This window comes from Trachemys scripta, chromosome 4, assembly GCF_013100865.1.
Source record: "Trachemys scripta elegans isolate TJP31775 chromosome 4, CAS_Tse_1.0, whole genome shotgun sequence".
Lineage (NCBI taxonomy): Eukaryota > Metazoa > Chordata > Testudines > Emydidae > Trachemys > Trachemys scripta.
In genome coordinates, this window is record NC_048301.1 from 7,651,648 (window position 1) to 7,723,736 (window position 72,089).

The following is a 72,089-nucleotide window of genomic DNA, read 5'->3' on the forward strand; positions in this document are numbered from 1 at the left end:
TCTCAGAGTCCCCGAACTGTCTTTCTCCACTTCTCTATCTCCATGGCGGAAAGAGGCCTGTGTGTAAATGAGAATCTGTCTCTCTGTAGCCTCTCTGCCCTGTTACAATTATAGAGCAGTCCCCTACCCTCCCTCTTGTGCTTTGTCCTCCTTGTTATGTCATGTTTGTGAGCTTGTGGGGCAGAGACTGTGGGCCACGTCTTCAAGTGTTCAAAGCTGGAGACAGAGGTGGTCTCACCATCTTTTCGTTCCTTGGGAGCTGGTCTGGAACCTGCCACAACTCCAATCAGCCTCAGGGCTGGCTGTTGTAACTGGCCCCAGCTGGTATGGGCTCCTAGAAGCTTTATGCTGGCAAGGGTCACTGGAGAACTGTGCATTTCAGCCATCCCTGCCTCTTCCTGCAGCATGCCCCCTATGCTGGAGGTTGGAGACAGGAGGTGATGGTGTAGCTAGCTGGCTATGCTAACTGGGCATTTCTTCAACCCGGGGGAATCTCCAGCTGCCCACTTCAGACATCTTTAAGTTGTCCAGCAAGCACAGAGCAAAGGGGACTTAGTGCATTTTCCATAAGTTAAAATAATAACTAGGCACTGAGGGCTGTGTATAGCAGAATTACACACAATGGACTGAGAGATTCCGCCGGCAAAATTTCCTGGACAAAGGGAAGGAGAGGAAAGTGGTTGCCTCTATTGCCCACAGGTACACTCTTTTGAATGATTTCTGATCTACTGATCCTGCTTTCCAAGTTGAGTGTGAAAGAGGCAGGGCATGGGGTGGGGTGGGGAGTGGCAGCCCTCAGGAAATCAGTAAGATATTCACATCTGATACTGGAGCAAAAAGCAGTGTGAAGCTGAAGGCTGTCTGTCGCCAGTTCATCTGCCATCTCCATCTGCAGTAAGACAATCAATCTCTGCCCGTCCGCGAAGACATGCAGCCCTTTAAAAATCTCCCAGCAGGTAAAACTCGGAGCCTGGGTGAGCCGCCCCCAGGATTTTATGAAGTTGATAGATCAACTGGCAGCAATGTTGCTAGTCGTGTTTGAAATCAGAATGGCACATCTTTCCCTTACCTCAGTGGGTCTCAAACTTTTTTACTGGTGACCCCTTTCACATCGCGAGCCTCTGAGTGCGACTGCCCCCCCTAATAAATTAAACACACTTTTTAATATATTTAACACCATTTTAAATGCTGGAGGCAAGCAAGATTTGGGGTGGAGGTTGACCGCTGAGGACCCCTCATGTAATAACCTCGTGACCCCCTGAGGGGTCCCGACCCCCAGTTTGAGAACCCCTGCCTTACCTAGTGATGGAAGTGATTTAGCAGCCAGCTCTTTAGTACCCATTCCCTTCTTAAGGAGTGAGATGAAAATCTTGCTTAAATGCCCAGATATTTGTTTTAAAAAATGAATCTCCTGGTGTGTGTATTTAAAGATCAGGGAGGAATTCCTTAAAGGGAGAATCACCTCCAAACTAGAATGTGGGGTTTTGCAAGGCTTAAAGGCGCTCAGCTAGAATCAAGAGGCTGTAATGCTTCTCCGGGAGCCAGCCTTTTTATCACGACAGAAGGGAAAAGCATGCGGCCTTGCATAACGCCAGGCAGGCGCTAAGACATCGTACAGGGACACCAGGCTCCTCTGGGGACTCGGAAGCTGGTCACTGTCCTTCAAAGTTGGACATTTTGAATTTCAAAAACGTGAGTGTCCAAAGTTGAGAAAGAACATATGGGGGAAAAGTCACTCCTTTGCCCCACTCCTCCCCCTTTTCTCAACCGACTCCAGCCAAGTCATTCTGATGGTAGATACTTCAACACTGATGTCGGGCAGTGACTGTGGAGTCAGAGGCCATGTCTACACTCCAAAGCTACATCAACTGAAGTCAATGTAATTAAACCGCTGTTGCGTGACCACACAACGCTCCTTCTGTCGGTGGAGTGTGTCCACAGTAGGTGCTCTTGTATTGACAGAGAGAGCAGTGTCCTATGGGTGGCTATCCCACTGTGCAGCTGAAAGACATAAATCCACACCGTGTAGAGGTCAAGCATAGGAGTTCATTACACACAGCGCTGACGGAGTGACACCTGGCTTATTAGGCTCAGAGACACTGTCAGTCAATTGATTACAATAGAATATATAGATTTTCCATGGGCGGGGGAAAGTGACGGGGTAGGCAGTTCCACACCCTGGGATAGGTTTTGCAGCAAGACAAGATAGCACATTAGCCAATGGTTAAAAGGTTACATAATGTCTCCGCCCATGGTCTAAGTTAGCAAGTTAACATTTCATTAATACTTTGATAAAATGTTATTAGTATAAAATATAGATGTTGAAGTCTGATTTGGGGTCCATAGGAATGGAGCAACTCCTTTGATTGTCGAACAGGTACATTCCTAGGGGTTAAAGCAAAGAAACAGTGAAAGTACATGACAATACAGATTGTCTCCTTTATGTTTTAAGGCAGGGCATTGGTCCCTTGGAAGGGAGGTGGAAGGATGCCATATTTTATACGGACGTGCCAATTTTCATAAACTCAAGGTTGGATCTGTGGGAAGAACGTGACCTACAGAAGAGACTGACACAATAGGAACAGGGATCCTTTGTTCAATCTGCAACTCTGAATAAGACACAATTATTTAGCTATTGCTTCAACATCTGGCATTTCTACTGACCAAGCAGATCTTAGCAAAGGCAATGTTATCTTGTTTACCTCAGCTTTCTCTTAGCTAATCACTAATTCTCTCGACCAAACTCTGGACTTTGGGTCTGGAAAAGAGCTGGCACAATCCATATACTAGGTTGTTATATAAAATGCACATGGATTTTAACCCTTCAGCAACTCACCACCATCTGCCACTGGGAGTTCTGGAAAGGGATTGCAGTGCCTCATGGGGCAGGCTCGCTGTCCCATGATGCAGTTTTCTGCATCCTATTAGTCTATAGGCTTCTGCCTACCTTTCGTGCTGCTTTTCAACGGCACTTGTAAACTGTGCGCCTGCCATCTCCACCTGAAAGCATGGATCCTGCACTGCTCTCCAGCCTTGTGATGAGTGTTATGAACACAACATGACTGATCCTACAGTATTTCATGAGCTGCAAGTCTGATGATGACACTGTGGTGTCTGCCCTGCTGTGTGCCATGGAAAGGAACAATTCCAGATTGCTGTTGGCATTCATGGAGCAGCCACACCTGGTGGACCATCAGTACTGGGCTCAGGAAACAAGCCCTGAGTGGTGGGATCACATTGTGATGCAGGTAAGGGATGATGAGCAGTGGCTGCTAACTTTCAGGTGTGCAAAGCCACCTTCCTGGAACTGTGTGCAGAGCTTGCCCCCTGTCCTCTGGTGCAGGGACACCAAATTGAGAGCTGCCTTCCCACTGGAGAAGCGAGTGGTGATTGCTGTGTGGAAGCTGGCAATTCCAGACTGCTACAGATCAATCGCAAATCAGTTTGGAGGTGGGAAGTCCACCATAGAGGTTGCAGTCATGTAAGTGTGCAGGGCCATTAATCACCTTTTGCTATGAAGGACTGTGACTCTGGACAATGTGCAGGAAATAACGGGTGGCTTTGTGGCAATGGGATTCCCTAACTGCGGCAGGGTGATAGATGGAACGCATATCCCCATTTTGGCCTCAGATCACCTTGTGACAGAGTACATCAATAGAAAGGGCTACTTCTCAATGGTATTGCAGGTGCTGATGGATCACCGGGATCGTTTCATTGATATCAGTGCAGGGTGGGGCATGACACACAAATCTTAAGGAATACTGGCGTGTATAGAAAGCTGCAAGCAGGGACTAACTTTTCAGACCAGAAGATTACAATTGGGGATGTGGAAATGCCAGTTGTGATCCTGGGAGATCCAGCCTACCTCTTGTTCCTGTGGCTCATGAAGCCTTACACTGGAAACCTTAACACCATCAAGGAGCACTTTAACGACAGGCTCAGCAGATGCAGACGACCATTGAATGTGCCTTTGGCAGATGAAAGGGTCGCTGGTGCTGCCTTTTTGCAGGTTAGACTTTAATGAGGAAAATATACCCATGGTCATAGCAGCCTGCTGTGCTCTGCATAACATTTGTGACGCTAAAGGGGAAAAGTTTCCGCAGGGATGGAACGTTGAGGTGGATCGGCTGGTGGCTGCTTTTGAGCAGCCAGATACCGGGGCTGTTAGAGGGGCTCAACCGGGGGCTATTCGAATTAGGGAGGCTTCTAAGAAGCATTTTGACAGTGAGCCCCAGTAATGTGCCTTTCTGTAATGCTTTGATCCAGGCATTGCTTTCTTGAACCATAGTCTGACCCTTGTGATGATTTCTGTGTGGTCATTCACTGTTTCTGCAAATACACTGATTGACACTGTGTATAAATTTCAGCAGCAACCACCGTGATTTGTAGACAAATAAAGATTCATTTTCTTTCTATAAGTACATTTTTAATCATCGGGGAGGGCATGGAAGGCAGTTCTGTATGGGCTACAGAGGGAGGTAAGCATGCATGTGTTCCACCTGAAGCACAATCAGGGACCTCAGCATGTCTGTTTGATCCTCCAGAAGCTGTATCATCTGCTCCTGCTCCTGTATCATCCGCTCCTGTCCCTATTTCCTCTCCTGGCTATCCATTCTCAGTCTTTCATTTATGGTCTCTTGCCATGCTCTCTGCTTGCTATCAGCTGCATCTGATGAATGTAACACCTCCCTGAACATGTTTTCCTTACTTCTCCTGGTTTGTCTCCTTATCATTCAGAGCCGCTTAGTTGGTGTGCAGGAAGAAACCCTCAAGGGCACATCTGCAGAAGCTAAAGAAACAATAGACAGAGGCACTATTATGAGTGCACTCCTAGCCTTGATACAGACAAGTTAGGTAGATCACTTTCTCACGCGCCCTTGGCAGGCACACAGTGCCATGGTGAGTTTGGCCTGGGGGAAGGGGGGAGGGGCAAGATAAGAACACAAGAACGGCCATACTGAGTCAGACCAATCATCCATCTAGTAATCACCAAGTGATCCATCCCCTGTTGCCAATTCCCAGCTTCTGGCAAACAGAAGCTAAGGACACTTCAGAGCATGGTTTTGCATGAGAGAGGAGAGAAAGGGTGGTGGTGGTGAGTTTCACAGGGATATCAATAAAAGCACTCAGGGTCACTATTCTGAATACTGACATTGTTTCCCACAGGTGGGGGGTATAGCAGCTGATATCATGCTCCTTAGGGTAACCAAGGATGCAAGGGTGCAGCTTCTGCATGCGTGTGGCTACAGATCTGGTCCGTGTGCTGCTTGCCTGTGTGCCGCTATGATGCCTGCAGAGGTGATTGCCGATTGGCATGGGGGAAGAAACAAGAAGGAACCTTCAGCAGAGAATTGCAGAGTACCTCCAGGAACGTTTCCTAGAGAGCTCTATGGAGGATTTCCAGGACACCCTGGTGTGCATCAACAAACTTTTCTGCAGGGCCCCCTCTGCCTCATTGCATAGGGGAATAAGAAGCTGATGCAAACAGTGCTAGTGCTGGTTATTTCTATCCCTCTTCTACCCTGGAACAACAACAACAAAAAAAGCAGAGTTCTACCTCATAGCTCTCTGCAATATCAAAGCACAATGAGTATTTACCGGGGTCAAGCGTGCCAGAGCTGGAGTGCTGGGACTGGCTAGACCCCTCCAGACTTAAAGAAAGGTCCTGGATCACCACACCACCAGATGTCCCTGTCGCCTGTCCCCCATTCTTCTCCAGCTCCACTTCTGCATCCACCACTTTGTCCTTGGGGTTCACTCCACTGGCTGCTGCCTCCAGTCCTCACATAGTATCCATGGGGCTCTGGGCGATGGAGGTGGGGTCACCACTGAGAATGGCATTCAGCTACTTGTAGAAGTGGTATGTCTTTGGCAACACACCAGACCGACAATTGGCCTCCATTACCTTCTGATACTCCTGCCTCAGCTCCTTGCTCATAGCACGGCACTGCCGTGTGTCCCTTCTGTGCCCCTTCTCCTGCATGGGATGAGCGATCTGCTCATAGGTATCAAAGTTCCTACAGCTGGAGCAGAGCTGTGTCTGAACAGCCTCTTCTCCCCGCAGACCCGGCAGATCCAGCAACTTTGTTGTACTCCAGGCAGGAGCGTGTTTGCTGCGGGGAGCTGCCGTGGTCAGCTGGGAAGATGCTATGTGAGCGCGCCACAGCAAGCAAACAGGAAGAGCAATTTTAAAAATTGCAGCTGATACAAAACTACTCAAGATAAATCCCAGGCAGACAGCAAAGAGCTACAAAAGGATCTCTCAAAACTGGGTGACTGGGCAACACAATGGCAGATGAAATTCAATGTTGATAAATGCAAAGTAATGCACATTGGGAAACTATACATATAAAATGATGGGGTCTAAATTAGCTGTTACCACTCAAGAAAGAGATCTTGGAGTCATTGTGGATAGTTCTCTGCAAACATCCACTCAATGTGCAGCGGCAGTCAAAAAAGTGAACAGAATGCTGGGAATCATTAAGAAAGGGTTAGATAATAAGACAGAAAATATCATGCTGCCTCTATATAAATCCATGGTATGCCCACATCTTACTGTGTGCAGATGTGGTCGCCCCATCTCAAAAAAGATATATTGGAATTGGAAAAGGTTCAGAACAGGGCAACAAAAATGATTAGGGGTAAGGAATGGCTACCATGTGAGGAGAGATTAATAAAACTGGGACTTTTCAGCTTGGAAAAGAGGCGACTAAGGAGGGATATGATAGAGATCTATAAAATCATGACTGGTGAGGAGAAAGTAAATAAGGAAGTGTTATTTACTCCTTCTTGTAACACAAGAACTAGGAGTCACCAAATGAAATTAATCGGCAGCAGGTTGAAAACAAACAAAAGGAAGTATTTTTTCACACAACGCACAATCGACCTGTGGAACTCTTTGCCAGAGGATGTTGTGAAGGCCAAGACTATAACAGGGATAAAAAAAAAGAACTAGATACATTCATGGAGGATAGGTCCGTCAATGGCTGTTGGCCAGGATGGGCAGGGATGGTGTCCCTAGCCTCTGTTTGCCAGAAGCTAGGAACGGGCGGCAGGGGATGGATCACTTGATGATTACCTGTTCTGTTCATTCCCTCTGGGGCACCTGGCATTGGTCACTGTTGGAAAACAGGATACTCTGGGCTAGATGGACCTTTGGTCTGACCCAGTATGTTTTAGGGGGAGGGGAGCATGCTTGTGTACCTGGCTGCAGGGCAGCGGAGTTCAAACTGGTGACCAGAGTGGTCACGATGGGTGTTTTGAGACACTTCCTAGAGGCCTCTTAGGGCAACATAAGCAACGCAGTGTCTACACTGACGCTACGTCGCTCTTACTTCATTGCAAAAAGCTCTATGCCGCTCATCCAGCGTAGCAGGAGCGTTACAGCAGCAGGAGGAGCATTGCAGTGAGTACACCTCCACTGTTGTGTTGACGAAAGCTGACTTTTGTCGACAAAGCTGTGTAGGGTGGATGTGGTCAGAGTGGCAGGTACTCCTTGCTAACTCCAGCCAGGCTAAAAGGGCCCGGAGTGGCTCTCTGTCGTACACTTTCATTTGCAGCTAGAGGAATAAGACAAGGAGGTCTTTCAGGGAAATGCAAGGAACAGCAAAGTTTGGAGAGGAAGCATAGGCTGAGGTTTGTGTTCTATTATTATCTGAGATACCCATTTGTGAGTAAGTTTGGATTTTTGAATGGGCCTGTTTCTCTTCTCACGTATGCTGGGTTTTTATACGGATTTAATGCCAGTGACTTCAGCGGAGTTACTCCCCGTGTGTACAGATGTGAGGGCTAGCTGGACCCATTTCAGTGTGTGCATATTCTATTGAGTGAGGGGGGAAAGGGACAATCTTGCCTGCTTTACAGCGCATTATGACAGGGTAAGACTTGATCATTCTATACCCCAGCACTGGGAACTAGAGTCAGTATCTCTGCCTCGCTATTCAGTTACATTCCTACTACAGCTGCTGAAAATCTTTCATGTCTCAACATTCCTGGTCAATTTCAGCCTTAATCTCTCTGTGCCGGCCGCGCCCCTGTCTGTGAGGGGTGGATAACCCACCTGCCTCTCAGGGAGTGGGGAGGTTCATTGTGAGGCATCGAGCTGACGACATTACGACAGCTTCGAAAATGCAATGAGATATTCCCTCGCTGTGTGCAAAGGATGATTAAAGCTGGTGGGAGGTGTAATATGGGAGCTGGGGTGGGATGTACAGCTGGGGAGATTAAATCAAACACTCCTGTTCTAGTATTAAGAATGATCTAGAGAGAGGTTTCCATGAGCAGGGTCCCAGATTAATGGGATATTGAGCTAACGCCTTGCTGCTAGCAGCGCTAGACCCAGCACAGAGGTGACCCATCCCTCTGGCTCAGTACCAAGGTCCTGAATGCAGAACTGGAGACGCAGCCGTGTGTTACGTTTCAGGCCGCAGCGACGCCAGGAGATGGTGTCGGCAATTAGGACTTTTGCAGCTGCGCCTGCCCAGTCTCCAGGCAGCCTGTGGGCACCGCTGAGCCCCTGCCTGGCTCCTGATCGACCAGCCTGATTGGCCAAGGCAGTCAGCAAGCCTGCTCTTAAGCCCAACGGCAATAACCGATCTCTGGCTTCTCTGCTGCTGCCACCGCTCCTGTGCCTGCCTTGTTCCCAACCCTGCCCCTTCCCCAGCCCTACCGGCTGTGGTGCCGGGCTCTTGGCTCGGGTAACCGGATTCCTGGTCCCAGTTCATGGCAGGTGGTGTACCTACAGCTGCAAAGCCGTGTGAGAGGACCGGCGGAGGGGTCATTTAGCTTGCCCCCCCTTTAAGTAGATTATAAGATTTGCACATTCGAAAGGTGAAAACGGGGCCTGCTCTGAAGCCCACCCAAGTTAGGAGGCGTCTCGCCACGGACTTCAGTGGGCTTTGGATCAGGCCCTATTTGAACTCTGACATAAATAGGTGCCAAGATGTTCTCTCTTCCTTCTCGGCCTCAGTCCCGCTGACGAGCCTCGTGGCTTTCTGACTGACGGGCAATCGTGCTAGATTTATGCATTTAATATACAGGGAGCGCGGCTGGCTGGCTCACACAGCGTTCGTCCAGCACCGTTGCACTGAGATTGTCGGTGAAGACTTCGTGGGTTCTGGTTCCCAACTAGGAACGGCACCAGCACATCCACAAAGCAAGCAGAGGAAGAACGCTGGCTAAGGTGTGCGACGGCATGACAGTGGGCAGTACGTGAGGGGGAGCTTAGCAAGCTACCCTCCTTGCTGATGGGCAGAAGTCCTCTGGCAAACAGCCTCAGGGTGCTCTCAGCATCAGAATCATCACATATGCAGGGCTGGAGGTGGTGTGGAGCTTTGTGGGGCATTGTGTGTCAGGCAGGCACGATATGCTACACTTGCCCTGTGCACCTGCAGGAATAACCTCAAGGCAAAGGACTCTCCCGCTTTGCATCCCAGAGCTCCCAGTGCAGGGGGAATTCGGGGACGCAATGGGGTGGGTGGGCAGGGAGCATTTTGGGCAGGAGAGGAGAGGAGTTGGTCCTTCTCCCAGGCATGAAGGGGTGGAGCTAAGCTGGTCTGCTCCGCTACCACGGCTATTTCTCAGTAGGGACCGTCGGCCTGATTGCTGCAAATACTTACGGACGTGAGGCTGGGACTCAGGAGACCTGAATTCTATTCCTGGCTCTGCCACTGGCCAGCTGAGTAACCTGGGGCAAGACACAGGCCTACTCTGTGCCTCAGTTTCCCCATCTGTAAAACAGAAATGATGATCGTGAGCGCCTTTGTCAAAGTGCTTTGAGATCTGCTGATGAACAGTGCTATATAGAGCTTGGGATTACTATTCATTTTGCAGAGGTGTAATTTTTATGCCTGGGAGGGTACCTCTGACTATTCTCACACGTGACATGACCCATGTATGAATTTTGGCAAGCCTGGTGCCTGAGACTGTAAACTCTGGGGCGCTAGCTTTTGGGCCAGATTTTTAAAGGTACTTAGGTGCCTGAAGAAGCAGGTAGGTGCCTGGTAGGATTTTCCAGAACCCTACACACCTAGCTCCAATCACTTTCAGTAGGAGTTAGGGCCTATTGCCGGTCTGCATTTGTAGGTGCCTAAATCCCTTTAAAAATCTGGCCCGATGTCTCTTTCCATCTGTGAAGCATGTACAGGAGCACAGTTTGGGTGCCAAATCCATACAATAAAATAATAGTTATTATTAATAATCAATGCCTGTGTGATCACACCAATTGAAATGGACAGGGGCGCATGAATGCAAGTGAGGTCAGTATTTGCCCTTTTGTGCTATGTGGTGGAGATGATTCTTTCCTTTCTTAGGAGTCTGATTCCTTAGCATAAGGAAACCAACCCTGCCATCCAAACCCCAATGAATAGATTATTACTAGAAGGATCTGAAATATTTAGTGATTTTTTTAACAGTCTGTAATTAAAAACACAACACACACATGCTTTCTGTATTAAAATTGTCAGTTGTGTGCCTGTAGTAAAATAGAACGGTTAAAAAAGCAAACACTTAATAACTGTAATGCTGCCTTAGGAGGCAACATTCTCTTGTTAAAAACTCACCCCTCAGTTGTCACGAAGCATTTGTTATAGTATTAAATAGCTCCATAGCTCCCATTTCTTGCTGTTGGAAGTGGAAGAAAACACTGGAATATTAACAAGGAGAATCTTCGTATATAGGATTTAATCAAGCGGCAGCCTGTTGTGTATTAAAATCCTGGAGTCATTCAAGGCTCCATTAGCCCTGAGTACGGTCCCCAGAAGGCTGTGTAATTTGCTGAGTGAAGATGGAGGAATAATGTGTATGTGTTTGCTGGGGGGATTGTGGGTGATCCCTTTGAAATGCCTTTGAAAATATGTGCCATTTACTGCACTCTAAAAGTAGATAGCAAAATTGCCCTTCAGGAGACTGCCAGGAACGGGGCCTGGACGACAAGGGATGGATCTCTTGATAATTGCCCTGTTCTGTTCATTCCCTCTGGGGCACCTGGCTTCTACCTGAAGTCAGGATACTGGGCTAGATGGACCATTGGTCTGACCCAGTATAGCCGTTCTTATGAGACTCTTATGAGACTCATAAATTGGCCTGGCTGGTGTAGCAGTACCCAGGGAAGTCCTTCCCTCCAGGCTTAATGCTGCTGGGAAGCATCCTACAGAAAATCCGAACACTTCCATTATGCTTCAGAGCTAGGCTTACTCAATGATCAACAACTCTACTCCTGCTAATTAAAAAAAATTGATGGTGCTTGTGAAATTATTTTCTTACTCTCAAGTGTTTTTGAATGACTCCTAATTGTAATCAAGAGAGAATTAAATCTGGCCCCCAGTTTGCTAATGAAGCTGAGGAGTTAAATTAAGAGTATCATGCTCCTTTGACCGTTTCACCTGCACTCTGCCCACTTTATCTCATAGATTCAAAGGCCAGAAGGGACCACTGTGGTCATCTAGCCTGACCTCCTGTATAACACAGGCCACAGGATGTCCCAGAACAAATTCCTTTTTGAATTTGGTTATATCTTTTACAAAAACATCCAGGCTTGATTTAAATCTTGCCAGTGATGGAGAACCCACTACAACCCTTGACAGGTTGTTCCAGTAATGATCTCCACTGTGATTACTTCTAACATATCAACCCCCTGAGCAGCTTCAAACAGCCACCATTTTTAAGTGATCATGTGATCATGATCTAAATTGATTTGTGATGTGCAAGGATTTGTGATGTGCAAGGATATAGTCAGACCCGTAATATTTATATGCTTGATGCTTTAAGCAAGCCAGTTTCTCAAAGGTGAAAACAAACAAAAACTCTCCTGGTTCAGGGAGGAGGTGAAAGTGTGACCGGGTGGACTAGACCCAGAGGCCCCTTGCTGGAGGCCTTAGTGTCCTGCCATACCCGTCCCAAGAAAGGAGCAGTAGAGGAGTCCTCCAAACAGCCTAAAGTGGCTGCAGGGGAAGCAGCCAATCAGAGAGGCTGGAGGGAACAGCCAATCAGGGCCCAGGAGGGCCGTATAAAAGGAGCTGCAGCACCAGCGACAGTCAGTTCCTTGCTGAAGCTAGAAGAGTGCGGGTAATACTCCTGGCTGGCCAAAGGGAGCTGCAGCACCATGGACAGCTCAGTGCTGACAGGGATCCGGCTGCAAGGAAGACCTCCTGGATGGCTGCTGGGCCTGAACTGAAGACGATAGGTGGCGTCAGCTTGCAGACAGACGGCAAGAGGCAATGCTCCGTCTGCTGGAGCATCAAACTGATATGCTCAAGCGTATGGTTGAGTTGCAGGAAAGGCAGCAGGAGCAGAGACCGCCGCTACAACCCCTGTGTAACCAACAGCCCTCCTCCCCAAGTTCCATAGCCTCCTCACCAAGACGCCCAAGAACATGGTGGGGGGGCCTCCGTCCACCCAGTCACTCCACCCCAGATGATCGCCAAAGCATCAGAAGGCTGGCCTTCAATAAGAGTTAAAGTTTTAAAATGCAGTGTGTCCTTTTCCATCCCTCCTCCCCCACCCATCCCAGGCTACCTTGGCAATTATCCCCCTACTTCTGTGAGGAACTAATAAAGAATGCATGAATGTGAAAAAACAATGACTTTATTGCCTCTGTAAGCGGGAGGGGACGGTGGGGTGGGGTGGTTGGTTTACAGGGAAGTAGAGTGAATTGGGTCGGGGCGGGGGTTTGGAGGGTTCATCAAGGAGAAACAAACAGAAGTTTCACACCGTAGCCTGGCCAGTCACAAAACTCGTTTTCAAAGCTTCTCTGATGCGCACCGCGCCCTGCTGTGCTCCTCTAACTGCCCTGGTGTCTGGCTGCGCGTAATCAGCGGCCAGGCGAGTTGCCTCAACCTCCCACCCCGCCATAAAGGTCTCCCCCTTACTCTCACAGATATTGTGAAGCGCACAGCAAGCAGCAATAACAATGGGGATATTCTTTTCGCTGAAGTCTGAGCGAGTCAGTAAGCTGCGCCAGCGCGCTTTTAAACGTCCAAATGCACATTCCACCACCATTCGGCACTTGCTCAGCCTGTAGTTGAACAGGTCCTGACTCCTGTCCAGGCTGCCTGTGTACGGCTTCATGAGCCATGGCATTAAGGGGTAGGCTGGGTCCCCAAGGATCACGATAGGCATTTCAACATCCCCAATGGTCACTTTCTGGTCCAGGAAGAAAGTCCCTTCCTCCAGCTTTCGAAACAGAGCAGAGTTCCTGAAGACGCGAACATCATGTACCTTTCCCGGCCATCCCACGTTGATGTTGGTGAAACGTCCCTTGTGATCCACCAGGGCTTGCAACAGCATTGAAAAGTACCCCTTGCGGTTTACGTAGTCAGTGGCTTGGTGCTCCGGTGACAAGATAGGGATATGGGTTCCGTCTATGGCCCTGCCACAGTTTGGGAATCCCATTTCAGCAAAACCATCCACTATTGACTGCATGTTGCCCAGAGTCACTACCCTTGCTATCACCAGGTCTTTCATTGCCCTGGCAAATTGGATCACAGCAGCCCCCACCGTAGATTTGCCCACTCCAAATTGATTCCCGACTGACCGGTAGCTGTCTGGCGTTGCAAGCTTCCACAGGGCTATCGCCACTCGCTTCTCAACTGGGAGGGCTGCTCTCATCTTGGTATCCTGGCGTTTCAGGGCAGGGGAAAGCAAGTCACAAAGTTCCATGAAAGTGCCCTTACGCATGCGAAAGTTTCGCAGCCACTGGGAATCGTCCCATACCTGCAGCACGATGCGGTCCCACCAGTCTGTGCTTGTTTCCCGGGCCCAGAATCGGCGTTCCACGGCATGAACCTGCCCCAGTGACACCATGATTTCCACATTGCTGGGGCCTGTGCCTTGTGAGAGGTCTATGTCCATGTCAATTTCCTCATCACTCTCGTCGCCGCGCTGCAATCGCCTCCTCGGCTGGTCCGGGTTTCGCCTTGGCATGTCCTGGCTCTGCATATACTCCAGGACAATGCGCGTGGTGTTCATAGTGCTCATAATTGCCGCGGTGATCTGAGCGGGCTCCATGATCCCAGTGCTAGCTATGGCGCCTGGCTGGTCAGAAAAAAGGCGCGAAACTAGTATCTGATGGACCAGGAGAAGGAGGGCGGGAGGGAGGGAGGGCCGAGTGACGACATGGCGTACAGGTACAGGAACAGGGAATTAAAATCAAGACAGGTGGCTGTGCATCAGGGAGAAACACAAACAACTGTCACACAGAATGGTCCCCCAAAGATTAAACTGAAAACCCTGGGCTTAGCAGGCTGTTGATTTCACGGAGGAAGGGGAAGCAAATGAATACAGAACAAATCTATTTTTTACATCTTAAGCTGGCAGCCGACGGTGCAGCATGAGTGATAGCCTCTCCAGTACGATGATGACGGTTACCAGTCATAATATACCATCGTCTGCCAAAAGGCAAGGGGCTGCTGCTGTGTAGCAATGCAGCCCCACGTCTGCCAGCCCCACGTCCGCCAGCACCCAGCATCGCCCTCGGCCTCTTCTGGGTGCTTAGCAGACAATACTGGGCAATTGGCAGAAAATAGTATATTACGACTGGTAGCCATCATCATCGAAACAGTAGCATGTCTGCCCAGGTGGCCATGATTGACAGCCACTCCAGTACGACGATGATGGATACCAGTCATAATATACCATCTCCTGGCAAGGGGCTGGTGCAATGTAGCCCTACGGCTGCCAGCCCCACGGCTATTACTCATGCTACACCGTCTACCGCCAAAAGGCAGTTAGCAGCTGCTGCTGTGTAGCAATGCAGTCCCACGTCTGCCGGCACCCAGAGGACATATGGCTGAGCTGAGCGGGCTCCATGTTGTCTGCACAGGTAACCCAGGTAACCCAGGTAAAAAGGCGCGAATCTATTGTCTGCCGTTGCTGTGACGGGGGAGGGAGGGGCCTGACTACATGTACCCAGAACCGCCCGCGACACTGTTTTGCATCATCCGGGCATTGGGATCTCAACCCAGAATTCCAAGGGGCGGCGGAGACTGCGGGAACTGTGGGATAGCTGTGGGATAGCTACCCATAGTGCAATGCTCCGGAAGTCGACGCTAGCCTTGTACTGTGGACGCGGTCCGCTGACTAGAGCACCTAGAGCATTTTATGTGTGGACACACACAATCGGCTGTATACAACCGGTTTCAATAAAACTGGCTTCTATAAATTCGAACTAATTTCGTAGTGTAGACATACCCTTAGATGAGCCCTGAGGTAAGGGTGAAGCTTTGGTGAGGGCTGGGACTGTGGCCATGTGGCCCAGGGAACTGAAAGCAGTGTAGTTAAAGGGCCATGATGGCATGTGGCTGCTATTCTTAGGGTCCCTGGGCTGGGAGCCAGAGTAGTGGGAGGGCCTTGGTTTCCCCCCTCCCCCCCCACATAGCCACTGGGGAACTGGCCTACAGTCACAGTGATAAACCCCTAGAAGGGGACCTAAACTGCTAAGAAGAGCACAGCTGGAGAACTAAGACTGGAACAGACCAAGAGGGCAAAACTATTTTCTCCAGGGAGAAAGGTCTGGGGGTATGGCCCGATAGCAGGGCTGGGACTGTCTAAAGAGTGCAGACACCTAACCAGAAGAGAGATGTGCTTGTGAGAGGTTGGTGTGACACTATTACAGAAAGCTCCGTTAAAATAACAGCAAATGAGGAAGCTGATAGCAATGAGTACAAATCTGCAGTTAAGAAATGCGGGCAATTGACAATAGAAACTAAAGGGATCCGTAAAAAATCTATGGCCAGCAGATTTAAAGACAAGAAGAGAGAATTGTTTCATTCTATCAGGAGCAAACAAAAGCCTATCAATGATATAGGCCTGCTACTGGACAAGGATGCTAAAATTGTCCATCATGATGTAGAAAAGGCAGAAGTATTCAACACATTGTTCTGTATTTGAAAAGAAATCAGATGATGTATTCATTAATGATAATACTTTCTATTCCATCTATAACTAGGGAGGCTGTTAAACGGCAACTATAAAAGTTAAATATTTTAAAATCTGCAGTCTTGGATAACTTGCACCAAAGAGTATTAAGAGAATTAGCTGAGAGCTCTCTGAACCACGAGTGTTGATTTGTGACAAATCCTGGGACACTGGGGAGGTTCCAGGGGTCTGGAGAATGGTCTGATATTAGACTATCTTCAAAAAGGGTAAATGGGATGTCGCAGGTGGGATTTCACTATAGGCAACTTAGCTTGGCATTGATTCTGGGTTAAATCATGGAAAGGCTGATATGGGAGGCAATCAGTAAAGAATTAAAGGCTGGTAGCATAATTAATGCCAGTCAACTTGGTTTTATGGAAAACAGGTCTTGTCAGACATATTGTTTTCTGATGAGATTACAAATTTGGTCGATAAAGGTAATCATGTTGACATAGATACTCAGACTTCTGTAAGGTTTGTCCTGCATGATATTCTGACCAAATACAAAATCATTGTAGCCCATATTAAATAGATTAAAAACTGGCTAGAGGGCAAAAAGTCATCGCAACTGAGCAATCCTTGACCTATATGAGTGTCTCTAGTGTGGTCCTGCAGGGATCTGTTCTGAGCCCAACACTAGTCAATATCTTTATCAATGACCTGGAAGAAAAAATAAAATCACTGCTGGTAAAACTTGCGGATGAGATGACAAACTAGTGTAGTGATGAATAATGGTGGGGACAGGTGAGGTATAGAGGCTGACCAGGATCACTTGGTTAACCAGGGGGAGGGATGCTTGTTTGAACAAAGTCATGTGTCTAGGAACAGGACGTAGGTGCTGGAACAGATAGGGAATCCTGGAATGCAGTGACCCTGAAAGGGACTTGGGGGTAATGATGGATAACCAAGTGAACATGATCTTTTAGTGCTGTAACTAAGGGAGGGTAAACCCAATCCTCAGATGTACAAGCAGGGGAATATCTAGTAGCAGGAGAAGGTGGTATTACCTCTGAATCCACCATTAGTGAAACCATTACTGGAATCCTGTGTCCAGTTCTGGTGTCAGCACTTCAAAAAGGGTGTTGGAAAAGGCTGAGAAGATCTACAAGAATGATTCAAGATTACATGCTGTGATGGGTTGGGTCACAGAGACCCCCCCTTGGGACTGCCACCTGATGTGCTGAGACTACCTCTGAGTTCATTTTCCCTGCCAGCCTGGGACTTCAGTAGCCTGCCTTGTTGAGCCAGACACACTAGCCTGCTACAAATACAGACCCAGGTCTGAACCACGGCCCTCAAAAGCTGCAGACTTAATTGAAAATGGCTTAGAAAGTACTACTGTCTCTAGCACCCAGATACCCAGCTCCCAATGGGATCCAAACCCCAAATAAATCCATTTTACTCTGTATAAAGTTTATACAGGGTAAAACTCATAAATTGTTCGCTCTCTATAACGCTGATAGAGAGAGAGATGCACAGCTGTTTGCTCCCCCAGGTATTAATTACGTGCTCTGGGTTAATAAGCAAAAAGTGATTTTATTAAATATAAAAAGTAGGATTTAAGTGGTTCCAAGTAATAATAGAACAAAGTAAATTACCAAGCAAAATAAAACAAAATGCACAAGTCTAAGCCTAATACAGTATGAAACTAAATGCAAGTAAATCTCACCCTCAGAGATGTTCCAATAAGCTTCTTTGACAGACTAGACTCCTTCCTAGTCTGGGTCCAGCAATCCCTTACACCCCCGTAGTTACTGTCCTTTGTTCCAGTTTCTTTCAGGCATCTCTTTGAGCCAGCTGAAGACAAAATGTAGGGGTTTCCAGGGCCTTATATAGTCTCTCTTGTGGGTGGAAACCCCTTTGTTCTCCTGTGAAAAATACCCTTAACAAGAGGGAGTTTGCAGTCACCTGGGCAAGTCACATGTCTATGAATGATTCAGCTTTTTGCAGGCCGACACCATTGTTTACATGTTAGTTTGGATGTTCCCAGGAAAGCTCAGATGTGGATTGGCATCTCTCAAAGTCCATTGTCAGTTAAGTGTTTCTTGATAGGACTATTATTCTCAGTAAGTGCCCATTCTCAAGAAGTTGACCAAATGCTTCGCTGAGGCTACTTAGAATCAAACAAATACATAGCCAGTACTGTATTCGTAACTTCAAATTCAAAAATGATCCACCCATACAGATAGCATAATCATAACCAGCAAATTACAACCTTCTCATAGACACCCCACTTGACCTCCTCTGTATAAGAACTGGTGCAACCGTAGGACCCTGGTTGCAACAATGATCTAGACAGTCACAGTTTATGTCAATAACATCACTCATGCCTTATAGTGAGACTTAAGAAGCTCAATCTATTTAGTTTTATTAGAGAAAATTAACAGGTGACTTGGTCACAATCAACAGGTACCTTCATGGGACAGGTTTCAGAGTGTTAGTCTGTATCCGCAAAAAGAAGAACAGGAGTACTTGTGGCACCTTAGAGACTAATAAATTTATTAGAGCATAAGCTTTCGTGGACTACAGCCCACTTCTTCGGATGCATATAGAATGGAACATATATTGAGGAGCTATATATACACACATACAGAGAGCATAAACAGGTGGGAGTTGTCTTACCAACTCTGAGAGGCCAATTAATTAAGAGAAAAAAAAAAAACTTTTGAAGTGATAATCAAGCTAGCCCAGTACAGACAGTTTGATAATAGGTGTGAGAATACTTACAAGGGGAGATAGAGTCAATGTTTGTAATGGCTCAGCCATTCCCAGTCCTTATTCAAACCGGAGTTGATTGTGTCTAGTTTGCATATCAATTCTAGCTCAGCAGTCTCTCTTTGGAGTCTGTTTTTGAAGTTTTTCTGTTGTAATATAGCCACCCGCAGGTCTGTCACTGAATGACCAGACAGGTTAAAGTGTTCTCCCACTGGTTTTTGAGCATTTTGATTCCTGATGTCAGATTTGTGTCCATTAATTCTTTTGCGTAGAGACTGTCCGGTTTGGCCAATGTACATGGCAGAGGGGCATTGCTGGCACATGATGGCATATATCACATTTGTAGATGTGCAGGTGAACGAGCCCCTGATGGTATGGCTGATGTGATTAGGTCCTATGATGATGCCACTTGAATAGATATGTGGACAGAGTTGGCATCGGGGTTTGTTACAAGGATAGGTTCCTGGGTTAGTGGTTTTGTTCAGTGATGTGTGGTTGCTGGTGAGTATTTGCTTTAGGTTGGGGGGTTGTCTGTAAGCGAGGACAGGTCTGTCTCCCAAGATCTGTGAGAGTAAAGGATCATCTTTCAGGATAGGTTGTAGATCTCTGATGATGCGCTGGAGAGGTTTTAGTTGGGGGCTGAAGGTGACAGCTAGTGGTGTTCTGTTATTTTCTTTGTTGGGCCTGTCTTGTAGGAGGTGACTTCTGGGTACTCGTCTGGCTCTGTCAATCTGTTTTTTCACTTCAGCAGGTGGGTATTGTAGTTTTAAGAATGCTTGATAGAGATCTTGTAGGTGCTTGTTTCTATCCGAGGGATTGGAGCAAATGCGGTTATATCTTAGAGCTTGGCTGTAGACAATGGATCGTGTGGTGTGTCCTGGATGGAAGCTGGAGGCATGTAGGTAAGTGTAGCGGTCAGTAGGTTTCCGGTATAGGGTGGTATTGATGTGACCATCGCTTATTAGCACAGTAGTGTCCAGGAAATGGACCGCTTGTGTGGATTGATCTAGGCTGAGGTTGATGGTGGGATGGAAATTACTGAAATCATGGTGAAATTCCTCAAGGGCTTCTTTTCCATGGGTCCAGTTGATGAAGATGTCATCAATGTAGCGCAAGTAGAGTAGGGGCGTTAGGGGTTCTAGGCATGTGTCTGTACGGATTTGTTCCTGTGCTTTGTCAGGGAGTTTTTTTAGCAGATGGTGTAGTTTCTTTAGGTAATCCTCAGTGGGATCAGAGGATAATGGCCTGTAGAATGTGGTGTTAGAGAGCTGTCTAGCAGCCTCCTGGTCATATTCCAATTTATTCAGGATGACGACAGCACCTCCTTTGTCAGCCTTTTTGATTATGATGTCAGGGTTGTTTCTGAGGCTGTAGATGGCGTTGTGTTCAGCATGGCTGAGGTTATGTGGCAAGTGATGTTGCTTTTCCACAATTTCAGCCTTTGCACGTCGACGGAAGCAATCTATGTAGAAATCCAGTCTGTTGTTTCGACCGTCCGGAGGAGTCCATGCAGAATCCTTTTTTTTGTAGTGCTGGTAGGGAGGATTCTGTGGGTTAGTATGCTGTTCAGAAGTATGTTGGAAATATTCTCTGAGTCGGAGACGTCGAAAGTAGGATTCTAGGTCACCGCAGAACTGTATTATATTCATGGGTCTGGAGGGACAAAAGGAGAGGCCCCGAGATAGGACAGACTCTTCTGCTGGGCTAAGAGTATAGCTGCTAAAAAAACTCCCTGACAAAGCACAGGAACAAATCCGTACAGACACATGCCTAGAACCCCGACCAGGGGTATTCTATTTGCTACCCAAGATCCATAAACCTGGATATCCTGGACGCCCCATCATCTCAGGCATTGGCACCCTAACATCAGGCTTGTCTGGTTATGTAGACTCTGTCCTAAGACCCTACGCTACCAGCACTCCCAGCTATCTTCGAGACACCACTGACTTCCTGAGGAAACTACAATCCATCGGTGATCTTCCAGAAAACACCATCCTGGCCACTATGGACGTAGAAGCCCTCTACACCAATATTCCACACAAAGATGGACTACAAGCTATCAGGAACAGTATCCCTGATAATGTCACAGCTAACCTGGTGGCTGAACTTTGTGATTTTGTCCTCACCCACAACTATTTCACATTTGGGGACAATATATACCTTCAAGTCAGCGGCACTGCTATGGGTACCCGCATGGCCCCACAATATGCCAACATTTTTATGGCTGACTTAGAACAACGCTTCCTTAGCTCTCGTCCCCTAACGCCCCTACTCTACTTGCGCTACATTGATGACATCTTCATCATCTGGACCCATGGAAAAGAAGCCCTTGAGGAATTTCACCATGATTTCAGTAATTTCCATCCCACCATCAACCTCAGCCTAGATCAATCCACACAAGCGGTCCATTTCCTGGACACTACTGTGCTAATAAGCGATGGTCACATCAATACCACCCTATACCGGAAACCTACTGACCGCTACACTTACCTACATGCCTCCAGCTTCCATCCAGGACACACCACACGATCCATTGTCTACAGCCAAGCTCTAAGATATAACCGCATTTGCTCCAATCCCTCGGATAGAGACAAGCACCTACAAGATCTCTATCAAGCATTCTTAAAACTACAATACCCACCTGCTGAAGTGAAAAAAACAGATTGACAGAGCCAGACGAGTACCCAGAAGTCACCTCCTACAAGACAGGCCCAACAAAGAAAAGAACAGAACACCACTAGCTGTCACCTTCAGCCCCCAACTAAAACCTCTCCAGCGCATCATCAGAGATCTACAGCCTATCCTGAAAGATGATCCTTTACTCTCACAGATCTTGGGAGACAGACCTGTCCTCGCTTACAGACAACCCCCCAACCTAAAGCAAATACTCACCAGCAACCACACATCACTGAACAAAAACACTGACCCAGGAACCTATCCTTGTAACAAACCCCGATGCCAACTCTGTCCACATATCTATTCAAGTGACATCATCATAGGACCTAATCACATCAGCCATACCATCAGGGGCTCGTTCACCTGCACATCTACAAATGTGATATATGCCATCATGTGCCAGCAATGCCCCTCTGCCATGTACATTGGCCAAACCGGACAGTCTCTACGCAAAAGAATTAATGGACACAAATCTGACATCAGGAATCAAAATACTCAAAAACCAGTGGGAGAACACTTTAACCTGTCTGGTCATTCAGTGACAGACCTGCGGGTGGCTATATTACAACAGAAAAACTTCAAAAACAGACTCCAAAGAGAGACTGCTGAGCTAGAATTGATATGCAAACTAGACACAATCAACTCCGGTTTGAATAAGGACTGGGAATGGCTGAGCCATTACAAACATTGACTCTATCTCCCCTTGTAAGTATTCTCACACCTATTATCAAACTGTCTGTACTGGGCTAGCTTGATTATCACTTCAAAAGTTTTTTTTTTTTCTCTTAATTAATTGGCCTCTCAGAGTTGGTAAGACAACTCCCACCTGTTTATGCTCTCTGTATGTGTGTATATATAGCTCCTCAATATATGTTCCATTCTATATGCATCCGAAGAAGTGGGCTGTAGTCCACGAAAGCTTATGCTCTAATAAATTTATTAGTCTCTAAGGTGCCACAAGTACTCCTGTTCTTCTTCATGGGACAGATTTCTGGCCATAGATGGCTCTTCCATCTAGCAGAACAAGGCGTCATTAGAGCCAAGGCATGGAAGAGAACACAAGGGTTTTTGAGGGAGAATTAGACTGATGGTTAATAAAGGCTGGTGTCGCAAGTGGAGAGGAGGCAGCCAGCAATGACCTGTTCCCAAATACGTCGTGATACATAAGGGCCTTAAAAGTGAAGACAAAGAGCCAATGAAGGGATGCAAAAAAGGGGTTGATGTGGTTGGAGCAACGAGCCAGGAAGAGCTTTGCAGCAGTGTTTTGAATGGATGTAAGAGGGACATGATGGGATTCTCAGGGCCAGAGGAGGAAAGGAGAAGTTGAGGGCTTGGCTGTGCTGCTGGGAGGAAAAGTCAGCCTATCTTGGAGATGTTATGCAGGAAGAAGTAGCGAGATTTGGACATTGCCTGTTGACTAGGGCAGAGTCAAAGGGAAGGTTACAGGCCTGAGTGACAGGCAGAGTGGTGGTGTTGTCCAGCGTGATGAAGAAAGGATGGCAGACAGGCAAGGCATGGGAGGAAAGATCAAGAGATCTGTTTTGGCCTTGCTAGGCTTAGGTTGGTGACTGGACATGGGATGAGGAGATGTTAGGAAATTTAGCTGCAAATGGAAGGAGACAGACTACAGCATTCTCCTTCACATAGCCTAAAACTACTATGTAGTATTGCTGGCCATATCCTATTGGCTGCCACATCCTACCCCAGAGATGGCTGCATTGCAGTTGTGGGTGAACTTGTTCTAAATAGCTTGTAATTCTGCGAAACACCTTGAGGCTGGCAAAGCATGCAGCGTATGTGCCGTGCAGCTGAGTGACAGTTGCTGTAGGAACCACAATGGAATTTTTCAGATCAGAGAATTGCTAGAAACCTTGTTGTGCGCTTTGAAGTCAAGACAAGACACTTGTACAAACAGACGACTTTTGTAGTACGGAGTCTAGCTCCAGATATGGCTCTAATGCTTGGCTGAGCACTAGCCCTGTATTTCTGAGGCAGATTTGCAAATTCTTTCCCAAGCCAAAACCACACATTACGAATATGCTGTTCTGATATGGAAGATTTCTGGGAAATAGTGCATCCCTGACTAGGCAGGGAGAAAGCCGCTGGAATCTGGGAGTTAGGTGTAAGAATCTTCCCAGACAGTTACATTCTGCCCATAATATTTACTACTTAAATAAAGGACTGGATCCTCAGCTGGTGTAGATTGGCATAGCTCTACTGGAAACAATGGAATTATGGCCATTGCCACCTGATGAGAATCTGGCTCAGTGCCTCAGTTAGGGTCAGGCATGCGCTAAACCAGGCGGGACAGGTTGTTCAGCAAAGACCTACCTTTCATACAAAAGCCTTATTCCCCTCTCTGGAATCTTGCTGGCAATTCCAGTTTGTTTGATGCTGGAATGTCTTCAATCTCTCTATCTGTCCTAGGTATGTATAAGGCACCTATCGTCTTGGGATTCAAGTGCCAAAACATGATCAATAATATAGCATTCTGTGACATCACCGGTAGCAGGCGTCTCTTAGCAACCCTTGATATCTTGTGATGTCAAAGACTGATGAATTCTGGGATATCTTCAGTGACCCGTGATGTGTCCGGGAAAATCACTGTGCATGCCCGAAAGGAGAAATATTTATTAAAGGTAAGGACAATGTATTTCTGTACTACAGTCCAGTAAATAGAGAAATTCAGCACATAAATGGGCATAGTGCAATTTTCATTTCATCTTTGCATTTCAACCCTAAATGCACCATTGGGGGAAGAATAAATATGAGTCTTAACTCCTGGTTCTGTTCTAACCCAAGTCTGTGCTCACAGCTGCAGAAAATATTGCAGTATTTGTTTGTCATTTGGGTAGGGAAGTGGGTTTTTCTTTTTCATTCATTACTCTAGGAATGGGAGGGTAATTATCCATTCGCCCTTTAAGTAGGGAAACAACCTCACTGTGGGAGTGGATGGGACATTTCACTGATATGATCTTGGAATCCCTACGCAAAACTGCAATCAAATAATCCATGTCATCACCATTCCCTCTGCCGACATGCTGCTGAGACGAACCGCGTGTCACGCTTTTGGCTGAAACCGTCTGTAGAAGAAAGGACCAAAAGAGAATGAGAGGCCTCTAGAGACATTGCGTTTCCTTTAGCATGGCTGGTGTGTCTAATAAAAGTTGTCTGCAATCTATAATGCATTGTGTCATGTAGTTGTAATGTGCCCTGGAGTCCAAGAGCTACAAAGTAATTTTTTAATTGGCTGGGGCTGGAGGTAAAATACGGCTGCAAGAGACATTTCCATCCTCCACAACGTGAATCTGCAAGGAAATGAGCCTGTACTGCACCGGTTGTTGTTGTTGTTTACATCTCTGTTGTCTTATATTCAAATGAGACAATCCAAGCTCCTTCTAGCTGTAGCATTTTCCTCTGAGAAGCAGCAGATGGCAGGGCCCAGCACTTGTTTCATTCCAGTGACGATTGCTGTTGCATCCTCTGAACTAAAGCAGGGTGTGTTGTGCATGCACTAGCTGTGTCTAATGTCTGTGGAATGTTAGACCAAGTGCAATGAGAAGATTACAGCTGGAAACGAGAGTCAGGTCTATTGCCGGACGTTTCATTAGATTGGAACTTCTCTATTGCGATGCTATGATAGTAACACGTGTGTTCAACTCGAAAGCTTGTACTTACGGATGACTGGGGATGGTCCTGCTCAGTTTTTGTGTAATCCACATGGGGAGTATCTATGGATAATGCCCAAAGGCTCCGTCAACCTCAGGGCCCCATTGTGCTAGGCCATGTCTTAAAAACATGTAAGATAGTCTCTGCTCCGAAGAGCTCCCAATCTAGATAGACAAGAGGGACAGATTTTAATATCCCCATTTTACAGATAGGGGAAATGAGACAGAGGTCAAAGATAAAATTCTCCAACATACTTAGGAGCCCAAGTCATAAGTCCCACTAAAAGCCAATAATGTAGCACATGTGACAACTTTACCATAAAGGACTTGCCCAAGATCACTGAGGAAGTCTGTGGCAAAGCCAGGAGTTTACTGCAAATCTTCTTGAGTCTTGACCACAGGATCTTCCTTCCTATCAAACAGATGGCCCTGCTTGTGGATAAAATTCACCAGTCTGGTATTAATACTCATGTATTGGCAGCAGTAGCTTGTGAGGGCAGGTCAGGAGGCCAGTGATACTGGCTGTGAGAGATGGTTGCAGTGTGAACATGCAAGGAGCACTCACGGAAAACTCAAAGCTCGGAGGTTGATCTAAAATGTTGGTATATAAATTCACCTAGTCCTAGAGAAGAGCGTGTCTAATGACTAAACCAGGGGTAGGCAACCTATGGCACACATGCCGAAGGCGGCACGCAAGCTGATTTTCAGTGGCACTCACATTGCCCAGGTCCTGCTCACTGGTCTGGGGGGCTCTGCATTTTAATTTACTTTTAAATGAAGCTTCTTAAACATTTAAAAAACCTTATTTATTTTATATATAACAATAGTTTAGTTCTATATTATAGACTTATAGAAAGAGACCTTCTAAAAACATTAAAATATATTACTGGCACACGAAACCTTAAATTAGAGTGAATAAATGAAGACTCGGCACCCCACTTCTGAAAGGTTGCCGACCCCTGGACTAGAGATTCCTTAGGCTTGAAATAAGTCAGTAGGGAAAGTACATAAGGATTTCTTCCATTACATTAGACGGTGGTTATTTCTTTCATTCTCTTTATTTCAGGTAGTTTCTGAAGGTAGCACAGAACGCCATGGTTTGTCACCAGGGTTTGGGCTGGGACCCAGTTCTGATAACACCACAGCAGGCCATGCAGAAGTATTAGAGGAGTGCTCCTTTGGAAGAAACATAACTTTTGAAGTCCTCTCTTTGTGATCTGCAAGTTGGGTCTGTCTAGGAGAAGGGGTCTGTCTTCTAAAAGAGTCTGGAACAGCCACCTTTGTACAAGTAGGGATGACTTGTTTAGCTTCTGAGCATGCCCAATGTGAGCCTGAGAAAATTCGGTCTGGTCCTGCTCCCACTGAACTGAATGGCAAAATCTGACCCCAGTGGGAAGTGGGTTGGACCTGAGCACTCATGCAGTTCAATGAAGATATTGGGTTTTCCTTCCAATTAGCCAATCTGTAGTGGCCCTTAGTACACGTTGCACCAGTGTGCTGACAGGGATGTGGGGTTAGTACAATAGATCCTCCATCTCTTAGGTGATGCGGGAGCTACATCTGAGAACACAGGGCTGGATTCTGCCAGCTTAGCTCATGTTGAGTAGCACCTGACGGCAGGTGGACTCTCTGACCTCAGAGGGGCTGCTCATGAAGTACACCACTGCTCAACACAAAGGTGGCAGAATGGGGTCCATAATGGCTGTTGTGTTTGCCTGCTCATTGGTGCACTAGCGCCTCCTTTGAAAGGTGTGTGGGGTTAGCTCTTGGGTTGACTTGAGTAGCATTATGGAGAATTAAGACCAATTCCCCACCTATTCTGCTCAACCACTCTTCACAGTTTTGGCTCATGTTGGGTGGAATTTCCCAAAACTCCTACGTAGAGGTGCAGGTCCTATTGAGAAAACTCAAGGAGACTTTTGAAATCCCCACCCTTTCTCTGCCCATGGGTAGTAAATGACTATATTGCTGAAAGAGAACCTAAGGCTTGGGTAGAAAGGCATCAGACAAGGGTTCTGGCACACCCAGGTGAAAGCTACCCATCAGCAATGCATTTAGTGCCACTCACAACCTCCGTCAGGTCATTTCTTTGTGCTATTGGGGAGGGTGAAATGATTCTGCTTTCAGCTTCTCAGGTCACTCTGAAGATGAAGCATTTCTGATATAATGCACCTGCTGGCAAAGGCAAAATGAGAGGAGACCTTGCTTGAGGCAGCATCTAAGCCAATCCATTGCAACAAGAAACCATTGATCCTGGCTGCCACTCCCTCCCCTTGGAAGAGCTGGATCCAACTCTCATTAAAGTCAATGGGAGTCTAATCCAACCCTTACTGACTCAGCTGGGGATTCCCTTTCTGCACAGGAATGCCTGGGTGGTGTAGCTGACTCTGTATCGCCTCCTCCAGTGTAGGGAGCATATTGGAGGTGGACAGCTGATGGTGCTGCAAGCCTGGGCTTCTAGAACCGCTTGTTGGGGCTGTTCCAGCCCGTGCTAGTGAGAGCAGCCCTGATGTCACTTATTCCCATCCACCCACCCCAGATGCATTGAGCCCAACTCTGGATCTGGCTCAGGGACTTTATTGGCAAAGTATTTATCCATTAGCCTATAGGTACTGCTCATTGCTAGCAAAACGTACATCGTGCATTGAGAGACTCCTAAAACCATGCTAGCTGCATGAACTGTGCAATCAGAGTTCTTGGTCTTTAAAAAGAGAACAATAGGTTCCTTTTCAGAAATGAATTAATAAAAGTTTATATGAACATGAATTCCTACAGGTAACCTTGCATAACAAACCGCCTTAGCTAGCGGTTTCAAGGGTAGATAATGAATAAAGAAAAATGGACCAATTCATTTATTCTAAGGTGGAAATTACACAGAGCAGTTCATAGCTAAAGACTTAGTTTTGGAAATCTGTTTCAAAGCTTATAGATAAATGGAGTAAAAAGCAAAAAATCCCAAACTTGCCATTTATCTGACGCTTCTTCTATTCTAGTGCAGATATTTGTTGCTACCATAGTAACCAAATTAACTAAAAATAAAAAGCTTCCCATCCATCTCAAACCACAACACGCGTTCGCTGCCATACAACATAACTGACCTAAAATCTATAATTATTTAGCAGTGTTCAATGTTACAGTAATTGTCTCTAGGCTAGAGGTCCTGAACAACTTGAATAGTCAATCTGCTTGCCTTTATTCTTTTGATATTAATGTCATTAACATGATAATTACATACTTAATGTGGCTGTTTAACATCTGCTTTGATTAATTATGTTGTTTAATGCAGACTTTTTCCCAGTAAAATCTCATTTCCCATTATTTCAGAATAATACATTGCTAGTCATAGCCCCTGCCTGGTGAGTGATTTCAATGCAGTGTTGGCTGTCTTAGCCTGAAGAGAATCCAGGAGGTTTAGCACGAAGGGCAAAGTCTGCCTGATTTTCCCAAATACTAGGATTGTAACTGTTCTAAGGGCTTGCACAGCCCTGAACTGGGACTGATGGGTCAGAGCTGCTGGGCACCTGATAAATACCCACAAAGCACAATGCAGCTCAGGATTGGGCCCTATTTTTTTTGCTTATGTATCACAATTTATATAGAGCCAGAGGCAAAGCTGAAGTCAATGGGAGTCTATTGATGTCAGCAGCCTTTGAATCAGGCCCATGAGTACCCAGTTTCAAGCACGGTTCTGAGCCTTCACAAGAGGGCTGTCCACTACAATAGTCCGCTCTCCTGAGGTGGGGAGAGGATGGAGCATCCTACACTTAACGTGGGACTCTCCCGCCATTTGCTGTTTGGAGCTAGATCGTCTGTATTCTCTACCGAGCTAAAGAAAAGTGTGTTTTGGGCAGGTGCCACAAACGTCTCCCTTGCCCCCCCTGCCCCCGATCTGCCAGTGCACCTCAGTCTTGCTTTTGCACACTCAGTCTAATTTGAGCAGAAGCCGCTAATTGTGTCCGATCACATATTGGCTGTTAGGTGATCAAAGGCTTACATGCTGTACCCTGCTGTGGCAGGGTTGCTGGCCCCTTTTTGGGGAGTCTGGGCCCAGGCTAGCTGTGACAAGCTAATTTAAAGGGAACAAGCCCATCTGCGCCGTTAACATGGGCCATCAGGGCTCAGTTGCTGGGTGGTGCTCCAAGAGACAGAAGCTTTCCTAAGGGAGCAGAGCAACCAGACAACCACAGGCCCCGAAGACAGGGCTGTGCAACCCCCAAGTCTGAGGGAAGAGACTTTATTTCAAGTTTACTTGTATTTAATACTGTGGAACCCCAGCAGGGGAATTTTGTTTTAAACCCTTTTGGACTGTGTGGGGTTCTTAAGGGGCCCTGAGAGAAGAGAAACTGAGGCAGGGAGTGCCTGCCTCATCACAGTAGGTCAGCATGCAACATCCACTCAGTTGTAACAAGATGTATCCATGCCGTATGTGCACCAATGGAAACAACTGCATGTTACCTGGGTGCGCTTCTCCGTGTGCTTGAATCTTCGCACATGCTGTCTTTGGGCCTGCTATCTTGGAGTACTTCCTAATGGTGCCTGGAAACATGGCAAAATGGGCCTTCCTGAACAAGCCATCCATCAATGTGTATTTTGGTGTTTTGCTGATGGAGATATCAGGCCTGGTTGATTTAACAGCCCATAAGCGTATGGGGCTTGTTTACTGAGTCAACAGCTTCCTAATTGAAGAAACAGAAATGGTGGACCTGGTCCAATAGTATTGACCAAGCCTTGATTTCTCTTGGCAGCTGTCTGTTTGAAGGAAAAGTGAAGAGTTCTGCGAAAGGCAGGGCCGGTGCTACCATTTAGGCCATCTAGGCGGTTGCCGAGGACGCCAAGATTTGGGGGTGCCAAAAAGCGGCATCCCCAATTCTTTTTTACAGCGGCTGCTGCGCTGGGAGAGAGGGAGTCTGAGCCACCGGCAGGCAGCCCAGGGGTTCCCTTGGGTCAGCACGCCACCGGCAGCCCAGGGGTTCTCCTGGGTCAGAGCTGCCGCACGGATCCCCGGGCCGGGGGTTGGGGAGCTGCCACAGGGGGGTGCCTCAGGGCAGGGGGGGGAGCTGTCACGGGGGGAACGCCTCAGGGTGGAGGGGGGGCGGGGAGCTGTCACAGGGCTGTGGTGGTGGGGGGCACGCAAGGTGGAAGTTTCGGCTAGGGCGCGAAACTTCCTTGCACTGGACCTGGAGAAAGGCCAGGACTGGGGTGGAATCGGTCCTGTCGAGCACAGGGTCGGAGTCAGAATTGGAATCAGTAGCTTCAATATTCAGCGAACCCTGACACAAATGAGGCTATTTCAGCGCACAAGGATGGGCAAGCCCGTTGCTATGCAGTGACACCCGTAGAGGAGGCAATGAAAGTGAGGCACATATAGCTTGCCTTTCTGCACACATTTCTCCAGTGCTGACAGCCCGTTTCTAACTAAGGCTCTCCCCTTTGGCTGACAAAGCCCGGTTTTTCATCCTACTTGATAGAAGACCACAGCCAAATTGGGAAAGGGTATTTGAGAGGAACCGATCTCCTTTTCAGATTAATAGCTGGGGTAATAGAAGCCAGCCTGGACTTCTGGTTACGCAGTGTCAGAGGGAAGATGGGCCCAAAGACAGGAAGTGACCTATGTTATCAGCATGAGTGGGTGGGAGCTGAGCAATTTGTGTTTGAAACACTGTAGCTATTTCCTGGTATTTCAATAAAAGGTCTCTTCAAAGGAAGTGGGAAGAACTTCTCTGGCAGCGTCACTTGCAGAGTGGTGGTAATGATTGAGACACTCCCTCTAAACTCAGCGAGATGCCAGCCCAGCCTGGCCCTCGCAAGCCTGGTCAATTCAGACATCCTGATAGCAGGTGCTGACGCAGAGGAGCAGTGTGAGGCAGATAGAAAATGCCTTCAGGGAATCCAGGTCTGACCATCCGAAGCATCTTCCTGGTGGTTCAAGAAGAAATTAAGCTACCAGCTCCTTGGACATGTGCTCCCAGAAAGGTTCACTTGGCCGGCCCTGAGACCGGCACAATCCATGCAGGAAGAGGAGGTGGAGGCCAGAGCAAAAAGAAACGGGTTAAGCTCTACCATTAGTGTAAATGGCAATGGGTGTGTTACCAGTGATGCATCGAGTCTCTATTCTTTCTCCTCTGAGTGGGGAAAGCTGATTGTGGGGAGGACCTGTGTGGGAAAACTCACAGGTGGCTTATCTTTCCCCAGCAAGGAAGAGGAGGTAGTGGAGTAGACTAGCAATCACCTTCAAATTATGGGAAATAGGAAAGTGTTACTACTGGCAAGGCCAAGTTCTATGGTCTCTACTGAGGCAAAACTCCTCTGGACACTGGAGGATTATGGCCAGAGCTGTGCTAGAAAGGAGGAGGAGGAGTGCCTCCCTAGGTCTCTCAATGCCTGTGGGGTGCCCCATTGGCTTCAGTGGGGCATGTGTAGCTCACTGAGGGATCGGGACTTAACCATGAGAGCGCGTCTCTAATAGGAGATCACTCACGCATACCCCCCAAATGTTCCTGCTGCCATTGGCTCTGAAAGCTATGGCAATGTTTCCTGGTCGTACTCAGGACACACAGAGATCTGCATCTGCATCAGTCCGGATGATCGGTCAGAGCACACTGAGAGGGAAGGGAACCAATATCCGAGCGATGAGCCATCCAATGTGGGCTCAGATGCTATGGTTTGTACATTCTCAGAACTGCCCAGTGACTAATCTTGGCAGCCTCCAGCACGTCTGGCTTAGTAATAACGTGGCAAGAAACCAAATCTTGTCCCTTAGGCAATTTGTGATTTATGCTTTTGCTTGACTTTGTGGCTTCTAAACCAGGGAGCCGCTTTGTCTTCTGCACCAGGACGAATGACGCCCTTTGCTCTACATTACCCAAAATGCTAAGTGGAGGCACTTGCTGAAGCAGACGTTGCTGAAGCAGGGAGGGCAGCACCTTTGGCGCCATGTAGCTAGATAAAAATCTTGATTCCTTTGCTTTGTCAAAGGAAACTGGAAACTCGTTCTGGGCTGCTAGTCATCAGCATGGGTGCGTGTGTGGGCAGAGTACGTTTTGTACAGACAAAGCTGGAGCAAAATGCATGAATGATCAAGATGCAGCCGCCAACAGAGACACTATAATGGTGGGGCCTAATTTCCATAAGGCACAGGGCACATCCAAACTATGGCTCTATCAGAGGTGCCGAGCATCCGCCAGCTCCAACTGACTTTAGAGTTGAGGGTGCTAGGCCTTCTGTAGCTCGAGTGTGGATGTATTTTATTTGCTACTGGTGTCTGAGCTCCGGCGTACTGTTGCCTTGGAACCCCTGCTTGATCGTCTGCTGCGAGGCTGACTTGCATTCGGCACATTACTCCTGCTTTCGTGCCGGGGGGCTGCTCATGGCCACACCTCTGATGCCTTCGATTAGCCAGAGTTCGGCAGCTCTCAGTGGCAGACAGCTGCCAGGAAATAGCTTGGACTCTCTGGGGCTCGAGCTGGAGATGAAACAGCTGTTATTCCTACCCACCTCCTCTCTCCCAGAAGAAGGTTACTTGGAAAAGGAGACTCAAACTTGCCTATATGTCACGGCTCTCAGTAGAAGCTTCTCCCATACAGCTCCAGTCAATGGCTGGGTAACACTCCATGTAGGAACATAAAGAACTGGAGTGTCCCTTCCATGCTGGGGACACTGCAAAGATTTGGAGGAAAAGATGCTTACAAATCCTTCTCAGTATTGCTTGTATTGACTCACCACTGACGGGCCTCCATAACGCGCCACGCCCTCTGCCTGTGTGCGCACCCACCAGATTCTGGTGAGGGGGAAAAATGCTGCTTCCATTAGAGCTCAGCTCACCGCCATGGACATGGCCCAACCCTGTGCTCTTTGCAATGAGAGTCCAGAAGGGTCATAGAACCATAGAAAATCAGGGTTGGAGGGGACCTCAAAAGGTCATCTAGTCCAACCCCCTGCTCAAAGCAGGACCAATTCCCAACTAAATCATCCCAGCCAGGGCTTTGTCAAGCCGGGCCTTAAAAACCTCCAAGGAAGGAGATTCCACCACCTCCCTAGGTAACACATTCCAGTGCTTCACCACCCTCCTAGTGAAATAGTGTTTCCTAATATCCAACCTGGACCTCCCCCACTGCAACTTGAGACCATTGCTCCTTGTCCTGTCATCTGCCACCACTGAGAACAGCCGAGCTCCATCCCCTTTGGAACCCCCCTTCAGGTAGTTGAAGGCTGCTATCAAATCCCCCCTCATTCTTCTCTTCTGGAGACTAAACAATCCCAGTTCCCTCAGCCTCTCCTCATAAGTCATGTGCTCCAGACCCCTAATCATTTTTGTTGCTCTCCGCTGGACTCTTTCCAAATTTTCCACATCCTTCTTGTAGTGTGGGGCCCAAAACTGGACACAGTATTCCAGATGAGGCCTCACCAATGTCAAATAAAGGGGAACGATCCCGTTCCTCGATCTGCTGGCAATGCCCCTACTTATACAGCCCAAAATGCCGTTAGCCTTCTTGGCAACAAGAGCACACTGTTGAATCATATCCAGCTTCTCATCCACTGTGACCCCTAGGTCCTTTTCTGCAGAAGGTCCTTCTTTCTCAGATGAAAGATGGACAAACAAAACAAAGACCCTGATTCTCATCATCTGGCCCTAAATCAAAACAAGGTTGCATAATGTCACTGACTTTATTCACACTGAGTGCTTGAGATGAATCAAAGAAACAGAAGAAGGCATTAAGATGAATGGAAAATGGGTGAACAGCAGATGAATCAGTCCTCTTGGCTGACTTCAGAAGAAGGTCTGATGAAGTTAGTGGTGGAGATCATGTATGAATATGATCCAGAGTTGAATGTGGTCAATTCAAAAATGATGGTGTGCAAGGGAAAACCATGCAAGCGGCCAGTAAATCGGACAGCCGTACACCAAGTGAAAAATTATTGCTCCCTAGGAAGCCTGATCACAGAAGATGGAAGATCAGATGCTGAAGTCAGCACCAGAATAGCAAGAGCAAAAGAGACATTTTGGAAGTATAAACACCTGATTGAGAAGGGACATAAGTCTGAATACTAAGTTCTGACTCTTAAAAACATACATTTGGTCTCTGAATTTACAACTGTGAAACAGGGACCTTCAAACAATAAACTATTTATTGACAAAATATTTAAATTTTGGTGTTACAGAAGACCTATGAAAATCTCATGGATAGACTGGGTAACCAAAAAGTATTGGACATGATGGGAACTCAGCAAATGCTAGTTAGGATCTTATGAAAAGAGATTTGAAGAACACACTGTACAGGGTTCAGAGAGTGATGCATGTCTAGGGGCACTGGAAGGGAAAGTTTTGATGGCAGAAGAACACGAGGCAGAAAAAGAGCTTGGATGGATGATGTTGTTTGATGCTAGGTGGATCAAAAGGACTATTCAGACACAAAGGTTAGCATATGACTGTACAAAATGGATGACCAGAGTTGCAAATCTCTAGTCAGAGATGCCACAGAAGAAGAAAGGAGAGAGGCTGGCAAGGCAGCAGGGATAGGCTGGTCTACGAAATGGAATGTGGCCCTGACTCTGTTACACAAAGGACCTTTTTATGCCTGCCTGGCAACATAAAGGTGCTGTAGAAACTATCCCTGTGCATCTAGCTCTGTACTGACATGGCTCCAATTACCATAGTGTCTGAGCACCTCACAATCTCTGTTTACTGTCACAACACCCCTGTGAGGTAGGGCAGGGCTAGTTACAGAGATAGGCAACTCACTTTGAGTTAGTTAAGGTCACACAGGCAGGGCCGGCTCCAGGGTTTTGGCCACCCCAAGCAGCCAAACAAAAAAAGCCATGATCGCTGGCGGCAATTGGGCGGGAGGCCCTTCGCGCCGAGCGGGAGTGAGGGACCGTCCGCCGAATTACTGCCTAACAGCTGGACGTGCCGCCCCGTTCCGAAGTGGCCGCCCCAAGCACCTGCTTGGTAAGCTGGTGCCTGGAGCCGGCCCTGCACACAGGAAGTCTGTGGCAGATGAGATTGAACTCGGCTCACTACCGTCCCATGCATGAATCCTAACCCCTGGGCCATCTTTCCTCCTTGCTATAGTACAGGTCTGTTTTGCAGGAGCATGTGCTGGCAAGCAGCTCATCAGCTGTTTGTTACTCCACCGTTTTAATACAGGACATAGGCCCTGGCTACACGGGGAATCCACTGGTCTATTTACAGGGACCATCCTAAGCAGGCAGATTTCCTGACAACCCCAGGAAGTATATTGGAAAGAGCCTTTATAAGTGAGACATAGAATATCAGGGTTGGAAGGGACCTCAGGAACAGGGCCGGCTTTAAGCCGATTCGGCTGAATTGGGCCCCGCGCCTAAAAGGGCCCCGCAGCTGTCCACTCCGCCCCCAGCTCACTTTGCCCTCCTCCCCTCCCTGAATGCTCCGCCCCCTGTTCCTCCCCCTCCCCTGCTTCCCGTGAATCAGATGTTCGCGGGAAGTCTGAAAAGGGGCAGGCAGCGGCAGCAACAGGTAAGGGTGGGGGCGCGAGGAGGGCTCCTGGGAGGCGCGGCCCAGTCCGGCCTCGGCCCTGGCGGCTCTGGCTCCAGCCCGGCACGGGCCCCGGGGCACCGGCCCCGGCCGAGCGCGCCAGCCCGGCCCCACAGCTCCGGCCCGGCCCTCGTGCTGGCCGAGCACCTCCAGCCCCGGCCGAGCGGCTCTGGCTCCGGCCCGGCTCGGGCCCCGGGGCAGCGGCCCCAGTTCCAGCCGAGCACCCCCAGCATGGCCCCATGGCTCCGGCCCTGGCCGAGCACCCCCGGCTCGGGCCCTGGGGCGCTGGCCCGGCCCGAACACCTCAGGCCCTGGCCCCAGCGGCTCTGGCTCAGTCCCCGGGGCGCTGGCCCCGGCCCCAGCCGAGCGGTGCCGGCCGAGCACCCCCGCCCCGGCTCGGGCCCTGGGGCGCTGGCCCGAGCGGTCCCGGCCCGAGCCACTCGGGCCCCGGTGGCTCTGGCCCGTGCCGAGCGTCTCTGGCCTGGCCCCAGCGGCTCCGGCCCGGACCCAAACCCCGCGACCCCAGCCCGAGCGGGGCCCGATTCCTGGGGGCGGGACTTGCCGGTGGCAAGCCCCGCCCCCAGGAATCGGGCCCCACTCTTGCTAAGTCCGGCTCTGCTCAGGAGGTCATCTAGTCCAACCCCCTGTGTGTCTCTGAGGCCTCTGGCCAGTTCCCAGGAGAACGTTTATCCGCCAGTGTTGCTGCTAGCTGCATGTTTAGCTTGCATTCATTAGCGCAGGAATGTTGTTAATCGTGCTATTGAAGTGTATCGCACAGGCTGAGCATCTCGCTGGGTTTGGGGGTGAGTTATGCTAGCTACACGGCAAAGGATAAAATGAGTGCGCTAATGGAAATCTCAGGCACATTTGCTGCAGGGAGAAACCAGCCCTTTAACATGTATTCGCCCCAAGTTATAAAATCGGCATTTCAGGTGCCTGGATAGACCCATTAGGTCAAGAGCACAGGTTCGTATCTGAGGTTGCAGCATTTGGGGTTTGGCTCAGAATGAGCACAAATCATCTTGCTCTAGTTTGGGGTGGGGGGTGTTAATGGTTTTGTTTTTATGAGCCCTCAGGCCAGTCTATTTTCACTCCTTCTCAAAACATTTCCTGCTGTTTTAGGCTGCCTGGTTATAGCCAGCAGGGCATTTATTTCAAGAGCCACCGCCAGAAGTGCTGCCTAGGAGAAAATCTCCTCTTTCTTGAGGTCTGTCTTATCTCTGATTGCAGAGAAGAAGCGAGCACCTAAAATCTTAATACTGGGACATGGAATAGGATTACCATATGGGCTGATGGGGCCCGTGCCTAGGAGCCCTGGCCAATTTGAGGGCCCTGCAGGAGTGCCGGCACTCTGGCCCTGCTGCTCCTTCTGCCCCGCTCCTCTCTTCTCCCTGAGGCCCCTCTCCCAGCCAGGCCAGAAGATGGATGGAGTCTGGGTAGCATCTGGGTGACTGTATTTCCCCCTGCACAGAGCTTGGCCGAGCCCCCTCTTCCTCCCCGCCTGGAGCTGGCCCGAGCCCCCTTTCCCTTCTCCTCCTCCTCCGGCCCAAGCCCCCTCCTTCCCCACACCGGGCTGGCCCAAATCCTGCCACTCACCCCCCTCCAAACCCCTTTCTGGCAAAACAGGGCATTTGCAGCATTTGCTCTGGCCAAGTGGTGACCAGCTGGCCAAAGCAAATGGGACAAATGCCCAGTTTTGACAAAAACGTTGGCACAGCTGAGGCCCAAACGGGACATATGGTTATCCTAGGTCGGGGGTCCCCACATTTTTTTGGTTGTGCCCTCCCTTACCTGGTCTGCACCTCCCCACCCCCGGGAGCTGGGGCCGGAGCTAGGCATGGGAACCGGGGCTGCGGTGGGGTCTGGAGTGGGGCCATGGCCAGGAGCGGGGCTGGAGGTGTGGCTGGGAAGCAGCCAGGAGCAGAACCATGGCTAGGGCTGGAGGCAGGGCTAGGAGCAAAGCAGGGCTGGGTGTCACCCCATCCCCTCCCCTCTCCTCTATGGGGGCTGACCCAGCCCCCCAAAGTTACTCTGTGCCCCTGTAGGGGGCGCACCCCACAGTTTGGGGACCACAGTCCTAGGCTGTGGTAAAAGCCACCAAGGGGGCTAGGGCAGCTGTGGGGAGCCCATGGCCCTCCACCTGCCCTTGGGGGGGGGGAGGGGGAGGGGAACCAGGGTGCCCGAGAGTAGCCCCTGGAACATGTCCCTGTCCCCCCCCCCGGGGTACACCACCCAGGGCAGGTGGAGGGTCCAGGGCTCCTCACAGTGGCCCAGGCTTCCTGGGCAGTTCTTACCACAGCTCAGTTTCTGGCCAGACCAGGGGGCAGGGCCTTGGGGGAATGGAGGACCAGGGGTCAGGGAGAGACACTGCACCCCATATTCTTCATGGTTGTATGATTAATAATCTAATGGGGGGAGGGTGCAATTGCTTTGGAGGATAGGATTAAAATTCAGAATGATCTGGACAAACTGCAGAAATGGTCTGAAGTAAATAGAATGAAATTCAACAAGGACAAATGCAAAGTAATCCACTTAGGAAGGAACAGTCAGTTGCACACCTACAAAATGGGAAATGACTGCCTAGGAAGGAGTACTGTGGAAAGGGATCTGGGGGTCATAGTGGATCACAAGCTAAATATGCATCAACAGTGTAACATTGTCGCAAAGAAAGCGAAAGTCCATTCTGGGATGTGTTAGCAGGACTGTTCTAAGCAAGACACAAGAAGTAATTCTTCCACTCTACTCCACGGTGATTGGACCTTCACTGGAGTATTGTGTCCAGTTCTGGGCGCCACATTTCAGGAAAGATGTGGACAAATTGGAGAAAATCCAGCGAAGAGCGACAAAAATGATTAAAGGTCTAGAAAACATGATCTATGAGGGAATATTTGAAAAAATAGGGTTTGTTTAGTCTGGAGAAGAGAAGACTGAAAGGGGACATAAGTTTTCAAGTACATAAAAGCTTGTTACAAGGAGGAGGGAGAAAAAATGTTTTTCTTAACCTCTGAGGATAGGACAAGAAGCAATGGGCTTAAATTGCAGCAAGGGCGGTTTAGGTTGGACATTAGGAAAAACTTCCTAACTGCAGGGTGGTTAAACACTGGAATAAATTGCCTAGGGAGGTTGTGGAATCTCCATCATTGGGGATTTTTAAGAGCAGGTTAGACAAACACCTGTCAGGGATGGTCTAGAGCAGTGGTTCCCAAACTGGGGTTCGTGAACCCCTGGGGGTTCGTGAAATGTTACAGGGAGTTCTCAGGGGAAAAATTCCCTAATGGCGGACAGAGCTGTCCCTAGGGACCCCGGGCAGCACGGGGCCAGCAGCCTGGAGCCCCTGGACTTCCAAGAGCTAAGCAGATCAAAGCAAGCACATCTATCACACTGAGGAGATTTAAACGTCAAGACTCCTTATAAGAATTGGAAAGGGAGATGGATATTTTTTTGCTGTTTTTAAAAGTAAATAGGTAGCTAGTATTGTTTTAAAAATTATTATGAAGAACAAGTTTAAACTTTGTTGTAACGTGTGTTGTTTACATGGACTGCTCAAGACCTGAATGAGTGCTTGTGTAGAAGGAACACTTTGAGTTGACTTCTTAGGGTAGGTCTACACTTACCTCCGGGTCCGGCGGTAAGCAATTGATCTTCTGGGATCAATCCCGGAAGTGCTCGCCATCGACGCCGGTACTCCAGCTCGGCGAGAGGAGTATGCGGCATCGACGGGGGAGCCTGCCTGCCGCGTCTGGACCCGCGGTAAGTTCGAACTAAGGTACTTCGAATTCAGCTACGTTATTAACGTAGCTGAATTTGTGTACCTTAGTTCGAAGTGGGGGGGGTTAGTGTGGACCAGGCCTTAAATACCTTCATGCAGTTTCACATCTGAAACTCCTTGCTGAAACATAGGAGCCTTGTCTTATAACAGGCGTATTCAAAGTGATACAGGCTACGAAAGTGAGATCTTGGAAGAGTGTTGCCATTTTCATAATGTAATAAAAATACTGTAATGATCAATAACGATTAATAATAGTTTGTAATAAGCATGTCATTAAAACAAATTTTATATTTCCAAGATCACTGCTTTTATAATTTATACTCAGGTAAAGGAGACAATCCCTGGAAATTTTCATTTTTAGGAGGGGGTTCATGAGACTTGACATTTTAGTGAAAGGGGTTCACAGGTTGTTAAAGTTTGGGAACCACTGGTCTAGAGATAATACTTAGTCCTGCCATGAGTGCAGGGGACTGAACTCGATGGCCTCTCGAGGTCCCTTCCAGTCCTATGATTATGATATGATTATATCATAATTTGTACAAGATGGGTCATGTAAGGGGTCATTAGAAAAGTTATGATTTGCTGAATATGATTGTCCTATTTGTGTGCATGTATCATTTTTGTATCTGAAGTTATGAATATTGACTATGTATCTGTATTTCACATGTGATCACACCTGGGTAACACCCACTGGGTGAAATGCTTCCAGCCTAGACAGCTGGTGGGGAAGGGCCTATTCAGGGCAATGGGCCATTAGGAAAACAGGCTTTAGGTGAAGCTTATCCCCCACCTGGTGAGCCGTCCTGAGAACACTCCAGACAGCCTCTAAGTAATGGCTATGACTCAGCAGGGCATGCTAGGGCATGTGACCAGACCACATGACCCTGGTCTCCATTTTGGGTACTTGTATTTTTCCACAAACTGGGCTGGGAACTGTTCCCGCCATATGTTAAAGCTCTATAAGGTGGTGTGTGATGTCATCAAGGGGCCTCGCTCCCCACACAAGAACACTCCTGAAAATACCTAAGGAAAAAAGACTGGACTGTGGGAAATGTTGGTCCAAGGCTAAAAAGATTTCTAGCCGGTGTATGGAAACCTGGTGAACTGCTTGTATCATCCACCAGGATGAAAGCTTGCTAATTCATATCCAGTCTACCTACTATTTTAGGCTGGAGTTCAGGGTGATTATTGATGAATCTGGGAAGCTGAATAGCACATATTGCCTCTTCAGCCACTCTGGAACCTGCATCTAGTCCAGTCCCTTGCCTCATGGCAGGACTAAGTATTATCTAGACCATTCCTGACAGGTGTTTGTCTAACCTTCTCTTAAAAATCTCCAATGATGAGATTTCACAACTTCCCTAGGCAATTTATTCCAGTGCTTAACCACTCTGACAGTTAGGAAGTTTTTCCTAATGTCCAACCTAAACCGCCCTTGCTGCAATTTAAGCCCATTGCTTCTTGTCCTATCCTCAGAGGTTAACAAGAACAATTTTTCTCCCTTCTCCTTGTAACAACCTTTTACATACTTGAAAACTGTAATAATATTCCCCCTCAGTCTTCTCTTTTCCAGAGTCAACACCACCGGTCTGGGGTTCTGTCCGCCGGCCCTGCTCAGCCCGCTGATGGTCTGGAGTTCCGGCCCCTTGCCAGCCGGAGTCTTGGCCGCCGGCCCTGCTCAGCCCGCTGCCGGCCTGGGGTACCGGCAGCCAGCCTAGGGCTCTGCTCCTGGCCTGGTCCCAGCACTCTGCAGCCCTTATCAAAAACTACACTACAATTAGCTTAAAAACTTGAAAACTTAAAAACTTTGTTTATTACAGTAATCATGAAAACATGTATAATGTTAATAAATACAAAGGTTTGATGAAACAAAGTAGTTGTACTTACGTGCCTGTGCTTAATTTGTGTGGTGTTTGATTTACCTTCTAAAAAAATCTTGCATGTGTCGCACCCCCAGAAAGGGCATCTCGCATCCCCAGGGGGTGCGTGCAACCCAGGTTAAGAACCACTGCTCTAAACTGATAAGATCTGGATTTTAATTTAATTTCAAATGAAGCTTCTTAAACGTTTAAAAACCCTTATTTACTTTACATACCACAATAGTTTAGTTCTATATTATAGACTTATAGAAAGAGACCTTCTAAAAACGTTAAAATGTATGACTGGCACGCGAAACCTTAGAGTGAATAAATGAAGACTCGGCACATCACTTCTGAAAGGTGGCTGACCCCTGCTCTACAAGGACTGGGGTAAGTAAATATATGGGTGTGTAGATGTACATTCTGTTTGTAACTGTGCTAAATGTATTAATAAACTAGATTTGTAAATATAAAAATGTCCCTGTCATGTAAGTGATGCAGCTGTGCACATCAGGGCTCCCAACTACATAATAATTTAAATAAAACTGGGCCTGATCTTGGGGCAAAAACCTGTCAATCCTCAAAGTGATAACTGGGGATTCTTAAGTAATTAATATGATTAATAGATAATCTAAAATCAGGCTGCCAGCTGTAGACCTGGGCTCTGAGACTCACTTCCATGGGTCTCTTTTTGCCGTAGACAAACCCTGAATGCTTTGGCTAGTCCCCTAACCACTGACGTGGGACATTCCTGCAGCCTCACACGCCAGTCTTGCTAGCAATGTCTCTTTGGGAGGGGGGATAGCTCAGTAGTTTGAGCATTGGCCTGCTTAAACCCAGGGTTGTGAGTTCAATCCTTGAGGTGGCCACTTAGGAATCTGGGGCAAAATCAGTACTTGGTCCTGCTAGTGAAGGCAGGGGGCTGGACTCAATGACCTTTCAGGGTCTGTTTTAGGAGATAGATATATCTCCATATATTAATTTTTCTTTTGTGTTGAGAATATAATCAATCAATCGAAGGCCTGTAATATTTGAGCTGGTTTCCCATTGCTGGGAGAAGAACTATTCTTAGCCTTATCTTGAGGACAAAAAGCTGATGAGCTGACCTATGGCTAGAGTTTGATTCTCTGCAGAACCCATGTTAGAGCACCCTTGGCACCATCAACCAGCTGGAGATAGTTGGCACGCACCGTGCTGTGCCCACTTCTCCTCCCCATCCCTGGTGCTCGCTGTGTGCCGGGGCGGTGGGGATGGGGGCATAGGACCCAGCTATCCCAGCCTGCTGGGGGAGTGGCTTGGAGCAGAGTCCCTGCCCTGAGGGTGTCTATACGGTGATTGCCGCTCGTCTGGACATACGTGATCTAGCTTTAATTTCTCAAGCACAGGTACTGGAGCAATGAAGCCATGGCAGCATGCATTTCAGTGTGGGCTGTACAAGTCTGCCTAGAAACGTGGGTAATGATCCCGGGGCTGGCCTGTACAGAAGTGAGGGCTGCCACAGCATCCCTGCACTAGTACCGGAGCTAGCTAGATTACAGCTGCTTGAGTTGTAAGTGATTATGATATAGATGTGCCCTTAGACTCCCGCTGAAAGATGCAGCACTCCTGTTAACTGAAGACAGCAATTCTGCAGTGCATAGACGTTACCATTGCTAGAAACCTACTGAACTACCAACACTGGGGCCAAAGTGGGGAAAAACAAATCCAGACCCCTGAATATTCTGAGATGTGTGGGAGGATGATTGGGTCAAAGCCCTGAGTCTGTTTCTGCAGTTTAACTCCAGGTCAGATCCCAGACTAGAAGGGTCCCATTTTCTGAATCCAGTTTGGTTGGGGCCCAAGACGGCAGAAACTTCTTGTGAGGCCTCAGTGCTGTCTAGCCCTTAACCAGAATCTAAATCCTAATCCTGGGTTAGCCTCAAACCTGAACCCCAAACCGTAGTATAAATCCAATCTGGAGCCAAACACTGCTTCCCAGGCCCATCCTTACAGAGAGAAAAAAGTGACAGACACAGATGCTGCTGTATCCCCCAATCACTTAAATCCTGTAAGGTTTTAAAAGCCTGTTTTACCAGAGAAAATAATATACTCACAATTCCACTCCCTACTTGACTCATCTGACACTTGCAATAGAGGCTCCTTGTCTAAAAAGACAATTAATTTGTAACTGGATTTGTCTATAAGTAGCACTTTGCAAGAAATGGCAATTTATCACTAGTTCCTCTGTTTGCTGCACTGTTAACGAGGCGCTCTTTTGCTATTCATGGGGAGGGGGGAGAGATAATGGGTAACTTTCCCATACCAAGCAATCCTGTACCATTGCATTGCAAGACGAGTGCCTCCGATTTACTGTTGTGCTTTTAAAACACTGTTCTGAAGCCACGTATTCATAGAACTACAACAAAGCCTATAAAAAGTGAGCTTTATAAATCAACTGAATGGTGATTGGCTGCCACAGAATAGCTCACTTTCTTCCTTTAGCCAATCAGAACGGTTAATGCCGTTATTGACCCTGCCATTGCAGTGGCTCAGGTGGATGGTCACACGCTGAAGTCAGTGAGGCCCAGGGGTCTGCCCAATGGCAAGATGGGGGACAGAGGGGTTCCACTGTAACATCATGCATCCACCTGACAAAACGATGGCCTTTCTCCCAGGTAGTGAGTTTAATGGGAACAGAGTCAAGGCCGCAGTGCGGTGTTGCTCTGTGGGCTGTCTTTTGAAGGTGCCTGTGGCCATGTTTGCAAAATTGTAACTGCAAATGAAACATTCAAAGTTTGAGTTAATGGGTCAGTTCAGTGTAATGTTTTAAACCCAGATCATGCTGACCAGGCCCATCTCATAATCACTTTGTGACCCCCACCATCTGTCTATATGCACCTGTTTTCTCTTGTCATACTTAGCCCTAAAGAGCTTACAGACTGTCTTTTTTTTTTTTTTATTCCATTTTTGTACAGCACCTAACACAATGGGGTCCTGGTCTCTAACTACCTGCAATACGATAATAGCAATAAGAAGAACTATTTGTATATATGTGCAAAGGGCACAGTTATTGATTTCTGTTGTGTCAATGTGGGTTTAAACCCTTACTGACTGCTAAAGCAACAGCTGTATAATGTGATTTTTATTTGCCGTGTAGGGCTAATATTTTCCAAAGGGACTTGGGCACTTGAGCCCAGACCCATTTCAATGGCAATTAGGAGCCTAAATACCTTTGAGGATCTGGGGCCATAGGTTCCTAAATCCCATTGGCTTTACAGGATATTTAGGCCCCAAAATCACTTGTGAAAATGGGACTTGGGTGCTTTTGAAAGGATTATCCTGGAGCTTAATGGCTTTCTTGGGAGCCATTCTCTGCATTATAAAATATTATTTCGATTATTGTAATGCCTAGGCCCCCTAGTCATACGCCATGACCCCAGTGTGCACAGAACAATCCCAGTGTAAGCTAAGAGACAACAGCTGGATGCAGACAGCCAGGGATACAAGGAAACAATGAGACAATATTGGTCAGCCTTGACAGGCTGTGGGCTCTGCACACAGCAGCCGGTTATCAAGGTTTATGCAGGCATCACAGCGAAGGAGAGGTTTGAGGAGGGATTTGAAGGAGGACAAAGAGTGAGTTTGGTGGATGTTTACAGGAAGCTCTTCCCAAGTGTGAGAAGCAGCCCAGGAGAAAGCACGAAGGGGCTGATTTGAAAATGTAACAAGTGGGCAATGGAAGCTGGGATAATAGGCTGAGTGAGGGTGGGAGCTGACATATCGACGGTGAATGAGAGATGGGTGGTAGAGTGGGGTTTGGCCGTGAAGGTCCTTGAAAGTGAAGACAAGTAGCTTATGTTTGACATGGCCGAGAATGGGGAGTCAGAGGAGGGATGCAAAGGGTGTGTGTGACATGGTCAAAGCAATGGACTAGGTGAATGATCTTTGCGGCAGCCTTCCAAAGGGATACCAGGGGTGCAAGACTGCATTTGTCCAGGCCAGAGAGAAGAAAGTCTCGATAATCAAGACGTGAGAAGATGAGAGTTGTGGCTGAATGACACAAAAATGTATTCATATACTTAAGATTAAAAATTGACAGTTAATTCACCCACGTCTCTCAAAGCTAATCATACTTGGTAGCTCACCTCGAGCCTTTCTCTGTCAATGAGCATCTGGTGGGGTCGGGAGGGGTGAACTCCTATCCCTGATTCCTTTCTATGATCTCTCATGTATATCCTGTCCTCTCCATTGCTGCTGAAACCTGCTCCAGGCTCGGGAGTATAGAGAGGCAGTTGCCCAGTACTCTCAAAGCAGGAAAAATCCAGCCATGTTCAGCAACCTTGGAGTGAAGAGTGGTTCTAGCTTTCTGTCTCTGTCCATAAGTGCCCGTTTTATTGCTCTGTACAACCCATAACAGAGCAAACAGGGACATAAAACAGGTCTGAATGCCAATGACTGCCATTCTGCATGTTTTGCATTGGTAGCTTGGATGCTTTATAGGCGTCTGAGAGCTGTTCTCGGATACCAATTGCATTTTTCTGCTGTCATGGCAACCTCTATAGATTCTGGTCACGGCTTTGGCCTCCCCTGCTGCAGCTGACCATAGAAACGTTACCTAAAGCAATGTCAATCAACAAAGCAATGGGAGATACACGGCCAGAGGTCAGACGGGGTCTCAGGGGGATCCCACGGGATTTATAAAGCCAAGAACATGCTCTGTGAACAGGGATCTCTCTGAATTGCTAATGAAGGACAGAATTCTCCCACTATGGCTTGGCCTGAATTTTTTTTTTTTACTTTTGGATCTAAAGCAAAACTGTGTGTGGGTGCAGCATACTCATTGCTGGAGAGAATTCTTACATAAGTCTTAGCTGACGCAGGGCCTGCTGTGAGCTCCATTGTGTGAAGCCTACACGCCCAGAGATAATTACACAGCCCTGTACCGCCGGCATAAAATAACATGAAGGCTTTAGACACATTTGTTTTGAAATACTGCTCCCTGGGGCCGCCTCATGAGACATATTTCCTCCTAGGCAGGATTCGGGGGGAGGGGGAGGGGGGGCAGGCCACCTCTCTCTGGCCTGCACAGCACTGTTGTGGCAGAACACATGGTCTAAGGGAAAGCTGGTGGTAGCAGTCACCATCCCATCCCAGTTTCCAGTGACCACATTTCTCAGGTTTAAAGTTCACAGCTAATAAACAGAGCTGAGCATAGTAGATGTGCATGATCCTGACGGGGATAGATGTACCTGCAACTGTGTCCCAAGAGACCAGTTCTCTGCCTCTCCCACCCAGGAAATGTAGTCCTAAACCCAGACTCTAAGTTTCAAGGTGGTAGTGGTGAAGTATTATCTGCTAATGGACCCTTAGACAGCCTTATAGTGACATATCAGTGTGATGGGTTCCCCACCCTTTGGGGTGCCGCCTGGAACTGGGGTACCATTGACCCCACCTGACCCACCAGCCTGGGCTCCCTTTCACCCTGTAAGGGTGTGACAAGCTGCAGACACGGTCTCGGTCTCACACTTTCACACCAGCACACAGGGAGGGACACACCCAGCTGCAGAAACACAAAGACACTGAAATCAGCTCTGCATGGGAAGGCACAGCTAAGGAACTGCCCAGTACTCAAGTGCACCCCTCCTTCCGGAGGGCAAACCCGAAATTATACCATCTTGCACTGCACAGAGATCTGTACATCATAACCTCATGAACTTCGCCCCCTCCCTCAGTGTGGAGAGGAATAGACACAGCTTTCTGCCACACACTGGTTTTAGACAAAACAAAACAAGTTTATTAACTACAAAAGGTAGATTTTAAGTGATGATTATAAAGGACAGCAAACAGATCAAAGCAGATTTTCTAGCAAATAAAACAAACACACAATCTAAGCTTTAGTATATTAAGAAATTGTAGATGTGAGGCAAATTCTCACCCTAAATGTTGTTGTTAGGCAGATTGCAGAGAGTCTTGAAGGCAAGCAGCATTTGCTTGCCGCTTAAAACTCCAGATATTCCTTTCACAGGCCAGACAACCCTCTAGCCTGGGTTCAACCCTTCTCCCCAGCTCAGGCTTTTTCTTTCTCAGGTGTTTCCAGCAGTCTTCTTTTTTGGGCGGGGAGTCAGTCAAGAACAAATCGTGATGTCACTCTCCTGCCTTAAATAGTTTTAGCACACGGTGGGAACCCTTTGTCCCCCAGTTTGATTCCCACGCTCGGTCAGTGGAAAAACACTAGTGTTGTGATGGAGTCCAGTACCAGGTGACTTGGTCACATGACTCTGTAGGGCCACCGCAGCCATGACTCAGAGGCTGTGTGCAGCATCCCCAGGAAGGCTTCCCCCATAAATGATTAGTATCTTCTAAGGTTGGGGGGAGGGATAGCTCAGTGGTGTGAGCACTGGCCAGCTAAACCCAGGGTTGTGAGCTCAATCCTTGAGGGGGGGGCCATTTGGGGATATGGGGCAAAAATATGTTGGATGATCTAATTGGAGATTCATCCTGCTTTAAGGAGGGGGTTGGACTAGATGACTTCCTAAGGCCCCTTACAACCCTGATATTTTATTATTCTCCAGAAATGTGGCCACACCAGTGCGCTTGCTGCTGTCAGTGTGGATAGACTGCAGCGCTTTCCCTACTGCGCTCTACGAAGGCTGGTGTGACGGGTTGGATCACAGAAACCCCCATGGGAGCTGCCACCTGACGTACCAAGACTACCCCTGCTTCTGTTTTCCCTGCCAGCTCAGGCCTCCAGCACCCTGTCTTGCTGAGCCAGACACTCCCGTCTGCTCCAACACAGACCCAGGGTCTGAATTACTTGCCCCAAAGCTGCAGGTTTACCTGAAAACAGCTCACAGGAGTGTGCTTGTCTTTAGCACTCAGATGCCCAACTCTCAATGGGGTCTAAACTCAAATAAATCCGTTTTACCCTGTATAAAGCTTATGCAGGGTAAACTCATAAATTGTTCGCCCTCTATAACACTGATAGAGAGATATGCACAGTTGTTTGCTCCCCCAGGTATTAATACATACTCTGAGTTAATTAATAAGTAAAAAGTGATTTTATTAAATACAGAAAGTAGGATTTAAGTGGTTTCAAGTAGTAACAGACAGAACAAAGTAAGTCACTAAGCAAAATAAAATAAAATGCGCAAATCTATGTCTAATCAAACTGAATACAGATAATCTCACCCTCAGAGATGTTTCAGTAAGTTTTTTCTCAGACTGGACACCTTCCAGGCCTGGGCACAATTATTTCCCCTGGTACAGCTTTTGTTCCAGCTCAGGTGGTCTACCAAAGCTGGTTGAACACTTTTTAATGTTGGATTGTGACTGGGTTATGTTAACACCTTGGGCCCATTTATTTCATCTGAATTAATGCAACATCACCCACTGCTGCATTTCTCATCCAGGCAGCAAGAGAACAAGTACGCTTTCTGGGCCACTGCCAACTCCCACCAATGTCAATGGAAAGGCTTTCATTGACGTTCCAGGGTGTGGGAGTCAGTCCATTATCAGAAATCAATAATTCTATTGAAAGTAGACTACTGAACTCCCGAGCAAATCTGAAATGGAACAAGATCCCTTTAGAATTGGCTAGCTCAAGTAATTAATTCAACTACACAGAAATGCACAGAGCACAGTATTTTCATCGTGTGAATTATTTGTAGAAGTTGAAGAAACCCAGTAAACCTGGGAAAGTTGCCTACTGTAATTTGGAAATGAAGTAAGCGGTACAGGTTAAAAGTCCTTGTTCAAACCTTCAAAATGTCGGTTCAATGCTTTATCTTTCCTGTAGGCTTCCATGCGGCTAGCAGTAAATAAAGGATGAATGTTCCCCGAATACCACCTGCTTTCTTTTAAGTTAGGTTTTAAAAAAGGAATGCAGTCTGTGTGTGGGCTACAGCCAAACTGTTCCTGGCTCGCTGTGACTGGTTCATTATATAGAGGTCAAAGGTCAGGGATGTGTATCACTCTGGTTCATTTCCATCTATGCTGGCGTTTGTCTTTATGTGTTATTGATGGAATGATTATGTATATATTTCCCCCTTGTTTTCATTCCCAAGGATCCATCTTCCAGCTTGTTACTCGTATAAGCCTGCTCATTATAGTCTAGGATGAGATAAACTGAGCTGATCCCGGCATCTGAGAACAGCGTAGCCTCTTCTAATGCTTCCCCTCTAAAATGCTTACAACCTGAAGAAGAGCTCTGTATAAGCTCAAAAGCTTGTCTCTCACCAACAGACGTTGACCCAACAGCAGATATTACCTTACTCATCTTGTCTCTCTAATGTAATTGGGTGTTCATTTGTGCTTCCTAGGCAGCTGTCAGCAGTGCTGAAATGGACTGGCAGCCTCGGATCGGACAGCACTTGCTGGTTACGTTTTCACAGTCTGTCCCAACGGCAACCCCAAATGTGATCCAGAAGGGCCATCCCTGTTCAATGGTCATGACTCTAGTTGGTTTGTGCTTAGAGCCTATTGTGTGGCAGGAGATGGTGCCCTGCCCTGAGATATGGCTCCGTAGCGTGGGGGTGACAGGATTTGGACCCAACTACCTAGGCAAGACCCAGCTGGGTTAATGCATGATAGTGTTACAAGAGGATCAGTGACATGAAAAAGGGCCCGATCCTGCAGCCCTAGTCACTCGACTAACGGCAGTAGAACTCCTTATGCGGGGCTAGTTCTGTGCCCCTCACTCAGTGTGAATAGGCACTGACTCAGCGAGCAGCCCCATTGACGTCAGTAGCACTACTCCAAATAAGAAACCCAAGTAAAGGTGTCATAAGCTGACTCTCTCTGAATAAGGAAGACAGGTAAGGAAGTAAATCCATTTATTCATGTCTGAATATTAGGGACATCATCGATCCATCACTGACTTCAAGCACAGCCTCCACCCATCTCCTGGCCGGTTGTCCCCTACTAGGGCGACCATCCAGGAGGCATCACAAAATTAGTATTGTTGCCAGGCAATTATTCTTGGTGCTCCCAGGTTCAAAGCTTGCTAACTGTGTCCCATAACAAGCCTAATTCCGATCTCACCTACCTCAGCGGAAGACTGGCATAACTCCCTGTCTCCCAGTGGAAATGCTCAGTGGGGGTGAGACTGGAATCTGTCACAACAGCTAGCGGGTTCAGTGGAAAGCAATGAAGTTATTTGCCCAATGAACTCTGGGTGCAGGTGCTCTCTCCCGGCCGGCTGTCTAGCCCTTTCTATTGTGTTGGTGTCCTTGCATGCTGGTAACTTTTGTAAAATAGGTCTGTCCCCTCTTGTTGCTTTGATAACTAACAGATTTACAGAGCTAGGCAACAGAAATGGGCAAATGTCTATTTGGTCTCACACTGGATATTTCACCTGCAAGACTTGCTAACAGCAGCTAACTGCTACATTAAAGACTATTGCTCCAGTGCTTAGCATCATCATTGTTATGACTTGCAGGTTCACCCAGCGGCCCTGTTAATTAGTTTTTCCATACAGCAATTCATGCAAAAGACCAGGGTGTGATGGGTTGGGTCACAGAGACCCCCTTGCGACTGTCACCTGGAATGCTGAGACTACCTCTGAGCCCGTTTTCCCTGCCAGCTTGGGACTCCAGTACCCTGTCTTCTTGATCCAGACACGCTAGCCTGCTGCAAACACAGACCCAGGTCTGAACCACGTCCTCAAAAAGCTGCAGACTTTACTGAAAACGGCTTAGAAAGTGTTCCTGTCTCTAGCACCCAGCTTCCCAGTTCCCAATGGTTTCCAAACCCCAAATAAACCCGTTTTACTCTGTATAAAGCTTATACAGGGTAAACTCATAATTTTTCCACCCTCTATAACACTGATAGAGAGATATGCACAGCTGTTTGCTTCCCCAGGTATTAATCACTTACTCTGGGTTAATTAATAAACAAAAGTGATTTTATTAAATATAAAAAGTAGGATTTAAGTGGTTCCAAGTAATAACAGACAGAACAATGGATGGGTCATTACACAAAGTAAAACTATTTCCCCATGCTAATTTTTTCCCCTACTGTTATTCACACCTTCTTGTTAACTGCTGGAAATGGGCCATCCTGATTATCACTACAAAAGTTTTTTTCTCCTGCTGATAATAGCCCCCCTTAATTGATTAGTCTCATTATAGTTGGTATGGCAACACCCATTTTTTCATGTTCTCTGTGTATATATATCTTCCAACTGTATTTTCCACTGCATGAATCCGATGAAGTGGGTTTTAGCCCACAAAAGCTTATGCCCAAATAAATTTGTTAGTCTCTAAGGTGTCCCAAATACTCCTGTTCTTAAAACAAAGTAAGTTACCAAGCAAAATAAAACAAAAACGTGCAAGTCTAAGCCTAATACATTAAGAAACTCATTTCAGATAAATCTCACTCTCAGAGATGTTCCAATCAGCTTCTTTCACAGACTGGACTCCTTCCTAGTCTGGGCCCAATCCTTTCCCCAGCACAGTCCTTGTTCCAGCTCAGGTGGTAGCTAGGGGATTTGTCATGACTGCAGCCCCCTTTGTTCTGTTCCACCCCCTTATATGGCTTTGGCACAAGGCGGGAATCTTTTGTCTCTCCGGGTCCCCACCCCTCCTTCTAAATGGAAAAGCACCAGGTTAAAAATGGATTCCAGTACCAGGTGACATGGTCACATGTCCTGTGAGACCCCAAGCCTTCATTCTTCCCAGCCTGACTCACAGGAAGGCTTGCAAGTAAACAGAGCCATCCACAGTCAATTGTCCTAGTTGATGGGAGCCATCAAGATTCTAAACCACACTTTGCATAACTACAATAGGACCTCAGAGTTATATTTCATATTCCCCGTTTCAGATACAAGAATGATACATTTATACACATTGGATGACCACACTCAGTAGATTATAAACTTTGTAATGATACCTTACAAGAGACCTTTTGCATGAAGCATATTCCAGTTACATTATATTGTGGAAGTAGAGCAAGAACTGACAGGGATTTGAAGGGATTAATGCAAACAGTCTCTTCTGTGAGCTGTTAGCCTAATAACGCGAGATTTGTAGAAGCGAGGATTGTGTGAGGTGAATGGGAAAGAACTGTGTGAGAAGTTGTTGCGACCTTGTGTAGATAAGTATAGAATGTAGACTAGAGTCTAAATAGATGTGAAAAATAAGATATCAGGATGATCTATGTATAAACAAAATGCAGCTGTTGCCCATTGTTGTATGTAACAAAAGGAATAAATACTTGCTGTAATTGTTCATCTTTTGAGAGACCTGCCTAGGAGGGGGAAACCCTGTGTCCTAGTGCACTCTCTCCCTCTATGCAATTGCTTGAGACTAAAGTATCTGACTTGCTGCACCCAAAAAAGAGAGTGAGAACTCTGTTTTTCTCCAACAATATTCATACTCATTAGCATATTTTCATAAAATCATATGGAGTGCAACACCACACAGGGGTCCTCGGAGAACTGTGAAACTCAACCATTCTAGGTCCTGATCCTGCAAGGAGCTCCACACTCATGCAGCGCCCCAGTGACGTTAGTGAGTGGCTGTGTGGGTGGAGGGGCCCTCGAGGCAGGATCAGGGCCTCGGAGAGCTCTGTGCCTCTCTCAGATCCAAACCCATGGGAAGTGTTTTCATGGTTTTCTTTTTCTAACATTTTACAGCTTGGCTGAGGCTTCAGCTACATCTCTGCCCGTGGGTGGCGATTAGCTGGAGTATAAATTGGAGGTGGGTGGTTGGAAAGGTGTCAGCAGCACGGATGGGAGAGAGAATAGGATTTGAGCATCTGAAGACTTCATCTACTTATCCCCTTCCATTTGGCAATATCCAATTTAGCACAGTTTAAAAAAGGTAAAAGCACCTTCTTTTGGGCCTGAAATTTAAAAGCTTTTAAAATATGCATCCAAAGCCTTTCGATTTTTCAACTGTTTCCAACCTATGGTCGAAAAGTTCCTGCCAGCTATGGGTGATGGGCAAATTCCTGGGTTTTGGCTGAACTTTTCAAAACAGCCTATGGGATTTAGACGCATCTTTGATTCCTATTAATGGCAGGCAGGGGCGGCTCTATGTTTTTTGCCACCCCAAGCACGGCAGTCAGGCAGCTTTTTGCGATGCGCCTGTGCTCAGTCCGCTCGTCACGTGGATTCAGCGGCATGCGTGCGGGAGGTCTGCCGGTGCTGCGCCATTGGTGTCCCCGCCGCCGAATTGCCACCAAAGCCACGGGACCGGCGGACCTCCTGCAGGCATGCCGCCGAAGTCAGCCTGACTGCCGCCCTCACGGCGACCAGCAGGCCGCCCCTCGCGGCTTGCCGCCCCAGGCACGCGCTGGCTGCGCCGGTGCCTGGAGCCGCCCCTGATGGCAGGTGTGTCTAAATCCCATAAACCTCGCTGAAAATTTCAGCCCTCATGCATAGCTATTGTGTGCTGTGCTTTGCAGACTGAGGCGGCTAGCATCTAACTCTGCCAGATTTGTTTTTCTGATATTTTAAATGAGGGTGTTTTCTTGATTTGCCACATCACTTACAGGACATATGGTGCAGAAGCCTATGAGGAACAGGCAAACACCCAATGGTATTATAAAAAGAGGGGAGTTATTCAATATCCTATTCGGTGGTGACTGGGGACCAAGCATCTGTTCCTCAAGCGTGGGAGGAATTTCACAGTGACAGATTTTGAATTTAATGTTTCAAACTGCATGAGCTGGGGAAGGAGGAACCCGCCTCTGTCTGTCTGACTTATCCAGAACCACCAGCAGCTTCGGAGCCAACGGAGAGGTGATCACGGCACGCCAAGCCGGTTGGTTGAGAGTTTGTGGGCACTGGGCAAGCTCTTCCTAGGTTCAGTGCCTTTCCGTAACAACAGGCTTTGTATGGCTAGCAAAACAGTAGTCCAGCTTGCTACCTGACCCTCCTAAGCAGTGCTAAAAACCAGGCCTAGAAATGTCACTATTGCTAAGCAGGGTGGGCCAGACCCTCAAGTGTATGGCTGCATTGCCCTGAAAACCTGCAGCACTGCGTCCGGGAACCTGAGTCAAATGACCGGGGCTCACCGGGCTCAAACGCCAGGGTTAAAAATACCATGTAGCTGTTCGGGCTCAGGCGCTGAGATCCTGCCCCTTCGCGGGGTTTCCAGCAGCCCCAACCTCGACACTGTCGTTTTTAGCCCTGTAAGCCTGAGTCAGTTGAGCTGGTCCAGCCGCGGCCATGAGGGTCTTTTCTTGTGGCGCAGACGTACACTTCCAGGTATCTGGGTATCTAACGCCGACTGAAATCAGGAGGAGTTAGGGGCTGAAATACCGTGAGGATCAGGGCCGACCGGCTCATGTCATTGCATGGCACAGGTTGCTGGAGCAGCTGGAAAGAGAAGCGTGGAGGGTAGCTGAGATGTCAAAGAGGAATGCCGCTGATGCTCCACTCTGTTAGGCTGATGTCCCTCCACTGGTGTAACAGAATGCACAGGGAGGCCCGTTCTCATTCCCTTTCCTCACCGAGGGACAATTATTTATTTTAAAAGACCCACCGTGAAGTGATTAGTCACGCTATCTGCTCCCCACCGCCATCCACTGTGATTCCACTGAATTATCTACCCCGGCGCTGTGTTTCTGTCACTGGCGATTACAGAACAACTGCAGGCTGGTCATGGCGAAAAGGGGTCATCCCCACAGAAATATAATATCACTTTGTATTTATTTGGGGGGGGGAGGGGAAGAATTGTCCTATACTTGATGAGTGCTAACAAATGTATCTCCTAAACAATACAGTGAAATGTATATAGTAACAGTATATATCAAAGTTAACTGAAGTCCAAAGAAAGTTTAGTTTGCTTTGAGTTCTGGGCAGTTTTGGATCTAGTCTTACCTTACCCGATCTTGTTTGCCCATTCCTAATGTTGTAATGCAATTGATATGTGCTTATGAGTTTCTGCACAAGAGTTGGATATCTGCCAGTGTTGCTCCAGGAAGCCACAAACCAATTAACCAAATCTAATAGGATTAGCTCAAGCCTCCTGCAACTCATTAACAACCCTATAATCAATATTAGAATTCCACTTTAGTACAGGATGCAGAATTAATCACAGCCTTGCTGGCTCTGTGATAAGTGCCCTCAAGTCACCCTTTTAGCCTCTGATTTCTCAACCGCACAGATAGAGATTATCTTTCCAGCATCAGGGCATATATGAGACAGGCCCCAAAGTAGGAGTGTTAAAACTGCTAACATAAGGGATGAACAATAATGTGTCTTAAACAAAGTATATCAAGCTCCAGTTATTTTTGAGGAGAGTTGAGTTAATTAATTATCTAAGCGTTGGGCTAGAGCAACTTAATACCATTAAATTCAGAAATAACGAACGGTTTCTTAGTAACATATGAGGTGTTCAAATTGTGCCACGCAGCTGGGTGGAATGTTTTGAATTTAGAAATTATGAAAATGTTAATTGAAAATTTCAAATGTTGTGGGGGGGGAGGGAAATGGGAAAAATTCACTGACTTTTTCATGAAATCCTTCATTCTACACCACCCACACCCACTTTCGAGCAGCTCTGGTGTACAGATTAGATGAGCCTCGTGTGGAATAAGGAGCCTGAAAACCTTCTTGAAATTGAAATACAAGTAAACAGGCAATTAACCGGTGAGCAAAAGCTGAGCATGTCACCTCTTCTAAACAACCTGGCAGACAGATGGCCCTGGAGCCACAAACGTCTGTTAAAACAGACCCAAAGTGGGATTATAGAAACACAAACTCCTGCCATTTCAAAGGAAAAGCAGAGCCATGCTGATACACACCCTGAACTGGGGAGAGAGCAGCTGTCTCTGGGTGACCGAGACAGGTCTCATTGCTAAAAGCGGCTCCTTAGACGGGCGGGGGGGGGGGGGGCAGAGAGATGAGTGTCAAACTCAAGTGAGGAGGGAGAAGTTCTACATACCATGGAAATGTCACTTCCTCTGACTGGGTTTATGGAAAGTGATGTCATAGGTGTGGTTCCTCCACAGATATGTCAGAGATTCGCTCTTGGAAGGTGATGTAATGAGGAGGCAGATGTGACTGGAGAAAAAGCCTCGGCTGGGGTCAGCAGTCTGCTTCCCACTAGCCGAAAATGTTTGCATGGGGAACGATGGTCCAATGGTTATAGCACTAGCTTGTGACCCAGAAGACCTGGGTACGGGGCTCTGGTCGGCTACAGACTTTCTGTGTGACCTTGGGCAAATCATTTAGCCTCTCTCTTTCTCATCTGTAAAATGGGGCTATTGGCACTTCCCGACGTCCTCTGTGGATAAATACATTAAAGATGGTGAAATGCTCAAATACTGTGGTAATGGGGGGCCAAACAAGTAGTGTAGGAAGATGACAGACTGGATCTGGCCACGAAGGAGGCCCCCTGCTGGAGACTCCTAAAACTTACGCCTTACTAATGAGACAGCTGTGGGCTTGGCCAATGCACTGGGGATTGAATCAGGGACGCCAGAGCTAAAAACATAAACTTCTTGAGCTAAAGAGTCAAAGCTCTGTAACTGGGGGCTCTAACAGACTAGTAGCCTTTGTAGACTGGCACAGAGGGGACTTGTAACACACACTCACCAGTGGGTTACACTAAGTCCCCCATTGTGAAACCTTTGCCTTTCCTCTGTCTTAATCTTCCCCTGCCCTCACATCCTCCTGCATGCATCCTGCCTCCCCACCCCCGCACTAGGACATGGACCCTCCTGTGAAGTCCCCCACAATTCTGTCCCCTCCCTCTCCCCGTCCCTTGTACAGTGGAACCACACTGGTTTCACCATCAGAAGTCCCGAGGAGGAAGGAGCAGAATTCTCGCCATCTGCATGCACTTTGCGAGGGCTAGTTGGTTAATAGGTGTGCCGTGTTATGAGAACTTTATTACCACCTTCCATATATTGGTACCATGCTCCAGGAGGCCTGTGGGCAGAGGTCCCCTTCCAGTGGAAAACACATCCCCCTTTTCATCCATAATCACAGAAGGTGGCGAAGGAGCAGCTCCTGGAAGAGGGTGTGTCAGATTTACCCAGCCTCTGCTGCCTGGAGAGCCAAATGCCTTCTGTGCAAAAGGGTGATCAGCCCTGTGGACCCCTAATCTGCATGAATGGCACCCTGCATAAGTGAGCAGAGAGACAGGAAAGCCAAAAGCCAGCGGCCAGGCCCCCGCTTTATTGGCATACGGAAAATGGCAAAAATACTTAGCTTGCCAATGCTTAGTCACCGTCATCTCAACTCACCGGCGCCAACTCAGCTCGGAAGTGGCTGCAGTAGAGCTCGAACCACACAGCAGAGGAACATAAGTAGGTTTCCAAAGGCTTTGAAGCCAGACGGCACAACAGAACCATACCTTACCTCGCCAATACTCTTCCTGGACAGGGACCTTCCAGATTTAAGTGTCCTCCTACATCCTCTTAGCCCTGGGGTGGGGGGGGAGGGAGATTGACCTAAGTTACGCAACGTCAGCTATGAGACTAGCGAGACTAGCTTAGCTGAAGTCGACGTATCTTAGGTCGACTTATCTCATGTCCTCATGGTATGGGGTCGACTGCCGCCACTCCCCCATCGACTCCGCTTGTGCCTCTCGTGGCGGTGGAGTACCGGAGTCGACGGGAGAGCGCTCGGGGATCGATTTATCGTGTCTAGTCTAGACGCGATAAATCAACCCCTGATAGATTGATCATTACCCGCCGATCTAGCGGGTAGTGTAGACCTGTCCTGAGTCTCTTGCTCTCTCCGTTTCCCACCTCAGTCCCTTTACAGGCTCAATAATTTCCTTGGACTTTCTCTCTGTTTCTCTAGGGCCTTGTCTACATGACAAAGTTAAGTTGACATAAGGCAGCTTACGCCGACCTACTGATAGACGTGTCCATACTGCAATGCTCCTCCTGCAGACATAACAAAACCACCTTGACGAGAGGCAGAGAGCTTAGACATATGTAGAGCGACGCCGTGTCAGTGAAGACACTGGGTTGCCCTAAGTGGCCACCAGGAGGTATCCCTCAGTGCTCATCGTGACCGCTCTGATCACCGTTTGGAACTCCACTGCCCTGCAGCCAGGTACACAGGGGAACGCCCCTCCCCTGTTGAAGCTCTGGGAAGTTTTGACCTTGTTCTTCCCATTTGCTCAGTGAGAAGCGCTCACATAGCAACTGCTCCTGCTGGCTCCAGGCAGCAAACGCACTCCGGCCTGGGGTACGCAGGAGGTGGTGGATCTCCAGGGTCTGTGTGGGGAGGCTCCCGCTGCAGAACTTGCTCGGGGCATGGAGAAGAAGGGCTGCGAGAGGGACACGCGGCTGTGTCATGTAAAAATCAAAGAGCTGCGGGCCGCAGCAAGCAGAGCAGAAGGCCAGGGAGGCAAATAGTCACTCTGGGGCAGAGCTGCAGACATACCGCTTCTACAAGGAGGGGCTTGGGGCAAGGTAATGGTGAATAGCCCTCTGCCCCCATTCAGCTCCTCTTATAGCCATGTGTTTGTAATGCACAGCACTGGACCGAAGAGCAGTGCAGGATCCAGGCTTTCTCACAGAGAGGGCTGGCTCACAGGCTACCAGAGCAGTTGAAAAGCAGCTGGAAACCTAGTAGGATGCCCATGAATGATTGGATTGAGAAACCTGCATCATGTGATGCTGAACTTGCCCCCATGAGGCACTGCAAACCCTTCCCAAAACACCCTGCGGCCAGTTGCACGGTGGGATAGCTACCCACAGTGCACTGCTCTCTGTGTCGATGTAAGAGCTGCTACAGTGGATGTGCTCCACCAACACAAGGAGCATCGCGTCAACATGCAACAGCAGTTTAATTACAGCAGTGGCTGTATGTTGATGTACCTTAAGTCAACTTTGTAGTGTAGACATTGTAGTGTAGACATAGCCCCCTCTTCCACCACTGTGCTGACTGCCTAGCTCAGGTCTAGCTATATGACCCATTTTGCCTTTTTTTGTGTAAGCCCTATGGCCAGAAGCTACAGAGGAGAAAGTGCTCTCAACTCCCTCTTTTGGTGAAAAGGGAGGAGTATGACCATAGACCACTTCATTTGCATAGGCTGCCTACCCACAATTTCTCTAGTGACACTTGCGGAGTCACCATTACTATACATGTAGTTGGATGTTGTGGGGTAGTGGGCTTCTAAATAATATTGGAAAAGCTCTCTTGTGACTGGAGATTGACTTGTAGAGCCACTTGGACACCTGATACTTATAGCTAAACCATGAGTGGAGTTTAGGGGAATAGGTGCAGTGGGGAGATTGTTACCTACAGGACATTCTTGTGGGTGGGAGGAAAGGAATTAGATGGCTTGTGTACTAGTGGTGATTTTACATATCTATTCTGTTACTTATGCTTATGTGCAAATAAATTTGTTAGTCTCTAAAGTGCCACAAATACTCCTCTTCTTTATTCTGTTACTGTGGTTTCCTAGGTATGGGGCTCAATTCCCTTTCCCCTAATAAAGAGGGCAAACCTGAAGCTAGCTTTTCTCGATAACATTTGCTTACTGTTGGCAAAATGCGGTGCCAAAGGGAAGCTGCCTAGAATAAGGAAGGAGAGTTTGTTCTTACAAGTGTGGTCAGCAGAACTCTGCAAAAGGATAAACGATTTGCTCTCCTCGAGTTAGGCTGTTATATAACTGGGTCCCCAAAGCATGCTCTCTCCAAGCTGTGCAGATAAAAATATCTGAGAAACACAAGGCTCCGTGACTAAGGCATTGCGAAAATAGACGATGATGCGAATCCCTTATTAGCTACTGCTTCCTATTCTACTTCATTTTCTTCTGTGCTTCTCTTAGCCGGTAAGGGAGCCAAAAGCAGCCCCTTGGCTAATGTCACCTGAAACATTTCCCTTTCCCAAATTCCTCTTCAGTCTGCCTTTGTGCAATGGTCTGCTATTTTGGGGTCCTGTTCAGTAGAAAAGTGAAGTGACACACCTCTCTGGGAGCCCCAGGTGGCCCTGTCGTACGGGCTGAGCCAAACCCTGTTGAAGAAAGTGCAAAGATTCCTGTTGACTTTAACAGGCTTTGGATCAGACCCCAATGAAGAAGATCAGCCTGAGTGAAATTCACCCCCTGCACCAGGCCTTTTGCATGGCGTAGGCCCTTCTGAAGTCTGACTTCAATGGTGCATAGCCCTTGAGTGGGTCCTTTGGATGTGGAGGCAGAGCTGCTGACTGGAGCCCAGAACACAGATGCAATCCCACCAGGGATCCTGCGCTGTGCAGGTAGCAGAAGGGTTCCTGCACTTCTGAGGGGGGTGTTAAAATGAGGATGGGACATTCCCACCATTGCTGGTGATCTGGCAGACTGCAAGCCCAGCCATCTCCTCCCTGCACTATTGAAGTGGGCTTGGTTTCCCTGACTGCCGGGAAGCAGCTGAGCTCCACCTCCCCACACCACTCCAGCTCTGAGCTCCTGTCTGCTGACCTGCACTCACCTGGCAGTGTGGCTGGGTTCATATTGCCACAGAAACCAGCTGCTTAGAGTGCACTTGCCCCCCTGGGGGGACTTTTACCCAGTGGTGCAGTTTGGTGCAGGTATTTGACCCTCCTGGGCCTGCACTGAAACCCAGATGAGTTGGGGGGATTGGCAGGAATCAGGGGCAAGAGGGAGACAGCAGCAGCAGCGGGGACAGAGAGAGGGTTGGGGGGTCATGGCAGAAAGGTCTGTAACCACTAGAGCGCACTCCCTTGCAGAACCTGAAATAGGACACATGGGTCCCAACCTTCCTTTTCTAGCCAATAATGGCAAAGTGTGTCTCCCCTTCCCCCTCTACAGCTACCACTTACTCCAGCTCAGGTGGTCGAGGGCTGGGCTGTGATCTAAAGGTCCCAGCCCTGCTGATTATCCCATCTGGGGCATCTGTATAGTTCCGCAGGATTTTGGTTTTTCAATTTTTTTAATTTTTAAACTTAGGAAATTACATCCAAAAACACCTGTTCAAAGAACATTATGAAGGTTGCAAAGTCAAGCACCCAAATGTTAAGCAATGCCAGAACGAACATCGTCCATGCAACCTTAATTTGTCCCCCTTGCGCATATGTGTTATGATACTGTCTTTAGTTACATGATCACAGACTTCTCCCCCCACCCCCAGTGATGCCACACAAACCAAACTCTTCACAGGTGGCCACTGGGCATTCCCCATTTTCTGAGTACCCAACTGGATGCAGCTGGAGTCTGATTTGCAGATGTGCTGAGCACTTCCAGATGCAACTGACGTCAATGGGAGCTCTCTTCTGAACACGTAATGGTGGGGACATTTCCTCAGAGAATGGATGTTTTTCTAAAAGATCTGCGCTAGGAACAAGACTGGGGACATTCTCTGACTTGTGCTGTTCAGGAGATCAGACAGGAGGATATCAGTGGTCTCTTCTGGTCTTGGAATCTAGGAATCTGTGCGTGTGTGTGCTTAAAACTCAGCCCAGTTACATTCTACCAGCTCTCTGGTGGGATGAGGCTGGCATTTACCATAGAAAGCTGTCCCCGAGTGTGATTAAGATTCCTACTTCTTTGAAATCCAATATAGGTGGTTATAATTTCTGCTTTAGTGATAATGCACAGGAGGTCCCACCATCCTTCTGAATCAGCTGGATAAACATCCAAACTTTTCCTATTAACCGATCTTTGTAATATACAAAAAATGTGCTGTGTCCGTTTCCATTCACCTGTCTTTTGTTTTGCTAACGAGTCTGGGTAACAGACCTTCGTTAGCATGTAAAATGAAGCGTCTCCCACTGGAAGGTTAGTTGGGCAATGCCTCATCCAGTGCACAGTTCTTGGTTACGGCTCAATACAGACGCCAGCATTTCTTTTTTAAAGGTCAGCAATGCAAATAAATCTGGTATTGTTCATAAGGATCTGGAGTTGGTCCAAAAAATTTTCAAAGAAAATGAAACCAAATTTGTTTTTGTGATTTTTTTTTTTAACATCTTGAAAACCAAAATATTTTGGCCAAAAAAAGGGGAGCTGCAATGCTTCTTGGGAGTTATAGTTTGCTTCTCCTGTCCCATTTTTCTCTGTAGGCTGGGATCCCCCGCTGGATTTCCCCTAACACCTGCCAGGCCCCACTCTTGCTGAGGGGAAATTGTGCAGCCTGGAGTCCCTGGCCAGGGTCATGTTACACCAAAAAAACTCATTTTGTCAAAACCCCAATTTTCTGTTTAATGGTGTTGATGGAATTTTTTGACCCATTCTATTTAGCTAATCAGATTTCCTTAAAAAACTCCAAAGGGCTGGCAGAGCGATCAGGAGGAATGAGTAGAAGGCTGGGAATCAGGAAGTTGGGAGTTCTAATCCCAGGTCTGCTACTGACTTGCTGCATACTCGCAGGCAAGACCCACTGCCTCAGTTTACCCATAAGTAAAGTAAGGATAATATTTAGCCCCCTACCTCCCAGATGTGTTGTGAGGGCTAGGTTGTGACATTAGGCACAGCCTTCAGCATGGGTAAGAATAAGCCCTGGGAGGCCTTGTAATTAGGGTACCTCTACACAGCCCTCAGCTGCCAGTGAGCCTCTCAGCCTGGGTCCATCGACTTGGGCTCAGGGGGCTCATGCTACAGTGCTAAAACTAGTGGTGTAGAGGATGCGGCTTGGGCTGGAGGGATTTTCAGAACTGGAGACCCAACTTTAAAGCACTGTCTATACCAGGGGAGGGCAAACTACAGCCCATGGGCCAGATTTGGCCCATCGGGGCTTTCGATCCGGCCTGCAGGATTGCCAGCTTCAGGGCCCAGCAGGGCTAAGGCAGGCTCCCTGCCTGCCCTGGCCCCGCTCTGCTCCTGGAAGCGGCCAGCACCACATCCCTGCAGCCCCTAGGGCAGAGGGCTCTGTGAGCTGCCCTCGCCTGCAGGCACTGCCCCCCACAGCTCCCATTGGCTGGGAACGGGGAACTGCGGCCAATGGGAGCTTTGGGATGGTACCGGCAGGCGAGGGCAGCGCGCGGCAGAGTCGCCTGCCGCACCCCACTCCCAGGAGCCACTGTTGGATGTGCCGGCCACTTCCGGGAACAGCATGGGGTCAGGGCAGGCAGGGAGCCTGCCTTAGCCCTGCTGAGCACCACTGCTACCCCGGAGCAGCTCGAGGTAAGCGGTGCTGGGCTGGAGCCCCTTCCTGCACTCCACACCCCCTCCTGCCCCCCATCCCCCTGCCCTACGCCTCCTCCTGCACTCCACACTCCTTCCTGCCCCCCATCCCCCTGCCCTAAGCCTCCTCCTGCACTCCACACCCCTTCCTGCACCCCAACGCCTTGTCCTGAGCCCCTTCCTGCACCCCACACTCCCTCCCACACCCCAACTCCCTGCCCCAGCCCTACATTAATGGCCCTGAATACAATTTCCCCACCCAGATGTGGCCCTCGGGCCAAAAAGTTTGCCTACCCCTGGTCTATACAGCCCCAGAGACCTGAGCTATACAGAACTGTCTGTACGGATTGTCGACTCGGGCTGGGAGGCTCCCTGCTGCAGGCTGTGTGGGCGTTCCCTCTGATGCCTTGTCTGCACTCAAAAGGTATCACTCTACCAGCTAAGCGCCCTCCTGGATATACAGCTTCTACCGGCAAGAGAGTTCTTTTGCTGGCATAGTTTAAACCAGTTCTTCAAATGGAATAAACTACATCAGCAGAAGGTCTCAAACAAACACAGACCAAAATCAGCCCCTGCCCAAACGATCTTACAATCTATGCTGCTCCGCAAATAATTTTTGGAAGCTAACGCTTTCCTTGTGAGCCCTGGTGGCAGGGTGAAACTGACATTCCTTTCTCCTTACAAAGGAGGAAAACTGTCAGATTGCTGGGGTTGGTACTGCATAGACAGAGTGTGGCAGCTAGTCGTACAGACCTGGACTGTAAGGTTTTCTTTGAGTCTGACACACACACTCAGAATAAGTTGTTGTTTTGTGCCTGAATGAATACTTGCAGTGGATCAGAGAAGGACGAAGTGTTTCCAGTATAACTGTTTGTTTAGGGTTGTTTACATTGGACTACGCTCTGTTGCCCTTATTACATCGTTCTGTTTTGTGTCACGTATCTTTGTCGTGCTTGTTTGTTACTTTGTATCATTTTAATGCTCAGTCACACACACACACACACACACACACACGGGGTTCTCAAACTTTATTGCACTGCGACCTCCTTCTGACAATAAAAATTACGACACAACCCCAGGATGAGGGACTGAAGCCTGAGCCCGACCAAGCCCTGCCACCCTAGATAGAGGGGCTGAAGCCAAAGCCTGAGCCCCTCTGCTCCATGCAGGTGGCCCATGCCAAAGGACAAGGGCTTCCGCCCCAGGCAGGTGTCCTGTGACATGAGCCCCACCACCTGGGGCTGAAGCCCTGGGCACTGGGGCTCGGGCTTTGGCTTTCGCCCCAGGTCCCAGCAAGTCTAAGCCAGCCCACTTTGGGGTCCCTACCCACAGTTTGAGAACTGCTGATCTAAACAGATCTAAATACGTATTCTGATGCTCTCACCCACCTTGAGTGGTACCTTACTCTGCAAGTAATCCTATTGATTACAGTGTGACTACTCAAGAGGAGCAAAGATGGCAGAATCTGGCCCACAGTAATTTGATAAGAGCTAGAGAAGGGCCTTTATAAAGAGGCAGGCACAGGGCCTCTTAGCAGGGCCATGGAGCTCAGTCCCCCTAACCTCCTTTGATCAACTTCAGCATATGCTCCCCACACTGACCATAGGGGGAGGAAGTCTGGCCTGTGCAAAGGGGGTCAGGGACTTAGTGCCCAATGGCTGAAAGTTCCTTGTCCTTTCTCCATTCCTCTCCCTGCACCTGGGCACAATCCAGCCCAGAGTAGATTTCAGTAGCTCCAATACGATAGCTAGGATACCAGTCAGAAGATGGCTAGACACCCCTGTGCAGCCGTGTATTGTCATTTGGCTCTTGCAATAGATCTTGCACTCTAAGTGCTCCTGGTGGGAGATGTAGTTTGTGCAAGGAGTGTCTGTGCAAATGCCCTTTCATGATGCCCCACTTGGGTGCATCTTTTGGAAAATCTAGCTTGGTTTCCTCCAGCTTGTGAAAACCCCCAGCGACTAGTCAGCATTGCACACAGTGACACATGGTCAGAAGCACTGCCCAGCAAGGCTGGATAACTGCAAACCCTCCAGATGCTGTGGAGGTCCAGCAAAGGAGGCTCTCAGTTTAGGGAGCTACTCTCCTGCTAGGCGTTGTGGACACTCAGTACTATTGAAAATCAGACTCCGGTGCCTGAGTCTCTACTCAACGATCAGCAATGGATGACTAGTGCCTTGAGCACCTGAACGACAAAGTAAGAAAACAGCACTCCTGGGCTAGGCAAGGCATGAGCCAACGAGGGGCAAGTACCTTCATTAGAGAGAGAGCAATAGTTCGCTCCCGTAATCTTCCTAACAGATGGGTAGTTTCATTTATCACCCAGTGGTAACAGAAGGCAACCCCGGAGAGGGCAGCAGAACATAAACCACAGCGAAAGTTGGCACTGTGTCCTCCAGCTGGATTGAGGCCGAAGCCCGTTCTAGAGGAGGGCGGGGCTGCATTCTGTCCAGTGCCAATGAGAATGAACCTCTTCATTACTGCTCATCTGGCATGGATGTATGGGAACCGGATTATTAATCCCTTTATATCCCGTAATAAGTGTCTGTCTCCCCATCCTTTCGCATATTTCCACTAACAACAACAATAAATCCAGGCATTGTTAAAACCTTATTAAAATTCACTGGAAGCTGGCCCTGCGGGCTGCAAAAACAGACGCTGCTTCTGAGGCCAAGCCAAAAAACTTAGGCTGTTCTTCCCAATAAGCCTGCAAACAAACTGTCTATCAGACATCCAGACGCAGAGACGGAAAATAGTCTTAGAGTCCAATGGCTGATGGCGCCCGACATGCGTTCATTTATTCTTATGTCTGTTGTGAATAAACTAAACAGCAGTGTTTTCAGAGGTTTATTCCCGAGTCCTGTTAGATTATTAGAAAGATAACTATTTTGCATTCTGGGTCACTAAACAAAAAGAAACCTCTCTGACTAGCTAAGTGAAAGAACACCAGAACATGTGATCCACAAATAGAGCTAATATTCTGATTGCTTTTTCAATTCCATTGCTATCAAAAGTCATAGCATATGGGATCATGTACGGAGACTTGCTCTCCTGGGTGTACATTATACAACAGATTCAGTTATCAAATATCCACAAATATAATAACAACAAGGAGTCTGGTGGCACCTTAAAGACTAACAGGTTTATTTGGGCATAAGCTTTCGTGGGTAAAAACCTCACTTGAAGTTTGGTTTTTACCCATGCCTTGCCCAACTTGAGTGAGGTTTTTACCCACGAAAGCTTATGCCCAAATAAATCTGTTAGTCTTTAAGGTGCTACCGGACTCCTTGTTGTTTTTGTAGATGCAGACTAACACGGCTACCCCCTGATACTTGACAAATATAACAAATACTGTGGACATGTAACTACCCAGATGTTAGTTTAAAGCCAGAAGGGACCATTATGATCATCTAGTGTGACCTCCTTCATAGCATAGACCGTAGAATTTCATTGAGTGATTCCTGCAAGAAGCCCCATTGCTTGAGGTTGAACAAGAAGAGCACATCATTTAAAAAGACATCCCGTTTAGATGTAAAGACCCCAAGTGATGGAGAATTTACCACATCCCTTGGCAATCCATTCCAATGATTAATCACCCTCCCCGTTAACAATGTGCATCTTATTTCCAGCTTGAATTTTTCTGACTTCAGCTTCCAGCCATTGGGTCTTGTTATATTTGGTCCACTAGATTAAAAAGTCCTTTAGCACCAGAGCTCTCCTCCCTGGGTAGGTAACTGCAGGCAATGAGATACTCCTGTGTATATTTAGTTTACTGGTCCCTGAAATGTCTACAGTTCTGTTCAGGAGGCCTGATTCTGCTGCACTCCTCAAGTTTGGCCTGAGTGAGCGCTACAGAACAGGTCCTAAGCATGCACTATATGGGTACTGTATTTGGCTGTCCGCTCGGCTGGATGTGAACTCTACTGTAAACTCCAGGCTGTAGATTGGCTGTTGGCAGTTCCAAGCTATCTTTCAACCATTGCTTCTGCACACTCATAACTATTGAAGCAACTTCTTCTCCTTTATGGGCCGAATCTTGCCGCCATTGGAGCGAACTGGGGTTTTGCCCCTGACAGCTATGGGAGCAAGATTTGGGCCTGTATTAACCATCACGTGGAAGGGTTTGTGCTACAGGGAGCACGAAGTGAAGTCATTCAGAGCTGAGATGAAACACACTGATTGCTTCCACGGGCATCTCTAAGATGAAGAAGTTTATGGGAGCTACCAGCTGGGCCATGTGCCTGAATTTTTGCTACTGCTGGCTGTTCTTGTGTCTCTGCAAGTGACTCTCCGTTGGACACTGGGCAGTAGATGGCTGAAAGGGGGAGGCAAGGCTCTTTGGCTGATATTGCCCCATTCGCAGGCATTGGCACTCTCTTCACAGCTGCTGCTGACTCACTGTGGCTAGTTAAAACTGCCCTGGGAAGTGGGAGTGGCTTTGGGGGCAAAAGGAAGTAGGGGCAGGGACAGAGAGGTCTCTGTCAGGGAACCCTGCAATCAGCTGAGCTTCTGGAGACGGCTCTGGTTTATGTTTTCATTACTGACGTTACTAATAAAGCCAAACTCCAGGAAGCACATTTGGACTAAACCTTTGTTTGAAAGGGACTAAATCGCCCCCGAGATTCCCTCCCTATTGTGTGTGGCTGGATGAGGGAGGAGGGCAAAGCCACCCACCAATGGAGAGAGAGGTTCCCAGCCCCGTGCCAAACCCAGCTTTGTCTGCTCGGATCAGGGGAGAAAGGACCCCTCCACTCTAGCAGAGCTGTCCCATAGCTCCTGGAGCTTCAGTGCTGCGTGGCTGATTTGCACTGACGCCCAAGGGCTCAGCGGCTGGACCTGCGTAGTCACATGGCCTTGCCTCTGTCCCTCCTCTGCTGGTGGGGCTGCAGGAATTTCCTGGAGCGAGGGAGCAAGCAAGGAAGGAAGGAATACTTACTCTCCAAGTCACAATCCTTTCCTCCTGGGGCAGTGTCCCCTCCTCAGCCGAGCCAAGCCTACAGGCTCCAGTTGGGAGAGGTGTCAATTTTTCAAGAGGGGAAGGGGGGAAAAGCCCACTAAGCTAATACTAAAATAACTTGACAACAGGAAACAAATCACTTAGCCAGAGTAACTAAGCAACCAAGACAACCCCATTTATTTAATTATAGAATGTGAAATCATTAAACCCCAGCATAGCAATTCAATATAAGTACCCGAAGTAGCTAGCCTAAAAAAGAGAGCCAATGAACCCCGAGCACCAATGCCCTGCCACAATGCTCCTAGCAGGGCCCTGGATTTGCTGGGGTGAAGCAGTACAAGATAGAGATGGTAATTCCTTTGCGTTTTAGATCCCTACCTGCTGCCTTCTGTTACGGGGTAACCCCTCCACCGGAGCAAATTATCACAAGCAGAGGGGATAAAAAAAATTGATTTAAAAAAAATCGAGTTTCTTTTTGTGCTTATCTAGGTATTTCTCTCTCTCTTTTTTTTTACAATTGTAATTTTCTTTTAAAAAATAAACCTGTTCAAAATTAAATTTGAAATTATGACACCTTATGGAAAGGCCTAAACTTATTATAATCTATTAATCATTTAAAAAAATACTAAAATGCTGCATCAATGAGCCCTTCTCAGATTTGAATGAGTTAAATATTCCCTTTTTAATTACATATAGAACTGGGGGGAGGAGAACATTTTAACCTTTTGAGTTGAACTCAAACTATAAATATGTTACAAAATCACTACACGAAGTATCTCCATTTTGATTTGCTGGTGTGACCGTTCTGGGGGTTCCCTCACTGTGAGTCACCTTGTTACCCCTGCCTCCAGGGTGAGGGTTTCTTGCTTGGGCTCAACTGGGTGTCAGCTCTGTGACACCATGCAATAGAGTGTACCAGGCCCTTTGAGGCCCCCTGTTGGAGGCCTTGTGGTCCTATCACACCCCACCCCAGGAAGGGAGCAGTGAAGGTGGCTCCGCCAGGCCTGTCTAGAAAGGCTGCAGGGAAGCAGCCAATCAGAGCCCAGCAGGTTCAGTTAAAAGGCACTGGAGGGGACTGAGCAGGCAGTTCCTGGCGGGAACCAGAGGAGCAAGGAAGGGTGTGACGTTATTGACATGAACTGTGACCGTATAAATCATTGTTGCAACCAAGATCCTATAGTTGCACTAAATCTTGTACAAAGGAGGTCAAGTAATTTGCTGGTTATGATTATGCTGTCTGTATGTGTGTATCATTTTTGTATTTGAAGTTATGAATATTGGTTATGTACTTGTATCTCAATGTGTTTGATTCTAAGTAACATTAGTGAAGCATTTGGTCAGCTTCTTGAGAAAGGAATTTTCAGATTAAGTGCCCTATTAAGAAACACTTAACTGACAATGAACCTTGGGAGACTCCAATCCACATCTGAGGAGCCTCCCTGGAAATGTCCAAGGCAGCATGTGGGCAATGGCTGCTCTACCTGTAAAGAACTGAGTTATGCATGGACATGTGACTTGCCCATGTGACTCCAAACTCCACCTTGCTGCTGTGATTTTCTACAGAAAAAAAAAAGGGGGGTCCTTCTACATGGCAGAGAATATAAAAGGCCCTGGAAACCCCTCCATTTTGTCTTCAAGCCTGCTTCTTACCCCTGGAGGAACTTTGCTACAAACTGAAGCTCCGAACAAAGGACTGAATGACCCATCCAAGCTGTGGATGTACTCCAGAGACTTGATTTGAGCCTGCAGCTTATTCCATCACTGCTACAAGCCTAAACCAAGAACTTTGCCATTGCTGTAGGTAATTGATTACTTTGACCAGTTTTAGCTCTCATCTACATTTTTCTTTTTATGAATAAATCTTTAGATTTTAGATTCTAAAGGACTGGCAATAGCGTGATTTGTGGGTAAGATCTGACTTGTATATTGACTTGGGTCTGGGGGTTGGTCCTTTGGGATCGGGAGAACCTTTTTTCTTTTACTGGGGTATTGGTTTTCATAACCATTCATCCCCGTAAGGAGCGGTGCTGGTGGTGATATAAGGGAACTGGAGTGTCTGAGGGATTTGCTTGTGGCTAGGTCTACACTACGGGGGGGTGGGGAGGTCAACGTAAGATACGCAACTTCAGCTACGTGAATAGCGTAGCTGAAGTTGCGTATTTTAGGTCGACTTACCTGGCTGTGAGGACGGCAGCGAGTGGACCGCTGCCGCTCCCCCGTCGACTCCGCTTCCGCCTCTCGCCACGGTGGATTTCCGGAGTCGACGGCAGAGCCATCGGGGATTGATTTTATCGCGTCTACACTAGACGCAATAAATCGATCCCCGATAGATCGATCGCTACCCGCCGATCCGGCGGGTAGTGAAGACGTGCCCTGTATGACTTCTGGTTAGCCAGTGGGGTAAAACCGAAGTCCTCTCTATTTGGCTGGTTTGGGCTGTGACTGCCCTGCTCTAAGCAATTTGTCCTGAATTGATACTCCCAGTAGTATCCCACCAAAGGCAGCATCATTACAAAGGGTGTTCCTTGCTGGTCACTGGAGTTCAAGGCAGAACCAGCAGAGGAGATCTGGTGGCATTGGCATTCAGTGAGGAAGAAGAGGTGTTAAACTTCACCTCTGAGGGAAGGGTGAAGAAGGGACTAAGTGGGAATCAGCCCAGGGACAGCAGCAGTGACCACAAAAGGGAAGCAGTACATGGCTGCTGTCTATAGAGCCCCTAGGTTGGGACCCATCTCATAGCAGTGGGCTGACCTGGATCCCCACACTGGCCACTGGGAAAGTGGCTTAAGCCCCAAGGAGGGGATAAGACTCAGTACTAGAAGCCTGAAAAAGGGGCTAGAATTTTAACATGCCTAGAGATGGGACTGAAGACCTTGAGGAAGGCCAACCATTTGTTTGGCAATGTAACCTTAGAAGGGGTTCCTTCATGCATTTGACCGTGTGTGACTTGGATGGAGGACTGAGCCGCTGAAGACCCGCCTGACGAGGACAACAGCCGACAAGAGGTGCTCACAAGAGGTGTGGCCCATCACACACCACCAGCCTGTCAACCCCCTAAACAATCTCCTCTCGGCTATGCCAGCCCTTACTTTGCCTTGCAGGTTAACACCAGGCCCTGAGCCCCTTTGAAGCATTCCCCTATAGTGTCCAGCATCTAGCATGTGTGCTCCCTCACCTCATATGTCCACTCCTCTAGCTCCATGGTTCGCCCATGTGCAGCAATTTCTGCTGCCTCTTTCTGGAGTGTTCCCCTTGTTGTGTCCAGTCCCCTTATACAACCAACACTCACAGAAATACCAGCGCTGCTGTCCCCAAGGGAACAGTGTATTGGTTTTCATCAGCTTGAGAGAGTCAACTCAGGATCAGCTCCTTGTAGAATACCACAGCACTGATAGAGTTGTCTTTACCATAAATATAAGTTTATTACCAAAGATTTAAGATTCCAGAGACAGGGTGTAAAGATAATGGAAACAAAAGGGTCACAAATAACACATGATTGCTAGAGACTGCACTTAACAGGCAAACATTCTGTCGAAAGAAGTTTATCTCACCCCAAAAATATCCTTTGCAGCATTTCAACCATGGTTGGTTGTGATCCTGTTTTCATAGGGTTACCATATTTCAACAATCAAAAAAGAGGATGGGAGGAGCCCCGCCCTAGCCCCGCCCCTGTCCTAGCCCCGCCCCCGTCCTGTCCTAGCCCCGCCCCTGCCCCTTCCACTCCCTCCCACTTCCTGCCCCCTCAGAACCCCCAACCCTCCCCCCCACTCCTTGTCCCCTGACTGCCCCCCAGGACTTCACCCCCTCCCTAAGCCTCCCTGCCTCTTGTCCCCTGACTGCCTCCTTCTGAGACCTTCCCCACATCCTAACTGGCCCCCTAGGACCCTACCCCCCTACCTGTCCCCTGACTGCCCCAACCCTTATCCACACTCCCACCCCCAGACAGCCCCCCCCAGAACTCCTGACCCATCTAAACCACTCTGCTCCCTGTCCCCTGACTGCCCCCTCCTGGG